We start from the raw sequence: 60,948 nt of genomic DNA, 5'->3' as shown, positions 1-60,948 counted from the left end.
CTCTTCCACTGTTGAAACAATTTATGAAATTATTTTTGTTACCTTCAAAATGTTCAGTGAATTTCCAATATCACAAATAAACCAATATCAATAAGTTATTACCGTAGGTCTAATAAGTGGGTTCCAATTTAGTGATTTGTTTTTATGTCCCCAGAGGCGGAAACACCATTCGTCCAATTCACATAATATAAATATATATTTATAATGTGTCCGTTAGCTCGATAAGTTGAGCAGATCCATCCTGATTTGATTAAATTTGGTACAAACGTGCAAACCTACGTTTATCCGAACAAGTTCACGAACCAGCATGATCGGTTTAAAGGGGGTTTATAGGGGTTTTATGGAGTAAACATTTGGTTTTCCCATTTTGACCCCCCCCCCTAACAAAAAGTTTTGATATTTCTTTGTAAACTATTTTGTGTAGCTTAAAACGAATAATTTAGTATATTGAATTGTTTCCGTACGCTTATTGGCTACAAAGAAAATATAAAGAAACTATAAGTTAAAAAAATTCTTATGGAGGAAAAACAACTGTTGTAATTCGCTTGTTTATAGTTCTATTTTGAAAAAAAAAACCGTGTAAGTTTAAAAAATGCATACTTAGCTTTGAATTTTTTTACAAAAGACCTTGGAATTTTGCTACAACCGGCTGGGCAGCTACGTGGTTATAGGGCTTGCCTAGCAATCAAAAGGTTGCCGCATCGATCTCGCTATGCTTTTTTATTACTTGAAACTCGACCCAGCTGTTCCTGATTATTGGGCTCAAATAAATGATCCTGGCTAATGAAACAGCTGATCTAGTCAGTAACAGATCATCTCACATTCTACACTCATCCTTCACTCATATTTATTTGGGTTTACAACGCACCTGGCGTCCCCATCTAAACTGATGATAATTCTATTTCGTTAAACATTTGAAGTTAATTGGTCCAGGAGCGTATGTCCGATTTGCGTGCGTGTGTGTGAGTAGGTGCGTGTTTGTGTGTGTGACGCCGGCGCCTGGAGTTTCACACGATCTCGACGCTCAGTTTCCTTCTGGTTTCCGTTTTGTAAGTTCGTTTCTACGCCGCTCGTAAGGTCTCGGCCAAATCGCAAATGTAAGTTAAAACAGGAATTAGCAATTAGGCAGTTGTCGAAAATTAAAAAGTCTTATCTTGGGTTCAAGAAAAAGATAAATATACCCGATAGCAAACAATTTGTAGCATTTTAAATTCACCCCGTATCTTCTTTAAGTAGGTGAATTCTTTTATCTATAAATTTATGGGTGTTTTGTGGTTAGACCCAGTGGATGATAAAAAATAGAATATGTATTGAATACAAAAGATTTCATGAAACTCATTGCTTTGTTATTGTTTTATCTGTGAATTTCAAAAGTAATATTTTCTGTGATAACATAAATTTTAAGTTCAAATAATAATCACAATATGACTACAAAACTTTGAATTTAATGTGTGAATAAGCTGTAATTCTCTAGACTTAAATAGAGTTTTTGTGGTATCATACAGTAAAATATATTTTAAAACTATTAATGTTAAGTAAGTGTATGCTTTGATAGTGTATAATAGTTACGATAGATTGTCACCACTATGGAAAATTAATCATCGAAAATACTTTTATTCATTAATCCAATGTGAACTGGAACACACACTTCGATTCGCTTCTTTTCTTTCTTAGAATAAATATTTAATCTATTCAATTGGGTTGAAATAGTTTGCATACATTACTTTACATATGATTAATTCTGTTAAGGGTCTAAAAACATTTATTTTGGGATGGAAATTAAGTAAATTTATGATTTGGTACCTGTATCAATAATTCGTTTTAGAATCAGTAAATTTGACGATAAAAATATCGACAACAGATTTTATGAACGTGGATATATTCCGATCGTAAATATTGCGCTATGTTGTTCATGTGTCATCATACCATAGAACAAATAACACCACCAATCATTATTTGTTTAATTAATTATTAAAGAAATCACTGAGTTTTTAATTTCAATACATTAACGTACTTTGCATTATCCCTCATCGCCCCTTTTAGGATTTCCAAGTGTGCCATTCGTAGTTTTTGAAACTATAATCATAAGTAGTATTGTTTTGCTACATAGGTCCATTGAATACCAAAGAGAATACAGTACTGTAAGCCGAAGTTGAACACGGTTGCAATTTATTTTTAAAATCAATGTTAAATGTTTGTTTCTTTAATCGATGGTAAGTGTGTAGTCGTCGTTTCTCTTAATCATGGTGGTCTTTCCACCATGTTTCTTAATGTTTATAATGACGTTTATTATTAGTTGTAATATAACACTATGAACCAGCTGATCGTATGTGTTGTTTGTTGATGTTTCATTTACTTTGATAACATTGGTGTCCCAAATAACAATAGTGAAATGTTTTATCAAAAAAAGGTTGTGGTTGTTCGAGATTTTGCTGAATATCCGTGTGTGAAAATGTTCAAAATCGTTCTATAATATTTCAGTTTTTTTTTTTTTAGATTTCAGCCATAGTAGGCTAACAACGCTTTATAAACGAATGGTAAGAGCTTCTATCGTTTCGTTATTATGTAAATAAAAATACTATGAACATCTAAGTATACAGAATGTAAATTTAAAAGGCATATAAATTTTGAAGATTAACATGCCAGTGGGTGTTGTATGAAAGGGGAAGTCAAATAAATTATGCTAATATGAACTGAGCTATAACAGACACTTAGATGCAATTGTTGATTTCATATGAGTTTTTATAGCCATTTTTGTGCATTGCATTTTGACCCAGGCAACGACGGGTTTCGTGCTAGTATACGGTTAAAGTTTAAAAATATTTATCGTAATTACATAGGCTATATGTATAGCCTGACATATGAAATCATTGTTCATAAGTTCCTAAGAAATCTAAAAATAGTAATAAACTAGGTTATCGTGTAACCAGGTGTGAGGTGAACATTATTTTCACCAAAATGTTCAAAGGGCCGTGTTTAGTTTGTAATCAGTCGATAATTTTAATTGGACCCTTTTACTTTTTTTTAAATCAACGACTGAGATTCAAACGCTTATTTTTAACTTGAAAATAAACACTTTGATTTATATCTGTGTTAATTACAATGAAATGTCAAGCAAATTTCAGGACAGCCCTGGCAAACAGTTGTGTTTGCTGTAGCAAGTAAACAAACAAGGCTATGAGCCGTGAACGTTTGTTGTTTGACTTGTCTGGCGGAAAAAACAAACCTTAGTCCAATAAGTTTAATGAGAGCAGCAAGTTTGTTTATAATTCGTTTATTACTATCTAAATAAGATAGTCAATGTTACAGTTAAGAAACTTACCAATTTAACACAAAACAGGTGTAATTCAGTACTTGTTTGATGTTCTAATTGTAAAATTCATTGTTGTAGCCCCGGAACTGTAATATATTTTCTAATTTTAGTTTTAACGACGAACTTCGTCGTCCAAAATAGTTTGAGCCACGAATATAAGAACAGAAATGGTAAGAATCGTAAACATAAACAAATAACGTACTGGCCCGAAACATTGTTGTTTAAATAGAGCTGTCATAAAACAACCAAACCAGCAGTTACGGCTAGTGTAGACATGCGGGTCAGTGACGTCATTTGTTTATGTTTATTATCCATACCGTTTCTTTTCTGCTATTCGTGGTTTGAGTGAAATAATGCGGAATTCGCGAGAATAAATTAATGGATCGTTTGGTGAATCGATAGCCGAACTCGCTCATCTTAGAAATGAATGAATACCTAAATACTTTAATACTTTATATGAATTATTTAAATTATTTTATTTAAATAAAATTGCCATTGCTTATTGGAACATAAATTTTATAGTACAAAGAATAATTAAATTTTACCAAAGTACAGCGTTGGTGAAATTTATCTATTAATTAGCTATTTATAGGTTAATGTTTCTTAAAAATAGTCTGTTTGGAATATATCTGCTATTACATAACAGCATTGACTATATCTACCTACAGGTATATAGGTATATATACCTGACTATAGGTATATATAGTCAATGATAACAGTTAATACTGATTTAAAATATAGTATTAAAGACCATAAAAGGTTAAAATATTTTTTACGCCACACTACATTATTTTGACGAACTTCTCACGCAAGGATTTAGTCCAGAATACAGCTGTTTGCCACCAGCTTATTCAAATGGGGTTTTTATGACTAGTGATTTTTAGTCCTTTAATTGGTGGAATATATAAGGATTTGTACAGATTTAGTAGTATGGCGTAAACTATCGTACGTAACTCGTCCAAAATGTGTGTACCGGACTCGTATGGTAATACCGTACCCGACTTCGTCTCGCACGGGAACAACCACACTCGTCCGGTAAAAACTTATTTTCAGGACTAGTAACGTAATATACTATTACGCCACACTACATTATTTTGACGAACTTCCCACGCAAGGATTTAGTCCAGAAAACAGCTGTTTGCCGCCAGCTTATTCAAATGGGGTGTCATTGCGTACTACTGTACTTTAATGAGTTTTACCGGATTATACTACATTTAGGTGGCAGTGGATTGTTATAAACAAAAACATAACCTCTCTTAGAGGTTATGACTAGTGATTTTTAGTCCTTTAGTTGGTGGAAATATATAAGGATATGTACAGATTTATTAGTATGGCGTCAACTATCGTACGTCACTCGTCCAAAATGTGTGTACCGGACTCGTATGGTAATCCCGTACTCGACTTCGTCTCGCACGGGAACGACCACACTCGGTACATTTATGGGTTACCTTAATTATTGTAGATTTATAAACCTTTAGTTAAAGATATTATAAATCTTAATCTATTCTTTAGAAGCAGTCTTAATGAATTGTTGAAAGTTTGTGTACACGGTTTCATTTAAAATTGAACTTAGTCAGTAGATTGCATTACCTTTATGTAAAACTAATTTAATTATAAATTAGTTTATAGGCTACACCAAAGAAATTTGTTTTTCATCCTAACTTTACTGTAAGTGGTCAAGTGGTGTGGAATGTATATAGAAAATGTTATCCATAATAAAGACGTAATTAATTAATTTATGATCACCACGGACAATGAATTAATAATACATCACTTACCTAAGGTTCGAAATCAAAATTTAAACCAAATAATTTTTACTAAACATTACTCTGCTATCGTGTAAACTATTGCAACTCTTTGGCAGGATATTACATTTTTCCTGCCACTCAAGAACTGTCTGAGCGTAAAGATCTTCAGGCTCAACTTATTGCGCAATGGAATCGATATACAATTAGCCCGCTCCAACTGACACAGCTAACACTTTTGATTGGGTGTCCGTAGAACAGAGAGGTTGTGTTATATTCTTCAGCGCGTCTATTTCAGTTCCAATTCAACTCATTTTTACAGACAGATTCTGTTTCCAGCTGGCAAATAATATGGACAATTTAGACAATACCTACTTCTCTGCAGATAGGTTTTAGAGATTGCGTTTAAATTTTAAAACCAGTCTTAAAATTGCACTCAAATGTCAACAGGGAATATGATCTAGTTTAACCAGTAAGAACACCCGCTTTTATAAAAATATATTTTGTTTTAACGGATTTACCTATAGGCAAGTAGCTCACTATTACGTTTGATCTAGTGGTAGGATCTAGACCAGGGACCAAATTACTTTTATATAGTGACGTCCGCAGAGTAAAAAAACAATATTAGTTAAAAAAATTAGGAAACACGATTACTCAAAGAAGTTTTGATATTTTAATACTTTTCAATGAAATGGACCATACAAATTAGGTATTTTGAGCCAAGTATGAATGGAGATGAGGGTAGGATGAGTGGCAGGATGTTGTAGTCTTGTTAGTGACTAAGGCCGACATATTCCTTAGACACAGCTGTTAATAGCCCATACAGCTAATGGCAACTTAAGGACCTACAGTTTATAGTTGAATCTGAACCACATTTTTTCCTTGGTATTAACGAATCGGTCTAACTATCAGGATAATACTGCCGACAGTCGTAGTACTCACTAGTGCGGACGTTAATCCACACCAGGGAGTATCGTATCCACAGTGCATGCCTGTAAATATCCACAATTCGTGACCTTCTAGTAGCTGGATTACAGGACGTCGCCACCGTCCCAGTCTATTTTATTTTTTTTTATACACTCGAATGAGTTTTCGAACCAGCAAAATCGATATGGCATCTATGAGCTGTTTGGATAGTTTTACGCCATCGTATGTTTACTACTTTATATACAAAATACATCCAAATTATTAAACGTGTAAGCACAAAACTGTGTCTAAAATTATTACACCTTCCAAGTTACATTTACCAAAGTCAAGCGAGAATTATTTGAAATGCGCAATAGTTTACAATTGGTCATTCTAGGCCACTTCTAAAAACAATTTGAACTATGGAAAATGTTGCACAGTAGTTGGTTCCAAAGCTAGAAATTAGACTTAAATATAAGTTACTATAAACCAACCAATGTTATTAATTCAGGAGAAAAAACATGTCGGAAATCAAGAAGTGACGTCAACCAAGATGAACTGCAGCGATCAAGAAGACATTTACCAGCTGGGTGACAATGAGACAACCAACCAGCTGATCGATCAGCTGATAAGGGAGTTCAGCAAATCTCAGCTGAGGTACACCGAACCTCGCCACATCGTGCTGATATCCTGCTATCTGCCGCTCTTCCTGATAGCTGCTGCTGCTAACTCTCTTATCATCATCGTCGTCTTCAAGTACCACTATATGCGCAGGTAGATGCCACTTTACTAAATGCATTGCTAACTGTAATCAAGTGCCGCTATGAACAGGTAATGCCATTTATTAGCTATCCATAATGATTCTGTTTACAATATTAATACATTTATTAGCTATCCATAATGATTCTATTTACAATATACATACATTTATTAGCTATCCATAATGATTCTGTTTACAATATTAATACATTTATTAGCTATCCATAATGATTCTGTTTACATTATACATACATTTATTAGCTATCCATAATGATTCTCATTACAACATGCATACATTTATTAGCTATCCATAATGATTCTCATTACAACATGCATACATTTATTAGCTATCCATAATGATTATGTTTACAATATGCATACATTTATTAGCTATCAATAATGATTCTCATTACAATATACATACATTTATTAGCTATCCATAATGATTCTGTTTACAATATACATACATTTATTAGCTATCCATAATGATTCTGATTACAATATACATACATTTATTAGCTATCCATAATGATTCTGTTTACAATATACATACATTTATTAGCTATCCATAATGATTCTGTTTACAATATACATACATTTATTAGCTATCCATAATGATTATGTTAACAATATGCATACATTTATTAGCTATCCATAATGATTCTGTTTACAATATACATACATTTATTAGCTATCCATAATGATTCTGTTTACAATATACATACATTTATTAGCTATCCATAATTATTATGTTAACAATATGCATACATTTATTAGCTATCCATAATGATTCTGTTTACAATATACATACATTTATTATCTATCCATAATGATTATGTTTACAATATACATACATGTTTGCATAATGATTCTGTACAATCAAGCATCATCAGACAAAATTCTAGAATAAACTAGGGAAGTTTACATGTTTGTGAAGAGATCCAATCCAATGCTTTGTTTGATCAATGCGAGATTAACTGGTAAAGTTTGATTGTGAATACAAAACTTGAACAAGAATCAATTATTATAACACTCCTAAAAAACCTTTTGGGCAACATAAAGCCAACCACGTTTTTGAAGGTAGTTACGCAATCTCATATTCATTATTACTGTATGCTAATCCTCCCTTAATTTAAATAAGATTTTCACTCTATCACCGCAGTTAGCTGAAGTAAGCTATAAACTCTCAATAGTAACCGTCGATTTCGACGGGTTTCCCCTAGTATTCATGAAAGCAAATGATACAACATAAAGGAACGGTACGAGTTGTTTTGATACTTAGATATCACGAAACTGGGCAAGGGAAATAAGACACCGTGTTTCTAATAGACGCTGGCTTTTTAATATCGTGTGAGCATTGGACGATTGCACAAAGGCTAACAAACTGTATAAGCAGATTATGTCGCAATATTCTGAATTACGTTGAGATTAGTTAGAATAGCGTATCTGAAGGTGAAGCTTGTTAAAAGCAAAACGATGATGCAATAATGTAATACTTACTTAATACTTTCAACTGAAATGACGATGAGTGGGACTACTTTTATTGTGTAACTATATTGTACGTAGCTTTATTACACAGCGATAACAGAGGCAATGCATTGAATCATCTGATAATATTTATTAGTAAACGTAGTGAGGGAGTGAGCTGGTCTATTGGCTTGAGTGCGGGACTTCGGTCTCTAAGGTCCTGCGTTCAAATCCCACCAAATCACCAATGTATTTTATCCACCCCTAGGTCTAGCCTGAAGTAATGTGAAAAACCCAGACTCGTGCCTAGCGTCTTAGGATAGAAAAAATTTTCAATGTAGTACTGATGTCTTGTAAACACACCTTATCTTCCTTGGAACAAACTTGAAATATCTTTGTTCTACTTACAGTGTGACCAACTACTTCTTGGTGAACCTGTCAGTAGCAGATCTTCTGGTGACGTTTATTTGTATGCCGATGGCTGTGGCTCAGTCCGTCACGGGACTTTGGCTCTATGGGGAGACTATGTGCAAGCTGACGTCATACTTACAAGGTGAATCGATTAATAATATTACTAAACGATTTTAGTGCATGACTAACTAAATGTAAAAGCTGCTGAAGATTAAATTATCACCCAAAAATAGTTTTTCAAACACCAAAGTGATTATAATTTAACTATCTAGGAGACTGTGAGGTCAGAAATTTTCTTTGTAGTTTTATGAGTTAAGAACGTCTAGGCTCCAAGGACTCTTAACGAGAACCACAGAGAAGTAAGGATCAGAGGATATACTCCTTTAAACTTAAGTGGTGTCTAGCACTAGCGCTGGTGTCTAGAGCAAAGTATCGAACCGCCCCCCTCACTCTCGTGCACTACAACGCACGATGGAGGAACACCCTGTGTACTGTGCTATAGGAATATCCTCACAGTGATCACCGGTCGGACTCGGCAGGCAAGCAGGCTTCTTCCTTGCTCGTCACAAGTATATTTCCGCTCCATACCAGAGCTGTAAGGGCACGGTTTCCCATAAGCATGTTTCCTCTGTACCTTACTTATCTGTGCAAGAACTAAGGTGTCTTTTCTTAGAAGAGGACCGCTAATCTTTCACAGTGCGCGGAGGTTAGGTTAGGTAGGTACAGCCTGAGTAGTTTTTAGTTCAGTTTAGTTTATGATAATGATAAGAAATGTAATATTTGCAAAAAAGTGGTCATGTTGTGTAAAGAGGCGACGGTACAAAAGCTTACATTTGTACGTGTCCTATTCGTGTGTTTAATAGATTGTGTCTTGTTTGTCATCGTAATAATGTAAACTAAACCAACCTAACCTAACCTAACCTAAAACAACCTAATCTAACCTATCCTAAAACAACCTAAACTAACCAAAACTCTGCAGTGCACTATCTGTGGCAGTCCTCTTCTTGAAAAGACCCAAACAATAGTTATTTGTGCAACTAGTGAGAAAAGTGAGCAATTGACTCACTCGAGAGAAATCCTTAATCACGAGCCGTAGGCGAGTGAGGAATGGTTTCTTGAGTAAGGCAATTGTACTTTGAACTCGAGTTGCACATTATACTTTTCCTACAGTTAGTACAGTTACCATAAAACAAATAAATTGGTGAAGAAACATAACCTATTTTTACACAGAAGTGAACTTTTAATATAACATTTAATGTGAAGTGACAAATACAACAGTACAACAGTTGACCAGCCGATTTACAGCCAGTGCTGCCAACGTATTTCGCGCGCATACGACGTTGCCTGCATGTTACGCGCCCACTATTTCGTGCCTTCACGTTGCAAATCTGGAGTGAGACAAAGTAATTAGAGTGAGACAATGTTAACATTGTCTCACTGATGAGCGAATTGGCCACTTTGCTTTCTCAAATCAGTGAGAGAACATGTACATTGTTAGGTAACTGTAGGAAATAGTTATTTGTGCAACTAGTGAGAAAAGTGAGCAATTGACTCACTCGAGAGAAATCCTTACTCACGAGCCGTAGGCGAGTGAGGAATGGTTTCTTGAGTGAGGCAATTGTACTTTGAACTCGAGTTGCACATTATACTTTTCCTACAGTGAGTACAGTTACCATAAAACAAATAAATTGGTGAAGAAACATAACCTATTTTTACACAGAAGTGAACTTTTAATATAACATTTAATGTGAAGTGACAAATACAACAGTACAACAGTTGACCAGCTGATTTACAGCCAGTGCTGCCAACGTATTTCGCGCGCATACGACGTTGCCTGCATGTTACGCGCCCACTATTTCGTGCCTTCACGTTGCAAATCTGGAGTGAGACAAAGTAATTAGAGTGAGACAATGTTAACATTGTCTCACTGATGAGCGAATTGGCCACTTTGCTTTCTCAAATCAGTGAGAGAACATGTACATTGTTAGGTAACTGTAGGAAAAGGATAGTCCTTGTCATAAGAAATTGAAGTAATTGTGTTTGAAGTGTAATTTTATATCAAAGTTTCATTCCCATGTAATGATCATATTATAAATAATTGATCTCCTTCAAGGGAATTGAGGCAAACAATCGTAGTGGATTTAAACGTAAATCGAATCAGATCTGAAGCAGTATGAACTTTCAACACTCATGTATTATTTTACATTATGTTGTTAAAATTTAAGGGTGTGTGTGTGTAAGAAGTCAAGAAAGTTTTATAATTGTATATAATAAGTTTTTATTTGTAGGCGTGAGTGTTGGTGCGAGTGTATTTACCATCACCGCTATGAGTATCGACAGATACCTTGCTATCCGACACTCCATGGCTTTCAGAAAGGTGTTCAACCGCAAATCCACCATATTTGTAAGTAACTCCCCCATCATGTGTTAGCACCTACTTACCTACAAATTAAGCTGATTGTACAACCTAATCTGATATTTTATGTGCAACGGTAAAAAGGTGTACTAATAGTCTATGTATGCAGTTAATTAGTCTAGCTGAGTGAAGTGAATGGTTAAAGAAGTAACCGATTGCGACTTTAGATTAAAGACGTAAACTGAGAGTGGCGTATGAGGATAAAGAGGAACAAACTGTTGTGACTGTCAAGATTAAAGAAGTAAACCTGTTGTGACTGTAAAAATTGAAGAGGTAAACTAAAAGTGATGTATAAGGATGAAGAGGTTAAACCTGTAATAATATTCAAAAAGTTAACTGGTAGTGATGAACGAGTTTAAAGACGTGAACCTGTTGTGACTTAAATTGGTTAAACTAATAGTGATGCACGGGTTTAAATTGGTAAACCGGTTGCGACTATCAAGATAAAGAGGCAGACTGATAGTGATATACGAGTTTAAAGAGGTAAACCGGTTGTGACTATCAAGATAAAGAGGTGTAGATTGATGGTGATATACGAGTTTAAAGAGGTAAACTGGTTGCGCCTATCAAGATGAAAGAGGTAGACTGATAGTGATGCACAAGTTTAAATTGGTAAACCGGTTGCGACTATCAAGATAAAGAAGTAAACTGATAGTGATACACGATTTTAAAGAGGTAAACCAGTTGCGACTATCAAGATAAAGAGGCAGACTGATAGTGATATACGAGTTTAAAGAGGTAAACCGGTTGCGACCATCAGGATAAAGAGGTAGACTGATGGTGATATACGAGTTTAAGTAGGTGAACCTGTTTCGACTATCAAGATAAAGAGGTAGACTGATGGTGATATACGAGTTTAAATAGGTGAACCGGTTGCGATTATCAAGATAAAGAGGTAGACTGATGGTGATATACGAGTTTAAAGAATGAATAAAGAATAATAATGTATTTTATTTCCTCAAAAACAAACAATCATCAAATCATAAAACAATTCGGAAATTAACTGGCCACTTTGTCCAGTAATTGTGGCCAGTGTACACAAAACTTATCTAATCTATACATGAAATGAAGAGTTCAGTCTTATCAATCCATTACTAAAATTATCACTCCTGCTGCTACCTGTAGCGTTACATATTGAAATAAGTCTACTTCTAAAAATTAAAATATACATATCTGACTGCCTGAAATGTAAATAATGAACACAAAATATATAAAAAACGTACTACAATTTAACGATGTGAAAAACATAGATTTTATTATAAAACATTACGAAGCAACGAAGTATCATTTATATTACATAACCATTCCTTCAACCTTTTACAAAAACTATTAACATTGTTACTTCTTTTTATATCAATTGGCAACATATTAAAAACAAAAGGCCCCAAAAATAAATACGAATGCTTGAACAGTTCTTTGTTGACTTTAGGGGTCCTGTAAAACAAATTATCTACACTTCTGGTATTGTAATATAGGTTATCAGTTCCATTATTCCCACTTTTAAGATAAAACAATTTTAATAAAGAGGTGAACCGGTTGCGATTATCAAGATAAAGAGGTAGTCTGATGGTGATATACGAGTTTAAAGAGATAAACCGGTTGCGATTATCAGGATAAAGAGGTAGTCTGATGGTGATATACGAGTTTAAAGAGATAAACCGGTTGCGATTATCAAGATAAAGAGGTAGTCTGATGGTGATATACGAGTTTAAAGAGATAAACCGGTTGCGATTATCAAGATAAAGAGGTAGTCTGATGGTGATATACGAGTTTAAAGAGATAAACCGGTTGCGATTATCAGGATAAAGATGTAGACTGATAGTGATGCACGAGTTTAAAGGGATAAACCGGTTGCGATTATCAGGATAAAGAGGTAGACTGATAGTGATACACGAGTTTAAATAGGTAAATTGGTTGCGACTATCAATATAAAGAGGTAGACTCATAGTAATGCACGAGTTTAAAGTGGTGAATTGGTTGCGACTATTAATACAAAGAGGTAGACTAATAGTAATGCAAGAGTTTAAAGAGGTAAATTGGTTGCGACTATCAATATAAAGAGGTAGACTGATAGTAATGCACGAGTTTAAAGAGGTAAACCACCAAGATCTAAGAGGTATACAAATAGATCTAATATATTAAAAAGTTTAGAGGGAACCAAAAATTAAAAAAAAACCTTGAGAATTTGTGTTTGTATTTTTCCTTTTAATTACTTTTTTATTTGATATTTGAGTTTTTTCAAATATAGTAATGTAGTGTATACAATAAAAGGTAGTCCCCCTTTTATTAATAATTAATCTAACTGCACATGGACTCTTTGTGTATAGAGATCCAAACGTCAATACCCAATTAAGAAATCCAATCCAAGTTTTGAACGTTTGTACCACAAATAATTTAGGATTTGCCTTCTTTAATATTGTAAGAAGTATTTTTAAAGATTATCTGTTATTACTTTAATTTATTTCTTTAAAATATTATTTAATATGTGGCCAAACTGTCAAGTAAAATGTTTTGTTGATAATTTTAATATCCTTAATAAAACTTTGTAAAACGGGTTTTAAAATATCTATTCGAAATCTACGTTGTCAATCCGATTTAAAAAATATATTAATATTAAAAAAAAAATTGGGTTGAATTGAATATGCCAACACCAAGCACCATAATAGATAAAACTAATAAGCCTTGAGTTTTACTTTTATTAGTTATATCAAGAAGACATAATCAATGCAGTTTGTCCTGTACCGTGAACCTGCTATGCTTGTTAAAAATATGTCGTTTGCAGCCCATACCACATTGCGTGGCCAACGGGCTTATTAAGTAACCGGATTGGTATCAGAAACGCATTCACCCTTATGAGTTTTGGTCGAACATCATTTGGGCAAAAAGTATTAAAATTTTTAAGTTTTTTCAAATATAGTAATGTAGTGTATACAATAAAAAGTAGTCCCCCTTTTATTAATAATTAATCTAACTGCACATGGACTCTTTGTGTATAGAGATCCAAACGTCAATACCCAATTAAGAAATCCAATCCAAGTTTTGAACGTTTGTACCACAAATAATTTAGGATCTTTGAGGACTATCGGATCAGCTGTTGTCATTCACATGGGAAATATCTGAGATGTGTCGTCTGCACTGCAGTAGGTCAGCCTTCACCGTTGTTTTTTTTTCGACAAAGAAACTTAGTAAAGGTAGAAATCAACTTGAACAATATTTGCCTTCTTTAATATTGTAAGAAGTATTTTTAAAGATTATCTGTTATTACTTTAATTTATTTCTTTAAAATATTATTTAATATGTGGCCAAACTGTCAAGTAAAATGTTTTGTTGATAATTTTAATATCCTTAATAAAACTTTGTAAAACGGGTTTTAAAATATCTATTCGAAATCTACGTTGTCAATCCGATTTAAAAAATATATTAATATTAAAAAAAAAATTGGGTTGAATTGAATATGCCAACACCAAGCACCATAATAGATAAAACTAATAAGCCTTGAGTTTTACTTTTATTAGTTATATCAAGAAGACATAATCAATGCAGTTTGTCCTGTACCGTGAACCTGCTATGCTTGTTAAAAATATGTCCTTCGCAGCTCATACCACATTGCGTGGCCAACGGGCTTATTAAGTAACCGGATTGGTATCAGAAACGCATTCACCCTTATGAGTTTTGGTCGAACATCTTTTGGGCAAAAAGTATTAAAATATCATTGCCAAAACTTAAAACATGTTACTATTTTCGACAACATGCATTTTGATAGAGGACTTAAAAAGAGCATTACAGTAATAAACAATGTACATAAAATAAATGAATACTGTACTACAACTGCGCTAAATTACGTTTTGCCACAATCATGTTCTGCAGAATATTCATATCTACGTTCAGTTTTAATTTCCTGCACAGATGTTAACTAAAGCGAGTTAAAGCAGGGAATGTTAACTGGACTTAATTAACAGTAATTTATCATCCAACCGGTGGTGCATAGTAGTCGTTGGGATCTCCTGATTTAATTAAACTGTCATTGTTCTTCAAACACAGCTAATTATATTATGTTATTATTTTGTGGGAGAAAAAAGATATGAAACAAATTAAGCATAGCCTCTCTGAGTCCATTTTCATTTCGCTGCAGCCCACAGCCTGGGTGGGAAAGTTTATAAATTATTATCTTAGACGGTGCTATAGTACATAGTGTGGAGGACAGTTTGGACTGATCAGAGGCCGAGCGGTCTAAGGTTGTGTCTCCATGACTAGGAGACGACATTGCACTATCAAATATTGATGGTTCAAATTTCTTCTACCTGTGGACCTCACGTTGTTCAAGTGTCTGTTGAATTTGTCATGGATTACAGAATAAATTCATAATGTTGAACAGAATTAAGTGTGCGAGTACCACAATAGATACAATTTTTTTACTCCCTGAGCTTAACTAACAAGTGGCAAAACAATTGCCTTGATTTTTAAAAACTAACAGTAACGTTTCCCAGATGATACTGTTCCTGTGGGTGGTGTCTCTGACTATATTCCTGCCTGTGCTGTGGGTCCGAGAGACAGAGTTGGTAGACCTGGGGGACGATCCTCTCCTGTCAGCTGCTGTCAAGAAATACAGCCTCACCTGGTGTATAGAGGACTGGTCTCACCGCTCCAGGCGGGCCTATGGTAACTATGATCAAAGAGTTCTCCATTACAGCTAAAGTATTCTCAAATTAAAGAGCTACTCTTGCTGAGGCTAGGTTGACTGTCTTCACCTTGAAGTTTTATTTCCTAACACGAAATTATTTCCTCTAATATATCAGGCCCAGATTCGGTTACATGTTGGTATAATCTGGACCTGATAGCCTGATAAAAATTACAGAAGGTTTCAACAATTACATTATTTTTCAAACTATGAAATAAAAACTGAGTCCAGATGATCTGGCAACACTGTAAAACTGGCAACATCACAGGTACAACAATTGGGGAAACCCACGCCCCAGACCGTTCACACCCCTGACACTGTCAGTGAGATGTAAATCTCCCGTACCGCGCTTATAACAGTAGTTATGTTAGCTAAAGTGGCTCACAAACTTTTGTAAATATTAGAAAGTAAGTTTTATATTAGTGTAACTGTGAAAATGCCTCACCCTGGCGAAATGTGCATCCGTGAACTTATTAAAACACAAGGCATCCATAAAAATACCAGGTAACCTAAATAGAAAGTTCTTGAAACTGGGTAACATTAACTTTAGAGAGCCTGTTGGACATGTGACAAGGTTAGCAATTGATTTCGAATAATATATTATTAGGTACTTTGGTTACTGTCTATAACGAAATCGATTTCAAAATCAGATTTTGATTAGTTTAAATAACAAAATCTTACTACATTTTCTCCTAAGTTTACCTAACCTAAAACAGAGTCTATCCTTAGGTTAGGTTATAATTATTAGGCGTGGTCGTTATATTAACAAAAGTACCTACTATTTGTGTACCTTCGAAACATCACAGTCAATACTTTGTTTTCTAGGAGTGTTGTGCTTCGTGCTGGTCTACCTGACGCCAGGGTGTGTGGTGATCTTGGCCTACACACTGATGGGTCGCAAACTCTGGGTGGTGCGACCACCGTTTGATAAGGACGATGGCAGCGCTAGCAATCAGCAGGTAACCATCTCCAATACTTTGAAGATGGATGAGGGTGTTTAACACAGGAATACGACATTCTTTTGATGTTCTCAAAACAAAACTGTATGGTGTATTGGTTGTTGAAATTCTGACTGTTCTCCAGGTTCGCCTCGTACGAGAAAGGAGAAGGGTGGCGCGTATTCTGCTGCTACTCGCGATTCTGTTCGCTCTCTGCTGGCTGCCCTACAACCTCCTGTCACTTCTCCTGGACCTTGATCTGACGTTGCCGACCGTCGGCTTGCCTCAGGTCACTATTGCATTCATAATCTGCTTGAAATACGCAACTGATTGATAAGGCTAAGTTAGAATTGAATTAGGCAACACACCAAAAATTGAGATGGGTATGTCACATTGATGTCATATGTGGTATATTAACCCAAATATGAGTGAAGGATGAGTGTAGAATGGAGTGAGATGATCTGTGTAGCATTGTTACTGACTAAGATCAGCTGTTTCATTACTCAGGATAATTTATTTAAACAAAATGATCAGGAACAGTCTCTTTTTACGTCATTTTTAACTCACCTGTTTCACTATTTTGCATTTATTTTCTTTGACAGGAGACGCTTATGAAGTTGTTCCCCTTCACACTGCTGCTGGGACACGCTAACTCTGCCATCAACCCTCTCCTGTATTGCTTCATGACTCGCAACTTCCGCCGCACAGTCCGGAGTCTCTTCTGCCAGACAGGCATCTCTAGACCTCGCCCACGACAGAGGATAAAAGTAAGATGCATTTCCAACATGGTATAGCTAAACAACCACTTTCCTATTTATCAGTACTACGAATATAAGAATAAATTGTTTTACGACTCTTTACACCCAGTATAGAAATCTTAATTCTGTCCCATTTTTTCAACATAATTTTATATTTGAAGGGTGAAATAAGCTCGCATATAATAGGAAAATTATAAACTACCTTTGGTTGAAGTTATGGGAGAAGTCTCTGTATTCCTTAGCCGCACATAGCATTGTGAAAATGCAAGTAGGATGATTAAAGCATGGTTTTTCTTGCTTACATCTTTGAAATTGCCCATGGTTAATGTAGTGGTATGACTACTGTAACACCGAGAACCCCATTTTACAGCAGCGGGTCACTAAGTTATAACATAAATCATTAATTGGTGGAACACTTTTTTAACCAATAGGGAATATGGTTAAGAAAATGAAGGGCTGCTAATTTAGATGGTGGTATGTCGAATTTAAATTAGGTATGGCAATTAAATCATATATATTACTAACCATTCTAAACATACAACAAATTAAAAATCACTAATTATTAAAAATAGATTTAATAGTATTCAAGAATTGATTCTTTGTAGTAGATTTTTTTGTTACCTTTGGGAAGTTCTCAGAAACGTTTGTAATCAAGTAAAATGATTTTCAAACGAATTAAAACACGAAAACATTATCTTCCCAGAAAAAACTTACTTAACTAACAAACAAAAATTTTCTCTTGCATCTGGTATTTTTGTGAACGTCCTGTACGGTTTAGTTTCTTTTGGTTTGCTTTTTTCGGTTTCAGAATCGCAGCGCCACGTCGTCGAGTGGATACGCTTCCTACCACAGCCCTCATCGGCGCTGCTACGTGCTCAGCCAGCCTCAGCGAACAACAGGCACCCAGCTACGAACCCTACACCCGCTGTGACAGGGCCTGCCACCGTCTGAGACTTACCTGTGAGCGGGAGGCTCACATACTACCACATGAGTAAATCATGTGACCAAGGACTCAGAAGGAACCCTGTGATAGAACCAACCACCGTCTGAGGCTTACCTGTGAGTGTGAGGCTCACGTACTACCACATGAGTAAATCATGTGATCAAGGACTCAGAAGGAACCCTGTGATAGAACCAACCACCGTCTGAGGCTTACCTGTGAGTGTGAGGCTCACGTACTACCACATGAGTAAATCATGTGACCAAGGACTCATAAGGAACCCTGTGATAGAACCAACCACCGTCTGAGACTTACCTGTGAGTGGGAGGCTCACGTACTACCACATGAGTAAACCATGTGACCAAGGACACAGAAGGAACCCTTTTACAGATCCAACCACCATCTGAGACTTACCTGTGAGCGGGAGGCTCACGTACTACCACATGAGTAAATCATGTGACCAAGGACACAGAAGGAACCCTGTGACAGATCCAAATACCGTCTGAGACTTACCTGTAAGCGGGAGGCTCACGTACTACCACATGAGCAAATCATGTGACCAAGGATACAGAAGGAACCCTGTGATAGAACCAACCACCGTCTGAGACTTACCTGTGAGCGGGAGGATCACGTACTACCACATGAGTAAATCATGTGACCAAGGACACAGAAGGAACCCTGTTACAGATCCAACCACCATCTGAGACTTACCTGTGAGCGGGAGGCTCACGTACTACCACATGAGTAAATCATGTGACCAAGGACACAGAAGGAACCCTGTGACAGATCCAACCACCGTCTGAGACTAAACTGTGAGCGGGAGGCTCACGTACTACCACATGAGCAAATCATGTGACCAAGGACACAGAAGGAACCCTGTGATAGAACCAACCACCGTCTGAGACTTACCTGTGAGCGGGAGGATCACGTACTACCACATGAGTAAATCATGTGACCAAGGACACAGAAGGAAGCCTGTGATAGAACCAACCACCGTCTGAGACTTGGCTGTGAGCGAGAGGATCACGTACTACCACATGAGTAAATCATGTGACCAAGGACACAGAAGGTGTTGTGATATAACCAACCACCGTCTGAGACTATCCTGTGAGTGTAAAACTCTGATACTACCATCAGACTCTTTCAAGGTTACAAGAACAAAAGGAGAACTTTGTGCAGGATACATTTAGTTTACACAAAAGAAGAAGATATCATTAAATTTTACAAGTTGAAACATTTTCAATTTTTATGACTTTTATCATGTTTTTTTTTGCTGTCTTTTTTCAGTGTTTTAACTGTTTATTCTTGTACATAAACATCTACCTACCAGGACTTGGTGCATTATGACAACAATAAATGCTGAATCAGCTGATGTTCAACCAATAAGATAATTGATATTACTGCAGAGATAAATAAGAATTTACAAGTTATTCCATTTTCTGAAATTTTCAACTATTTATGTACGCAGAATTGACCTTTTGTAAGAAAATGCTTATGTATGGAATATACTTTATTTTCTAATAATATGTTTCTTTATTTCATGAACGTTTATCCCTTTAGCACAAATCTTACTAATATTATAAATCTGAAAGTTTGTGAGTTTGTGTGTGTGTTGCTCAATCACGCATAAACTACTGGACGGATTGGGCTGAAATTTGGCATGATGATACATTCCCGATTAACATTAAAGCATATTCTTATCTCAAAACCCTTTCGGGCTCCGCCCCAGTAGCTCTGTAGTTCCCCTTGTTAATCTTAGGATTTTTCATATTTAAAAGGAATTAATGAATCTTAACAGCTGTTTCAATTAAACAAGTTGGTTCTGTTCTATGATGTTCAATAGCATAAAAGTTACAAGGATTACCAACAGGGTGCAGCACTATTATTTTTTTTTATTTATGACAACAGCTAATTTCCAACCAAAAGGTGAGTGAGCGTAGCAAACGAACTTCAACCTGGAGGCGAGTTAGCGTAGCGAACGAGCTAACGTGAAGGCAAGTGAGCGCAGCGAACGAGCTCCAACCTAAAGGTGAGTGAGCGTAGCGAACAAACTTCAACCAGGACGTGAATTAGCCATGCGAATACTTATGAAGTTAAACGGGACAAAGCCCGCGGGTACAGCTAGTAATTTATAATAAGGAAAATATATTTACAACGATTGACCACGATTTGTACACTGAACAGGGACGGCTAGAGGATGGGACAGGAGGGGGGCCAGAGCCCCGGAGCCCGGGCTCTGAAAAGTGCCCGGCCATGTTAAATGTAAAATCTTTTCTGTACATGTAATCTGCTTGAGTGAAAAGTTTTAGCATGGTTTTCTAATTCACTAAGTAAATTGGAACTGTAAATGGGTTTCATCAGATAAAAAAAGTTTCGAAATATCAAATGTGGGAACATCAAAATTAATTACGATTGAAATAGAATCTGGACAAGAATCTACTCCAGCAGGCCTTGTCAAATTCAATCCATCAAACACAACTTCTTGGTGGAATGGTTCTCGAAATGAGTTTTATTCTGCCCCTTAGCAACCTTTTTACAATCGCACTAGAGCTTAAATTGCAAACTACGTGCAATATATTCGAACTAGCTGTAGTCGGAGTTTATAGAGGTGGTGAATGAGCATCTATGAAAGTATTCGTTCATCAAGATTTTATATTATCTCTTATTGGATTTTGGTATGCCATTCAAAATTAAAAATTGTACAAAAGTTTTCAACAGTTATTTTGGATTACACGTCTGATTATAATTCGGAAAATAGTAGTTTACGCGACGATTGCGTAAAGACAGTGTCAACGAATGGATAACTAAGTTTACCATAAAATTATTAATACCATTAAATCTCATGGATAATAATCATGAAGACACTTAGTTTCTACTATATAAATGTACCTACTATCATAGATAAAAGGAGTCTACTATGAAAAGTATACCGTAAAAATTTAGCGAAACTAGCATTATTAATTGGTGTACAACTAGAGAAACATCACAAAGCAAATAGAAGTTGAAGTACACGTTTTCCAATTACCATTGAAGGGTTTATTGTTACAAGAAGCAGTACTTGGAACTCTTTATCCTATAAACACTAGATGCGTCTTCTGTTGATTATTAGACGAAATTTACTGACGATTTCTTTGTTTATCTCTTTTCAAATACTTTAATTGCATAACGTTTATTAACGTCACATCAATTCATTGGTTTTTGTTAGCATGTTTTGCTCTGACTACAAAACAGTCTTATTTTTTACTTTTGTAGCCTACTTTTGGTTTCCTATATTGTACAGTATCAGACATATACACGCTTTCTATCTCATCATGTCTGGACCCAAAGAAGCAGAATTAGACATTTGGGTGGTAATTATTTGACATAATACAATAATAGGGGCAAGACAATGATTTAAATAAAAATATATGGTTCTTCCTTTAGCTGTGCAAGTGGAAAAAGTGACAGCTCGTATTGAGTTGTAACTAAAAAGTACGTCTGTGCTTTACGCAAAACTCAATGAATTGGTTTACGCCACACTACACTATTTTGACGAACTTCCCATACAATGATTTAGCCCAGAAAACAGCTGTTTGCCGCCAACTTAATCAAATAGGGTTTCATTACGTACTGTAATAAGTTTTTACCAGACACTAACCAGCTGATTATACTGTATTTGACAATGAGGGGTTGTAAACAAAACCATAACCTCTCTTAGAGGTTATGACTAGTGGTTGTTAGTCCTTTAGTCGTTGGTAATATATAAGGATTTGTACAGATTTATTAGTATGGCGCAAAATATCGTACATCACTCGTCCAAAATATGTTTACCGGACTCGTATGGAACACCTATTTTCAGGACTAGTAACGTAATATAATATTACCTTATGGTTGCCAGGTTCTTGAAAATTGACTTCTTGCTCAAAGTTTTCTTGCTCGATGCACAATTCGCCAAAAGTGCACTCAACGTCAGGAGCAAAGTTTATCACATTACTTAGCACAAACACTATTTTACTATTTACAATTATTTACATTCTTGGTCGGACTGTAAATCGGAAAAATGTAAATAACTGTAAATAGTAAGATAGTGTTTGTGTTTAGTAATGTGATACACTTTGCTCCTGAAGATGCTACACTTGTGGCTAGTAGATATAATAGGACAATATGACCCCACTTTCGGCGTTTTAGAGGCACTTTTAGGGCACTTTTTATAGGGGAAAAATGAGAAAAAAATGGAAGAGCTTTTTTTGGCCACTTTTTTTAAAGACCCAGCTCTTGACCTATATACCCCTATATAAATTTTCTACTTTTGTTAATACTAAAAATCACGTCTGGAATATGGCTCATTTTTTGGCCACTTTTTTAAAAGACCTGGATCTCGTCCAATACAAGCCTATATAAATGTTCAAACTCTATTAAAATTTCAAATCCACATCCATTCCCATGTATATTTTCAAAATCATGTGAGGTTTGTGCGTGAACTCGGGCATGCTTATGGCTATGTGTAAACTATGCCTGACTCAAATGAATGACTGTGAGTGTAACCTAATGACCCCAATCAAAACCAATTGTCAACATTCTCTGCCTGTCTGGCACCAGTCTGTCTGGGGCAGGTTTAGACAATTGCCAAATATGTTTGATTGATTGACCTCAATTATTCAATTGTTCAATTTCAGTTTGTTCAATTTCCATTGTTAAGTTCTAAATTAATTTAGACAATTTTGTGGTATATAAGGGGGGCATTCTACGGAATCATCACTAACTCTTCCACCTGGATCTTCTTGTTATGGTAAGTCTTTGACATCTAAGCTAGACTAATGTAATATGTTGTCGTGTGTCGGGTCATGGGATCAATTGGTGATGTAATTGATGCTTGTAGGCTACTCATACTCTGTATTTCTTTTAACTTAGGAGTGTAGCTAATTTCCCGAGTCCATTTTTAAAAACTTAGCCGAATTGAGTCACTAAGGAACTTATAAAAATGTATATAAATCTATTTTTAAACACTTAGAGTATTTTGAACAGTCACTAAGGAACTTAAAATGTATATAAGTCTATTTTAAAAAACTTAGCCAAATTCACTCATGAGGGGGACTTTGAGTCAAAAGTTTGCACAAGTTATTATTTAAAAACTTAGCCAAACTTCATGCACTGGGGAACTTTGAGTCAAAATGTGTACAAGTTATTATTAAAAAACTTAGCCGAATTATACTCACTATATAATTTTGTCAAGTCCCTTTTAACATAGGTAACATAGTCTTCTCTATAACTAACACTCACTCTGTATATATGTAGACTCAGTATTCTGAATTGCTAAAAAGTATTTTTATTTAAGATTTTGGATTTAGTTTTGATTTAGAAAATTACAATTGCCAAATCTTATTGTATTAAATTGTTTTGAATATTAAAATTTAAAATTTTGATTTAAATTATTATTTCCCATTAATTGAAATTGTCTAAAATGTAATTTCCACCATATAGAACATGCTAACTTAGTTTTTTTAGTTACATGTCAACTGTGTGCTGCTTCTCTATCCAAAAAAGTAACTTATTTTGTTATTACTATTTTTAAGTGAGTCAAAAATATATACAAGTTATTTTTTAAAACTTAGCCAAATTCACTCACGGGGGAACTTTGAGTCAAAAGTTTGTACATGTTATTTTTTTAAAACTTAGCCAAATTTACTCACGGGGGGAACTTTGAGTCAAAAGTGTGCACAAGTTATTATTTAAAAACTTAGCCAAACTCACTCACGGGGGGACTTTGAGTCAAAAGTGTGCACAAGTTATTATTTAAAAACTTAGCCAAATTCACTCACGGGGGAACTTTGAGTCAAAAGTTTGTACACGTTATTTTTTTAAAACTTAGCCAAATTATACTATATAATTTTGTCAAGTCCCCTTTAAAATAGGTAACACTCACTCTGTATATATGTAGACTCAGCAATCTGAATTGCTAAAAAGTATTTTTTATTTAAGATTTTGGATTTAGTTTTGATTTAGAAAATTACAATTGCCAAATCTTATTGTATGAAATTGTTTTGAATATTAAAATATAAAATTCTAATTCAAATTATTATTTCTCATTAATTGAAATTGTCAAAATGTAATTTCTACTATATAGAAGATGCCAACCTATTTTTTAATTACATATATAAAAATGAAGACTACATGTCAACATTGTTTTGCATCGCTCTCCAAAAAAAGCAACCTGATTCGCCACTACAAGGTAATACATAAAATGAAGGTGAAACTGTGCAAAGTTTGTGATATAATCTGTGATAATAACATGGCTCTAAAATCTCATATATTACAAACTCATAAGACTTGTAATTTCTGTAAAAGAAATGTTGTTGGTCATTTTAAAAGACACATCAATTCTTGTAACAAATGTCCATATACAATGATTAAATTTGTTGGTGAATCAATTAAAACTGAACTTAAAAGTACTCTTCAGTCTTGTCCTCTACCGATAAAATGGACTTTAGTAAGGAGAATCAAATTTATAAAATATACAATAGATCAAAATGGAAAATTAGTTAATGAGAAAGAATGTATTGCAGATTTTAGAAGCCTTACTACCTTAACCATTGAGAAGAGAGATTTAAAGCCTCAAATTGAAAATGCTCTTTTAAAGATTGATGCTTCCATACACAAATATCAAGCCGAAGGCAGTGGATGGATTTATGACCATACTAAATATTGGCAGTTGCACGTTTACAAGTATAAGCCCCTAACTCCAAAGTCATATATCCCCACACCAAAAAGTATTAAATTGACAAAAGCAGTTTTAAATATAAAGAATGCTGATAATAAATGCTTCCTTTGGTCAATTTTAGCAGCTTTACATCCAAGGAATGCTAAACATGCTGAAAGGGTATCGAAATATGCACCCTATGAAAATCAGTTAAATATGACAAACATAAAGTATCCTGTTAAAATATCTGATATAGATAAATTTGAAAGACAAAATAATATAAGTGTTAATGTATTTGGAGTTGAAGACCAAAAATTTATATATCCATTAAGAAGAACCAAACTGAATAGTAATGCTCACATAGATCTATTATTATTACTACAAGGTCGTAAATCACATTACTGTTTAATTCGTGATTTTGATAGGTTAATGCTACGGTCTACGAAACAAGACCACAAGAAGTATTTTTGCAAGTTTTGTTTACAACATTTTTACACCAAAGATAAATTAGAATGTCATATAACATATTGTAAGAACTTTGATGCACAAAGAGTGGAAATGTCTAAACAAGATACATTACAATTTAAAAATTATAAATATCAACTTAAAGCCCCATTTGTGATTTATGCTGATTTTGAGTGCTTTATAAACTCCAATATACATATTCCATCGGGATTTGCATTTGTCGTAGTAAAAGATTCTAAGATTATTTCTGAAGAGTTATATAGTGGTGCAAATGTTATGGATGTGTTTTTTGAAAGATTATTTGAGACTTATGATTTTATTAAAAGTCAAATGGCGATATATATTCCCCTTGTAATGACTCCTGAGCAAGAGGCATCTTTCCAAAACTCAACACATTGTCATATTTGTGAAAAGCCTCTATATTTTGATAGGGTACGAGAACATTGTCATTCAAATGGCCAATACCGTGGAGCTGCCCACAATGATTGTAATTTAAACTATAAAGTAACAAAGAAAATACCAGTATTCTTCCATAACTTGAAAAATTACGATGGACATTTAATAATGCAACACTTGGGAAAATATAATCGTAAATTAAATTGCATAGCCAAAGATATGGAAAAGTACATTTCATTCTCTGTTGATGATTTAGTATTTTTAGATTCCTATAACTTTCTGTCCCTTCCATTATACAAATTAGCTTCCAATTTAAATACATTTAGATTTATAGACAATCCACTACTACAACGCAAAGGCGTATTTCCCTATGAATATATGACAGGACCAGATAAGTTTGCAGAGTCTCTACCTCCAATTGAAAAATTTTACAGTACTTTAACTAAAGAACATATCTCTCCCATCGAATATGAACATGCAAAACATATCTGGACCCATTTTAATATACATAATTTACAAGAATATCATGATTTATATCTTAAAACAGATGTATTGCTACTGGCTGATGTGTTTGAGACATTTAGAGACCTGTGTTTAAAGGATTACAAACTTGACCCCGTACACATGTATTCACTTCCAGGACTAACATGGGAAGCCTGTCTTAGAATGACTGGCATAAAATTACAATTATTTCAAGATATTGACATGCATTTGTTCATAGAAAGTGCAATCAGAGGAGGAGTCAGTATGATTTCCACACGTTACGCTAAAGCCAATAATAGATATATGGGTGAACATTATGACCCCAAACAAGAGAGTGTGTATTTAGTATATTTAGATTGTAACTCGCTATACTCCACAGCTATGTGTGAGACACTACCCGTGGATGGATTTCGTTGGACGAATGAGATAGACTACAAAATATACAAAAACAATCAAAATGATGAGTTTGGATACATTTTAGAAGTTGATTTAAAATATGATAAAAGCTTACATGATTTACATAATGACTATCCATTAGCACCTGAGAAAATGAATGGCAAATTAATACCTAATTTAAATGACAAAACTAAATATATTTTACATTATAAAGCATTACAAAAATATTAAGAATTGGGTTTGATTGTTACAAAATACCATAGAATTTTAAAATTTAGACAGTCTAAATGGCTTGCGCCCTATATTAATTTTAATATTGAAAAACGCAAATGTGCTAAAAATGATTTTGAAAAAGACTTTTACAAATTGTTAAATAATAGTCTCTTTGGTCGAACAATTATGAACCAACGCAAGTTTCGTGATATATATCTCAAGGATGAGTCACTATTAACTAAATATGTCACTAATCCAAGGTTCGACTGTAGCAAAAAGTTCGATAACAATTTACATGCTATACATTTAAATAAATTAGTTGTAAAGTTTAATAAGCCGATATATTTAGGAATGACCATTTTAGATATCAGTAAAGTAATAATGTATGATTTCCACTATAATTATATGTCAAAATTTAAGAACAAAAGATTTCTTATGACAGATACAGATTCTTTAATGTATTCTATAGTTACAGAGGACTTTTACAAGGAAATAGAATGTGACTTGCACTTTTTTGATACCTCTGGATATAGTAAAGACCATTTCTTATACTCTGATAAAAATAAAAAAGTCACTGGCAAGTTTAAAGACGAATTAGATGGTCATATTATGTATGAATATTGTGGTTTAAGACCAAAGTTATATTCTTATATTCCTCTAAAATGGTTATATGAAGAAGACAAGCAAGCTTTAGAGGTCAAAAAAGCTAAAGGAGCTGATGGTGCTACAGTTACACATCTCCTCAGACATCAACATTATTTAAACTGTCTTGCAACTGGGCAAGATTATTATGAGAATGTGACAAGAATTAAATCTACAAATCATCATCTTCAAACCTTAACTATGAATAAGAAAGTACTATCGTTTGACGATGACAAGAGGTTTATTCTGGAAGATGGCATCAATACTCTTGCGCTTGGTCATTATAAAATTGATCAAACATAAATCTATATTTGCCATTATTCTTTGACCTTTCTTTGTCTATTACAAAAAAGCCATATTTAGTTTTATCCCAACATTGATGACAGAGATTTCTAAATTGGTTAAATGAAAAGTCATTACCAACATGATTGTTATATACATGTTTTAAATTTAAATCATCTTGTTTAAATAATATTAGGAAATTTACATTATCACGTAAATGTTTATGTACTTTGCTGTAAGATTGACACAAGTAAAAACAGTTAATATTTTTATGTCGACCCATTGAAAAAAACTGTGTAATATTTTGACTATTTATGTCATCAAATACAACAACTGACTGTGATTTTACATCATTTGGTGTGATTTCACAGTCAGTAAACGTGTGTAATTTCACTTCATCACACAAACTAAATATTTCAATTATTTTTTTATATTTTTCTTGTTCTAAAGATTTAGATATTAAATATAAGTTTGTAAATTTTAATCCTTCCTTTTTCACAATTAAATTGTAAATTACAACCGTCTTCCCACTTCCACTTGGACCACAAATAACACATCGAATATTGGTAGGAAATAGACCCAACTTCTTTGGTATATTTTCCTTAGTATGTACTATTTTAAATTTATGTTTTTGTTGAATAAAAGACATTTTTTATATAATAAAAATGGTGAAAAATAATAAGAAAACATGTAAAAAGGGCAAAGGTTTATTCTTAAAGCCTTACAGGGGTCGAGGGTTATTGAATACTCTTATAAATAATCTTCCATTTCCACTTCACATACCATCATATCGGTACTGTGGACCTGGAACGAATATACGTCAAAATTTAGCCAAAAATGTACCTCCAAAAAATAAGCTAGACTCTTATTGTAAAGAGCATGACATATTCTACATGAATAATCCCGATACCGCTGCTCGGAACAAAGCAGACATGAGATTAGCAGACTTAGCTTGGACTAGAGTAACGGCAAATGATGCAAATCTTGCTGAAAGAGCTGCAGCTTATGCGGTGACAAATTTGATGAAGGCAAAAGCAAAAATGGGAATGGGATTAAAATTTAATAAAAAAGATGGACAACTACCAGCTGTTAGAGGCCGCAAAAGACGTGCCTCACTTCCGGGGGGTGTACCTAAAAAACGAGCTAAAAAATCTAACACCAAAAGTAAAAGAGTGCGGAATAGTTAATTTAGACAGTTCATCTGGCACACATTGGACAGCATATCGTAAAAATAAAGATATTGTAATTTATTTTGACCCATTTGGAATCCAACCTCCAAAAGAAGTAATTAAATATTTTGAGGGACATAAAATATTCTATACAACCGATCAAATACAAGATTTAAATAGTTCTATTTGTGGAATTTTATGTTTATCATTCATAAAAAATTTTTGTTTATAAAAATGGATTCATTTACTATAACATTTTCGGGTACAGAGCCAGAGCTAAAGTCAGTGTTCTTTCCTCCCATAGAATTAAATGATGATTATGTAATTGGATTAGTAGATTTTCAAAGTTATAATTCTATATTTAATGTAAAAAAACCACTTAATACTTTAACATATTACAAAGTAGAGAAAAAAACATTACCAAAGGGAGAGATCTTAGTTGATGATTTAAACCAGTTATTAGATGGTAAACTTAAAGTTATAATACATAAGAATGGAGAAGCATTAATTAATACTAAAGTCAAACTTTTATTCAAAGGGCTTATTCCAAAATTAAATCAACTTAAAGGCAACAAATTAACCATTGAAGAAGGTGATGATGTTTTCTATTATGACCACAAAGCTCCAGTTACAATAGAAATTTCTGAAGGAACATATGAGGTGGTTGAGCTTGCAAAGGAAATTCAAAAGCAAATCCCAGACTTTTTCCTTACAGCTAATAATAAAACTATGAAAGCGACATTACTTTCTAGCCACGTGTTTGATTTTACAAAACCATGTTTAGGGTCTGTTTTATTGGGATTTAAAGGTGTTTCTACTCCTGGTGTTCAGTTTGAATCTACAAATAAAATAAACATTAATAATGTAAATGTGATTAGAGTAAAATGTAATATTGCAAACGGGTCCTATTTAAACGGAAACAAATCACACACCATACATAGCTTTTATCCAGAAGCTCCTCCTGGCTACAAAATTATTGAAGTTCCAAGAAATATTATATATTTTCCTGTAAATAAGAGAAGTTTAGATGTTGTCAGTATTACATTTGCCGATCAGCATGACAAGGCAATTGACTTTAATGGAGAAGAAACTACAATTACTTGTCATATAAAAAAGATATGAGAATTTATAAGAATTTATCTATAAGTGTACAAAATGCTAGGTTCCTACGATCAATAGGACTAAAGTTAAAATTTTCTATTAATAAAAATGGAAGATTTTCTAGACGTTACAGGGAAATCCCAATTCGACGATAGTGTGGTTAAAATTACAAATCACTCCTATGTTCCCCACAACACTTTGGCAATAAATAATTCCGATGAAATTCGAATATGTATTAATAATCAAGATTTGCTAACTCTCCCGTGTAGGAGTTATCTGTATATTAAGGGAGAAATTGAAAATCATGATAAAGGTCATTTTATAAATAATGCATTTGCATTCTTATTTGATGAAATTAGATACGAAGTCGCAGGTAAAGAAATAGACATTGTAAGAAACCCAGGAATTTCTAGTCTTATGAAAATATTGAGCTCTTACAATAAAACTACTAAATTGTCAAATGTGGCATTTGATTCTGACACTAATTTAAAAGAGTTCCATAAAAGTGGCAAGTTTAGTACTTGTTTGCCATTAGAACTGTTAATGGGTGTATTTGAGGATTTTAATAAGGTATTAGTAAATGTCAAACAAGAATTGGTGTTGAAAAGATCCAAAAATGATTTGAATTGTATATTAACAACCACTAGTGCTCCTGCCAGTGGCACTGCTGATACGATTCCCAAAATTACACTTAACTCAATTCAATGGGTGATGCCACATGTAATACCATCAGATGGGGAGAAGTTACAATTACAAAAGATGTTACTGCAAAAAAAAAATTTGCAAATTGCATTTAGAAGCTTAGAGTTGCATGAACTTCCATCATATCCCAATACTACAAGACATACATGGTCAGTAAAGACATCTTCAAGTTTGGAGAAGCCTAGGTATATTATATTTGGTTTCCAAACAGCTAGGGATAATAGTGCACGAAAAAGAACTGATGAATTTGATCACTGTAAGTTAAAAAATCTCAAAGTATTTCTAAACTCTGAATATTATCCTTATAGTGATTTAAATCTCGACTTTGAAAATGGAGATGTCTCTAAAGCTTATGAGATGTTTATGAGGTTTAGAGAGACTTACTATAATACTATCCCAGATCCTATGATTAGTAGGGCTGAGTTTATGAAGAAATATCCACTAATTGTAATAGACTGTTCTAGACAGAACGAAACAGTGAAGGAAGGAATTGTTGATATTAAATTAGAGATTGAAACTGCAGAAAATGTGCCAGCAAATACATCTGCATATTGTTTGATAATACATGATAAAGTGTTTGAGTACAATCCTTTGTCAAATGAGATAAATAAAATGTAAATAAAAGATGAAAAACATTCAACAAGAATTGGTTGACTCTGCAAATCAAATACGAGAGAAATATAGAGCTTTAAAACGTGGCAAGTTTCTAGAGGCTGAAGAGAGGTTCCAAACATTCCAACCTTTAATAGAGCCATTACAAGAATTAAAGAAAATCACATCTATTGGCAAAACAGAGAGTCCTCGAATGGAGATACTCCCAATGACTCCATCTAGAATATCAATGATACCAAGATTACAACCATTACAACCATTACAGCAATCCACTCCACAGAAATTAGATTTTGGTCTTTTAGCATCAGACTATTTAGGAAATTACCTCAGTAAAAGTAGTATGACAGACACTACATATGGTATTAGACGAGAAGCAAATAAATTTTTTATTGGAAATAAGGAAGTTGATATTGCCAATGATGATGTTACAGTTGCAAATAAAACCTACAAGGGGACAAAAGGTTTGTGGCAATTGTTAACTTTAAAAGAACCTGAGGATTATACTCCGGCTGATTTGCAAAATTATAAAGACATTTTGGAAGCTACAAATGGACATTTAAAGAGTTACAAAGATGGTGCACCAATTTCAAGTAATAGACATACTAAATATCTTAATATAATTAAACCTCTTTTTAAATCTGTTGGTGAAGGTTTGAGACAAGTGACTGGTAAGAAAATAGACTATATTTATTGGGATGATCCTAATGAGCTTGTAAATAGGTTAAGACTTCTTTGGCTAAGTCGCCAAGCCGGTAACTCAGGAGTGGATAATGAAATAGATTCCATTATTGAGGAATTGAGAGAAAGTGGAATTATTTATTAAATAAAAATATGTTTATAGATAAATTTTATCGTTTATATAATCCATATAATAAGCCTGCAGAACCCAGGGCTAGTAGTGAACCTACTTTAAATTTACAAGACGATAGTTGGAATGGTTTAAACCGTAAACTTGGTAATGTTAAAGATGGGGAGTTTGTAGATGATGTATCAACTTTGGGACAGACATTAACTAGAAAAGGTGATGTCTTCTTACAAGGTAAAACTAAATATGAGTTTTTAGAATCCAAGAATAAACATTGGAATGCTAAAAAACGGAAAATTACTAATGTGGAAAAGGGTGAAAGTTTAGATGATGTGCCCACTTTACAACAGACTTTAATACGAACAGCTGGTGGTACATTTGTACAAGACAATAATAATTATGAATTTTTAGAATCAGAGAATGGTATTTGGAATGCTAAGAAACGGAAAATTACTAATGTGGAAAAGGGTAAAAGTTTAGATGATGTGCCCACTTTACAACAGACTTTAATACGAAAAGAAGATGGTAAATTTGTACAAGACAATAATAATTATGAATTTTTAGAATCAGAGAATGGTGTTTGGAATGCGAAGAAACAGAAAATTAGTAATTTGATGGAAGGTACAGATAGTAAAGATGCTGTGAATGTTTCACAAGTTCCAAAAATGGAAGCAGGCTATTGGAGTTTTAATAGTAAAAGGTTAGTACGTGTTAAACCTGCCATTGATGACACTGACTGTGTTATAAAAGAACAGACTATAACTTTTGATAAAAAAGAAAAATGTTGGGATGCCAAAAAACAATTCATAAGAAATCTACCAGAGGGGGAACATTTGGATGATATTTGTCTAATGTCACAATCTATGCATTATGATGGATCAAAATTTGTATATGGAGAAAAAAAATTTAATTTGATGGAATATAATCCTGATTTATTAGTTGCTGACCCCACATCTTTGAGTGGATTTAAGTATATAGATAATAGACCATATATACCAGAAAACTATATATTTAAAAGAATGGAAGATAATCTATTGATTGGGGCTAATGGTGATGTATTTAGAGTTACAGGAAAGGATGATGTTATAAAAAATGAATGAAATTGCATACGAACTTCATAAACCTGCAAGAAAGAATTTCATTAGAAGGTCTTTCAAAGTATTAGGTATAAATGAAACCATACAAATAGATTTAATTGATATGCAAAACTATGCTAGAGAAAATTCTGGCAATAAATATATTTTAACTTTAATAGATACATTTTCTAAAAAAGCTTATGCTGCTCCACTAAAGAATAAGACAGGGTTAGTGGTTACAGAAGCCATTAAAACCATTCTACCAAAGGGGGTTAAAAACATTCAATCTGACAATGGAAAAGAATTTTTTAATCAATATTTTAGCAAACTAATGAAAAAATTAAATATTAATCACTATCACACATTTTCTACAACTAAGGCTGCAATTGTGGAGAGGTTTCAGAGAACTTTAAAGAATTGGTTATATAGGGAATTTAGTGCTCAGGGGAGTTATAAATGGTTGGATTTACTTCCAAAGTTAATTCGAAAATATAATAATAAAGTGCATAGATCTATAGGAATGAAGCCTAACCAAGTAAATGTTAAGAATAGTAAATATGTACATGAGAGGTTGACTTCTAAAGTAGAGCAAGTTAAAAAGCCAAGATATAAGGTAGGTGATAGCGTAAGGATTTCCAAGTATAAACATGTTTTTAGTAAAGGTTATACTCCAAATTGGACAGGGGAACTATTTACAATAGCAGAAGTTAAGAATACAAAGCCTGTGACTTATATCTTGAAAGATGAAAATGGCAATATAATCAGGGGAGGCTTCTATACAGAGGAGTTGTTAAAGACCAAGTATAAGGACATGTATTTGGTAGAGAAGATAATTAGGAAAAAAGGTGATTCGTTGTATGTCAAATGGCTTGGGTTCCCAAGTAGCCAGAACTCATGGATTTCCACTAAGGATGTCCAAGGGAGCACGTCATAAGCCGGGAGCATGCCCGAGTTCACGCACAAACCTCACATGATTTTGAAAATATACATGGGAATGGATGTGGATTTGAAATTTTAATAGAGTTTGAACATTTATATAGGCTTGTATTGGACGAGATCCAGGTCTTTTAAAAAAGTGGCCAAAAAATGAGCCATATTCCAGACGTGATTTTTAGTATTAACAAAAGTAGAAAATTTATATAGGGGTATATAGGTCAAGAGCTGGGTCTTTAAAAAAAGTGGCCAAAAAAAGCTCTTCCATTTTTTTCTCATTTTTCCCCTATAAAAAGTGCCCTAAAAGTGCCTCTAAAACGCCGAAAGTGGGGTCATATTGTCCTATTATATCTACTGTGGCTAATTGTTGCATCGTCAAGAAGTTAACAATTTTCAAGAACCTGGCCACCATAAGATAAACCAATTATCATTCGTTCTTGAAACTGGGATTAATTTACAAATTAAAAAAAAACTCAATATTTTTGAAAACTCTAAATTAAAAAATCTATCCCTAGGCCTTGTGGATCTGGAGATATACTTGTTTAAGGATACGGTGTGTATAGTATGTAGCATCGGCTAGAATATTATTTTTATGATCACGATCCTTAATTGTTGTTGGTGTTATTAGTGTGCAAAAATGGTGCATTCGATAGAAACGTCTGAGCATAAGTCAAAGACGAGAATGGAAAAGTGGAAGAATGAATCATCTATTTTTCGTATTGTTACAAGTCAGGAGCCCCGCGCAACAATAGCCAGGCGCCGTCTCTAAAGGGTTGTTTGTTTACACGGTTCTCCGAACGCGCCAGTGATAGACAATAGACCCATGTCAACGGACTACGTCAATAGGGGGTTTGACATCTCCAGAAGCTTCCACGGCGATCTGTAAACACCTTTGTCTAGCCTACGAGTAGTCTCTAGAATGTTCTACGGAAAGCTTATATAAGGGACCGTCTTCCGGCACACGGCAGTTGAGTTGAGTAGAGCCTTCCGAGAATCGTCGCAGCAAGCGCCCGTCGGTGTTAGTGACCAGTGCTAGTGCTAGTGGCAGTGACAGTGTAGTGACGGTGTAGAGACAGTGTAGTGACACTAGTGACAGTGTAGTGACAGTGTTGTAACAGAAGTGATAAATCCTGTAGAGGCTAGCTGTAAGTAGAAACATTGTAAATTAGAATAGGCTTTAGCTAGGTTTAGATAGGGTTAGTTAGGTGTTAGGTAATTGTAAATATTTGTTAATATAGAATAATTAGTGTAAATAAATAGTTATTATAAAATCGCCAAGTTTTATTTGTAAAGAACCTGCTAAGCCCGCAACAATTGGTGTCAGAAAGCGGCATTATTTTGGCGATTTTAATTGTAAAATATTGAGTTTAATTTTAGTTGTATTAGATAATAATATTAAGATTCAGAGTCTTTGTTACATATTAGTAATTTGTGTCGTAAATTTGTTTACAAAGGATAAAATCATTTATTGTAATTGTTTTGCATAAAAATGGCTTTCAAAGGTGTGAAACTTGATGAATTAAAAGTAGCTGATCTTAGGAGAGAATTAGAAGAACGAGATCTAGATACTAGTGGAACTAAATCAGCCCTTCAGGCACGCCTTAAACAAGCTTTAATTGATGCAGGTGAAGACCTAGATAACGTTTTATTTGAAACATCTGATTTCAATAAAATGCTTAAAAACTTAGAGTCAAAAATGTCTGAAAATACTAAAACACTAGAATCAAAAATGTCAGAAAATAGCAAAACATTAGAATCAAAAATGTCAGAAAATAACAAAAACTTAGAAGCTAGCATTGAGTCAAAGATGTCAGAAAATAACAAAAATTTAGAAACTAGCATTGAGACAAAAATGTCAAATGTAGAATCAAAAATGCTGAACAAATTAGGTGAATATTCTAGCAAAGTTGATAGTTTAGAAAGTAGGATAAATGAAATCGATGAGAAAGTTAACTGTATAGAAAAGAGTCTAGAAGATAGGTTAGTTGATAAGCTTAGGCAGGAGATGGCTGCATCGGGGAGCTTCACACCTTCGTCATTGTCTAGCACTGACGAACTTCGGCAGGACAACACCCCAGAAACGATCTCCAAGCCAGCGTCCACCATTGCTGCCGCTGTCCCTCAGAACATCGTTCCTCATTTCGATGGTAAAACTCCCTGGGAGGACTACATGCTTCTCTTCGAGACAGCGGCTATGGTCCATGGGTGGACCGAGGAAACAAAGGCTTCGACGCTGTGTCTTGCACTACGGGGCGATGCATTAGCTGTTCTGCATGCTATGCCAATGGCGGAGCGGAAGAATTTCGCTGAACTAGTAAGAAGATTGGACATGCGCTTCGGGCATCGACACATGGACCAGCTTTACCGATCTCAACTGCGGAACCGGATCCAGAAACCCAGCGAGTCACTTCAGGAGTTTGAAGCCGACATTGCTCGCCTGGTGAGAAACGCCTATCCATCGGTCACGGATGATGTCTACGAGAGTTTGGCGGTGGATAAATTCCTAGACGGTCTACGTGAACCTGAGACTCAACAGGCAGTGAAGCTCGCCAGACCTAAGACCCTGAGTGACGCACTGACACAGGCACTGGAGTTCGAGGCTGTACGGCAGTCGGTGAGAGGTCAGGCCCGAGTCCGTGTGGCAGACGCAGAACCTACATCTCCACTCGACATCGAGGAGCTGGTGAAACGAGTTCTGGAGGCGCTTAAAACACGTCGCCGGCAGATACGCTGTTGGAGCTGTGGACAGATGGGACATCCCCGGAGTAAATGTTCTTCGACCACATCAGAACCGAAGCAGGAAAACTAAGGAGGGTTGATGGAAAGGGGCAACCGTCAGCCCGCAATTTGACAGCCCCGAGGAATAGTGTAAAAGTTGCTTCACTGGGAAGTCAGTCAAGCAGTTTCTACATCGACGGAAAGGTGAACGGTCGTCTCCAAAGCTGTCTTCTGGATACCGGGGCGACTATGACAATTCTGAATCCGAACACTGTGTCAACTGAAGATATTTCACCAACATCATGGTCTTTGCGTACAGCTACAGGTCAGCTGGCTCAGGTCTACGGGCAGACGGTTGCTACCTTCCACATCGGCGGCTGCGTATTTAAACATTGCGCACTAGTTACCGACATAGACGAGGACGTGATTTTGGGAACTGATATAATGGTGAAGTACGGACTGAAGTTGGACATGTCAAGAGGACTAGTGACTCTCGGAGACGAAGATGTCATACTTCGGCGTGGGAAGGATATCGCTGCACGCGTACTTCTACTGGAAGACACAACGCTACCAGCACGCAGCCAAGTCATCGTCCGAACTACTGTCGAAGGAGATTGGACTAGTGGGCAAAGTGTTCTTCTGGAGCCAGGAAATGACAGTGAATCCCAGCTTGGACGTGGTGTCTTTGTCGCAAGATCCTTATTTAACTTAGGACACGAAAATCCGGTGCTACTGATGAACTTGAATGGTTTCCCTGTGGCGATAAAAAGAGGAGTGAAGATCGGAACGTGCGTGGCTGTTAACTCAGTGGTACGTCAACTAAAATCATGTCCACCATCCCCAAATGGATTGCCGAAGGAGCTGGAAAATTTCGTGGAGAGCACCTGTCAGGATCTGACGCGTCAACAAAGTGCGAAAATAAGGGACTTCATTACCAGATGGCAAGATGTCTTCGAATACGGAAGCGGACCTAGAGGAAGAACAAACATAGTACAGCACAAGATAGACACCGGAGATGCAAAACCCATACGTCAGGCTCCTAGACGACTCCCGCTAGCAAAACGTGACGAAGCTGAGAAAATCATAAAAGAGATGGAAGCGGATGGTGTCATCGAACCTTCTAGCAGCCCTTGGGTGTCACCTGTGGTACTGGTGAAGAAGAAGGACGGCTCAACAAGATTTTGCGTAGACTATCGCCTTCTCAACAATGTCACCAAGAAAGACAGTTACCCTCTCCCCAGGATTGATGACACACTCGACACTCTGGGAGGATGTCAAATATTCTCTACTTTAGATCTCAGAAGTGGCTACTGGCAGGTCGGGCTCGCTCCTGAGGACAAGGAGAAGACAGCGTTCTCTATTGGGACAGGACTTTGGCAATTCACTGTGCTGCCTTTTGGACTTTGTAACGCCCCTGCTACTTTTGAAAGGCTTATGGAGAACGTCCTCAGGGGATTGTCATGGGAGACATGCTTGGTTTACTTGGATGATATTATCGTCCTAGGCAAATCCTTCGAAGACCACCTGAAGAACCTGGAGAATGTCTTCATGCGACTGCGGATGGCTAATCTGAAGTTGAACCCAAAGAAGTGCAACTTATTCCGCAAACAGGTCAATTACCTCGGCCATGTCGTATCAGACAAGGGAGTGTCTGTGGATCCGGAGAAGATCAGAGCTATCACCGATTGGCCAATACCACAGGATAAACACCAAGTTAGAAGCTTCCTTGGGCTGTGCGCTTACTACAGGAAATTTGTTAAGGGATTCGCTAATATTGCCAAACCGCTAACCAAGTTGACCGAAGACAAGAGGACCTTTGTTTGGGATAACGACTGCGAGAAAGCTTTCGAAGAGCTGAAGACTAAATTATGCAGCGCACCCATATTGAGCTACCCACAATCAGACGGAAAGTTCATACTAGACACGGACGCCAGCAATACAGCCATTGGAGGAGTCCTTTCCCAGCTTCAAGATGGAGAAGAACATGTGATCGGATACTTCAGTAAGGTCCTGTCAGCGCCTGAGCGTAATTACTGTGTCACCAGGAGGGAGCTTCTCGCAGTGGTTAAGTCTATAGAACACTTTCATAAGTACCTGTATGGAAGAAGGTTTCTCCTGAGAACCGACCATGCCGCACTGATGTGGTTGCTAAGATTCAAGTCTCCTGAAGGACAGGTTGCGAGATGGTTAGAAAGATTACAGGAGTACGACTTTGAATCAATCCATCGTGCAGGGCCAAGCCACAGGAATGCAGATGCACTATCTAGAAGACCATGCGGGGACAGCTGCGCGCACTGCACACGCAAGGAAGACAAAAGTGCATCAGTTCATCGCGTGACCGCCGTTGACGAGGAATGGGACAGTAAGAAACTGTCAGAGGACCAGAAGGAAGACCCAGACCTAAGACACGTCATGCAGTGGAAGATGGACAATAAAGGAAGACCGTCGTGGCAGGATATTGCTCCATTGTCTAAGAACGTCAAGACCTACTGGGCGCAGTGGAACTCGATTTTAATGGAAGAAGGAGTTTTGAAGCGAGTCGTCGAATCGGAGGAAGGGGAGCACCGAAAACTCCAACTAATAATTCCAAGGAAGAGGGTTCCTGAAGTGCTAAGGGAAGTGCACGATGGAATTTCTGGAGGCCATCTAGGGGTACATCGTACACTGATGAAAGTAAGGGAGCGCTTCTACTGGGCTAATCAGAAAAACGACGTCATAGACTGGTGCAGAAGGTGTGCGACATGCGCAGCATCAAATGGCCCTGTCAACAAACGAAAAGCCCCAATGAGGAAATACAACGTGGGTGCCCCGTTTGAGCGCATCGCCATTGACGTAGCAGGGCCGTTCCCCATGTCTGATTCTGGAAATAGATTCATTTTGGTTGCAATGGATTACTTCAGCAAATGGGTAGAGGCCTATGCATTGCCTAACCAGGAAGCGGTAACAGTTGCAGATATATTAATCAAGGAAATGGTGAGCAGATTTGGCGTCCCGCTCGAACTTCATTCTGACCAAGGTAGAAATTTTGAGTCAGCAGTATTCTCCAGAATGTGTGAAGTTCTTGGTATCCGGAAGACTCGAACAACACCTCTGCACCCACAGTCAGATGGCATGGTAGAACGCATGAACAGGACGATGGGAAGATATCTGTCAAAAGTTGTCTCCGAACATCAGCGGGACTGGGACCAATACCTGCACCTGTTTCTACTTGCGTATAGGAGTTCTGTCAACGAAACCACCGGCCAGACTCCAGCCAACGTAGTTTTTGGCCGGGAGCTCCGTCTTCCATGCGACCTGCAGTATGGCTTGAAGCCAGACGAATGTGTGGTTGGCGAGGACTACGTATCTGATATACGGAAGAGGATGGACGAGATACATGAGAAAGTCCGTCGCAACATATCTGGAGCAAGCGACAGGATGAAGGAGAGGTACGACGTGAAGGCCGAGAAAGGAGGGTTCACACCTGGAGACCTCGTTTGGCTACACAATCCTCGAAGGCGTCGTGGATATTCACCAAAACTCCAGAACTCGTGGGAAGGACCTTATGAAGTTATTTCCCGTCTAAATGACGTCATCTACCGGATTAAGAAGCAACCAAATGGCAAACCCAAAATAGTCCATTTCAACAGGCTTGCACCCTACAAAGGAGATCACGGCCAACAAGATGAACAACAAGTTCGCAACATCTCAACCGAACCAAGAGACGTCGTGCCCGAAGAACGTGGAAAGGCGGAATTGAAACTGTTATATAAGGACCTCTTCACCTTGCCAGTGGATTATGCCTTGGCCCACTGCGTAGCAGAAGACCTGAGAGCGTCGCGAGGTTTAGCCACAGTCTTCAGGAAAAAGTTTGGAGGGACTGAAGATCTTGAGCGTCAGAGACCCGCCATTGGCACCACCCTTCACCTGAAGCGCAATGGACAGAATTTGTTCTACCTCGTTACGAAGGAAGCGTCAAGCCAGAAGCCCTCCTACGAATCGTTGAAGAAAAGCCTGAAAGACCTGCGAGACAAACTTCTTCGGATTGGAATCAAAAAGCTTGCTATTCCAAGGCTGGGATGTGGTTATGACGGTCTGGAATGGAGCATTGTGAGAAAAATGGTACAGGAACTTTTTAAGGACACTGGCATCGAAATTGTGGTCTGCGTATACAACCCATGGGGAGCCTCCGTTGGACCAGAAGATCGCAAGCTTCATGGGAAATCTGTTCTGGGACAGAACAGTCTTAAGGAGGGGGTAGTGTTACAAGTCAGGAGCCCCGCGCAACAATAGCCAGGCGCCGTCTCTAAAGGGTTGTTTGTTTACACGGTTCTCCGAACGCGCCAGTGATAGACAATAGACCCATGTCAACGGACTACGTCAATAGGGGGTTTGACATCTCCAGAAGCTTCCACGGCGATCTGTAAACACCTTTGTCTAGCCTACGAGTAGTCTCTAGAATGTTCTACGGAAAGCTTATATAAGGGACCGTCTTCCGGCACACGGCAGTTGAGTTGAGTAGAGCCTTCCGAGAATCGTCGCAGCAAGCGCCCGTCGGTGTTAGTGACCAGTGCTAGTGCTAGTGGCAGTGACAGTGTAGTGACGGTGTAGAGACAGTGTAGTGACACTAGTGACAGTGTAGTGACAGTGTTGTAACAGAAGTGATAAATCCTGTAGAGGCTAGCTGTAAGTAGAAACATTGTAAATTAGAATAGGCTTTAGCTAGGTTTAGATAGGGTTAGTTAGGTGTTAGGTAATTGTAAATATTTGTTAATATAGAATAATTAGTGTAAATAAATAGTTATTATAAAATCGCCAAGTTTTATTTGTAAAGAACCTGCTAAGCCCGCAACAGTATTGTAATCAGTGCAAAGATGTCCACATTTTAAAAATAAAGTAGGAAAATATTGTTAACCGCGCAATTGTAAACTATAAGATCTTCAGAACGACACAAAATAATAATTGTTAGAAAAGGCACTTAGTTGAATCATTGACTTTATATCTACACATTATCTACACATTTATCTACACCTTTATATCTACATCTTTACATCTGTGTAGATATAAAGTCAATTGTTGAATGTTTTCTCAGGACACAGATTTACAACAACTAGTTATACAAACACAAGTTGCTACTTTTGCTGAGCTACAACAGTAATGTTAGTAAAGTGTTTCCTAAATAACAGTTTTCCGTTGTCAAATCCACTCGCCCTCTAGCGCCAACACAAACAAAGACCGAATATCTTCTGAGAAACGACGCCGCTTTAAACGTTATCAGAGTTGTTCAAATGGTTAGCAAATATTGTCACTTTGTCGTAAAGATTCAAACAATGTTTTTACCAACTTTTTACGTTAACTGTTATTTTTATCTCGTAATTTCATAGATAAAATAAGACAATGTGTATTTAAACTTGTCTGTGCAACAATTACTTCGTACTATACAATATTTTAAATGTGCATTTTGATACAATTATAATATCACTAGCAGAGTACCCGTCCTTCGTACGGGGTTGGCATATAAGATATAAGTATAAAATGCTTATTGCAGTTATATTCAAACTTTGCGTTTGCAATGGGGGAGGCTGAAACAGTTTGGTAAAAATGGGTTCTTTAAATTTACGGTGTGCTATAGTATAACACATATACCATAGCCATAATGTTTCACCACTGCACCTAAACCATAGAAAAAATAAACTATCAAACATTTGCACAGTATCACAAATTTGCTACTCCCTGTTGGTAAACCTTATAGCTTTTTAATGCTATTGCATATCATAGAACCAACTTAAATAGTTGAAACAGCTGTTTTTTCCTTTTAAATATGAATATTCATAAGGTTAACATGGGGAACAAAAGAGCCCCTGTGGCGGAGCCCGAAAGAATTTTTGAGATAAGAATCGGCCTATATGTTAATCGGGAATGTGAGTTATCATCATGCCAAATTTCAGCCCTACCCGTCCAGTAGTTAAAGCATGATTGAACTTCAAACAAACAAACAAACATACAAACAAACAAAAAACACACAAACTTTCACATTTATAATATTAGTATGATGTCATGTTGGTGAATCCACTACTTTGATAACAAAAGTAACTAGAGTAGTTTTTTATATACAGAGTGGCGCAGATGGATCGGGTGGTTTTAAAATACTTGTCAAACTGTCAATTTTAAAGGTATTGGATTGAAATAAAGTGCAAAATGTGTACTTAGAATGGAAGTTTATTGAAAAAAAATTTGTCAAGTTAGTTTTTAAAAATTACATCCATCAAATGCCTTCCTTCTCGAGCGACGCATTCTTGGAGTCGGTCCTTGAGGTTCCGCATTGCTCGCTCAAGCACATCACTAGGAATTGATGTGATTTCGTTGTGAATTGCAGCCAGGGGCGGACTGGGTACTCTATTAGGGCGTAAACCTTGACCAGCCCGAAGGCGCCAACCGGGGGGTCTGGGGGGTATGGAATACCCCCCTGTACAGAGGGGGGTCCGGGGGTCCTCCCCCGGGCCATTTTTTTAAAATTATACCTGTAAACTCGCATTTTTAGGCAATCTAGAGGCATTAACAGTGGAAAATCAGAAATCTGATAACTGACACTATTGGTTAATGTTTGGTTTACAAAATTTAGACTATTTACCCACACGACTTGGTGCTATTCTGACAGTAAATATCCTAACAAAAATAAAAATACAAATGATTTTCTTAGGTTCTTTCGTATTATATTTGTGTATTTTCTTTGTTTTCCCTTGCATGGCTTGGCTGCATGCATACAATATAAATCATTTGCTTCCTGTTTACAGCATGAACTTGCAACTGTTGTATTTTTTGGCACTGTAAATAACAGAAGTTATATATTTTAGATTTCTATGAAATTATTTTAACACAAACGATATGCTTTCACTGTGAACAAAACCAATTTATTGACTTAAACTTTTTAGCATTACATTAAGTCAAAACTGTAACCCTAAAGTAGGCCTACCTAACCTATTTCTACAAACGAAATAGCCTAGAGAGAACTAAGAAGGTATTTTAGGCTGGCTATCTGTAAGTAAAATAGGAAAGTTGACAAAATTAGTGTCATAGTGCATATTGAAATAGTTAATTAATAGGCTGTAGCCACATATTAAAATACTGTTGTAACAGTAGCATGTACTATGTATCCCATGTACTCGGTGGATGAATACTTTGAGCGAGAAATTGTGATAGTTTAGGCTTGTTTTGTTATTTTGTTCTGAAATGTTTATAATTGTTTTGTCTTTAAATTATTTATGATTCATGTTTGTTTAATAGTCCTTAAGCCAATACCACACAGTACCTGACTCGCCATAATTTCTTATTTTATGTAGCTAACTTATTAGGCCTATTTTTAAAATTGACAAGACCTATTGTATTTTGTATTTACTTAACGGTCAATAAAATGTCTTATTGTCTTACTGTTTACTGTTTAACCTTTACTGTGTAATGGTTAAGTTAACAAATAAATACACTGTCACTAAATATATTTAAATTTTGTAAAAGTAGTGATTCAACAATACTGCTTTCGTTCATGTTTCCTGTGTAGGTAAAGAATATAAAAATAAATTGAAGCTTTCGACACAGAGACACAAATCAGACACCCACTAAAGAGAGACACATTTTAATTGGCACTGGCAGCTCACACTCTTTATTTATTTATTACATGCACGGAAACGCCATTTTACAAGAGAGTTGAGTTGATATTGATAAAATTAAATGTGACTTAAAGTGAAATAGTTATAGTGTGAGCAATAATTAAATATTATAACAAATATGAATAATATTAAATTATCTTCACTAGTTGTTTACCATAGACGACATCGTGACACCGACCGATGTCGGATGTAGTCGCAGTCACGAATACTAGAAAAATACCGGTATGGATCACACACATAAACAAATGACGTTGTTGGCCCGAATCCTATACTGAGCATTGAACATATGATTTGGCAGTTCCATTTAAGCAATGTTAAATAATGTTTATTTTCGGGCCAAAAACGTAATTTGTTTATGTTTATGATCCATACCGGCATTTTTCTAGTACTCGTGGTCGCAGTGCAGTTTTTTTCGGGATCGGCGTAAAATGACGCGGGAAGAGGACAGCTGTTTGCTCAGACCACAGAGTAAAGTAAGTGCCTTCCACTCGGAGTAGGCCTACACGTACGAGAGAGAAGAGCTGCTTTGCTCTCGCTTGTCGACAGTGTCTATTCAGGTCTCACACCCGACTTTATGTTTTGCTATTCACTGCTGAAACTTTAACTCTAAGTTTTTCCTCTTGCTTTCAAAAAAATACATCTCGTCTCATTTTTAAAATTTTTTTATGAATTTTTCTTTTAACGAGGGCGCAAATATTGGAATGTTGAGAAGGCGCATCGGCCCTCCGGCCGGTGGGCCGGCGGGCCAGTCCGCCCCTGATTGCAGCCTTCAACTCCTGAATGGTCCGGGGTTTGTTCATGTAGACCCTTGCTTCAGGAGTTGAAGGCTGCAATTCACAGCGAAATCACATCAATTCCTGGTGATGTGCTTGAGCGAGCAATGAGGAACCTCAAGGACCAAATCCAAGAATGCGTCGCTCGAGAAGGAAGGCATTTGATGGATGTAATTTTTTAAAACTATCTTAACTAATTTTTTGTCAATAAACTTACATTGCAACTACACGTTTTGCACTTTATTTCAATCCAATACCTTTAAAATTGACAGTTTGGCAAGTATTTTAAAACCACCCGATCCATCTGCGCCACCCTGTATAATTTTAAATAAATATATTTTTAATACGTTTAAAACTACACCAAGCACAGTGACTCAGATATTGTGTCTCTGGTTTGAAGTCTTTAATCCCTTTAAATTTATAATATTACAGGTTATCATCTGAGATAGGGCATGTGGGTATTTTAACCCAAATATGAGTATAGAATGGTGTGAGATGATCTGTGTAGCTTTGTTGTTGACTAAGATCAGCTGTTTTATCAGTCAAGATCATTAATTATTTAAAACCAATGATCAGCAACTTCTGGGTCCAGTTTCAAACCTTCAAAACGCTATTTAAAATTTATCAGGATCGAACTGGCGACTTTTTCATTGCCAGGCGAACACTTAAAACATTGTTAATGGCGTTCCGAAAACGTACGTTGCAACTTTTAGATCGTTCTTAAAAAGTTATAATTTGACTAAGTTTATTTTCACAATATATTTCCACAATAATGTTTGAAATATTAAATCGCTGTTAGCGTGATTCCAAAACATCCAATCAAAACTACAGCCTAGCTGTGGGTTACAATGTGTTGTCTTGAAGAAAAATATTTCGTATGACGAAAATTGGGCTTTTAATTTTACTGGTTAAAGAACAACGTAGATTATACGAGAGGAATTATTAATACATTTCTTAATGAAGACTAAGATATTACGAAATATATTTTTATTCGTTATTCTTAATTGAACCTTTGAATGTAGTAAAACAACAGTTGAAACCATTCAAATCATGAGCTATATAGCAGTTTGTCAAGAAACTAATTATGATTGCAATAAATAAAAACTAAAAAGTTTGGAAAGACCACCAAGATGGATGTATAATTATGTGCAAAGAATTTCCAAACTACTTTATTGAAGTCTATTCAGTCTCCAAGTACAGCTGACATCTTGAACAACTTTGGACAGCATCCTTTTCACCTCAAACCCACTTGTTTGGGTTTAATTATAACACAATAATTTTCATTCTTTTTGCATTGTGTAAGAGTCCTGAATTATTAAGAATAAAAATTTCTATTACAACATTATTAAAACAACAAACTATTCTTTGTATAATATCACTGAGGGTTGAACACTTTAAACACAGTTGTCTAGTCAATTTGCATGTAAACCTTTGTATCTATAGAATTCTTTAACAATTACTATATTTATAGTGTATAATTAAAAATAGTTTATTCGACGGTGATGTGATATCAAAAACAAACAAAAGGTTTCAGCAAATTGACACTTACTTTCTCCAATTTGCATGTCAAAACCCCTTATGATGGATGAGTAAGCGATGATGGTAACTATGAATAGGGGATGATTTAAGAATTATAAAAATAACATTTTGAAAATTGTAAAATATTCAATCTGTCAATATTTAGATTGTTCTAGAGGTCGCCCAGTGTTCAAAAACTCAACCAAAATATGTAATGTAGAGGCGTTTCTATTCCCCTGTAAATAAAACATGTGATTGGAGTTTCCTTCAATTGTTTAGGTTTTTTGTTTATATTTATCTGTTATTTCGTCATCAGCAAAACCCATAAGGTCCATGTAATTTTTTAAAATTTTAAATTCATTTTCTCTGCTTCTTTTTTAGCCTATTTTAATTTATCAAGAAGTTCTGCACATCTACATTAAAATATCTTTTTAACAGTATGCATAGATTTCTCTTGCGATGCACACGAGCTGAGAAAAAAAAGTTTCAATAAACATGCAAGGCTATTAAGTTAGGATGATTTCAACATTAGGGAAAAAATCTGAAAGGGTTTGGGAAAGATGTAAAATTTAAGGCTTCGTTTATTATATAAATTTATTATATTTATTATATAAATGATTATTAGCCTATATCAAGTCTAAATATGACTATATACTTTTTTGATTATTTATTTCTAAACTATTAGTATTTTCTATTTATTTATTGAAGAAAATGGTCGCATATGCTATTTAAAATTTTATTTTTTAAACTGTACAAAAAATACCTGGTAGTAAAAAAACATTTTGCACTTATAAATCCAGCATTAAATTCTTCACTCAATGGAGTGAAAAAAATTAAATCGGCGTTAACAAAAGAAGTTCTACCACTATTTTAATTTTTGTTCCAAAATTTGAGATTAACGTAATAAGGTTTGATAGGTTTTATTTTTCGTCGTTGTTTGGTTTGCCAAATTGGTAAATCAAAAGTGAATGAATTAATTAATGAATGCAGTAGTTAATTAAATGTTTGAGATTTAATATATTAGGTATAATTCAAGTTACAATACAAGATACTGCTGACCTATGTAAGGTGCAATTGCTTAGAAATGCATTGATTGTTCTACATTAACCACAGTCCATTACCTTAATTTGAAACCTAACTGTATCGATAGAATAGATTAATAATCATGGTGGCCTTCCTCAAAGCATTTTGCATAAAAGTTTTAGTTATTTTTGTATTGTAAAGGATTAAAACTTACAATTTAATTCGAATAACACATTACAATGAATATAAATATTTAACTTATGAGCAAAAATAATAAATTATACATTAGAAACAAAAAAACTTCTTAAAATCAAACATACAGTATATGACCAACATAAAGATCACAACGTAATTTTTATCTATGATAAATAGTACATATCTGATTTCAAACAATTTTAATTACAAACGTCCATATAAAGGGTGGGTTTAGAATCTATTAAATTACTATTCTGATTCAGAAAATGTAGCCTATTTAACTACACACCATTATACAATGAACACCCCAAACAAACTAAAGAATTATTTTCAAAACTGAGGTTTAACATTTCTAAAAGAAATAGTAAATAGTCTATGGAACACTATTCATGTCAGTGGAAAAGATATGTATAAGAAAATTTAATTAACAACATCAAAATGACTATAACCTCAAAGTTGTGTTTATTGAATCATTTATATAAGAAAATAAACTCATATAACTAATATAGTTTCTTTCTATTTAAGTACTATACCAACTATAGAAAACAAGGTTGAATAAACCAAATTAAATATGTTTTGCTCTTTTTATAACAACTATAAAATGGAACAACTGACTTGGCCATTTGTAAAATATAACCACTTACAGGCTTTACAGGTCTCCTATCTAATTTGGACTACTACTAATTCTATATACTTCAGTTTGCCAGGTCATCAACCCCTACATAAGTCCGCCAATCAGAAGCTATTGACATGGATCGCTGAATCTCATTTAATTGTCTGTCCCCCGTTTGCACATGTGTCAAAGACTTCTTACCTACCGGAGGCGGTAGACGGTTAAAAAAATGTAAATTACTTTATTCTTGTTAATACATGTGAAAGAGTATTCTAAAATTTATATTAGATGTTGAATACTATAAAATAAGACACAATTATAGTCCTGATACATTTAATCAAGGAATTAATATTTCGATTACACCATGTGAGTGGATATATCCGTTTTGGGCCCCCCTGAACCCAAAAAAGTGGTTTTCTAAATGATGTCTGTTCGTGTGTCTGTCTGTCTGTATGTGTGGATGTGTACAGAGCTACAGACCACACTGGTGTCCGATTTACATTATATTTTGTATGTAGGAACTAATCCATGGTATTTCCAGGAATTTTTTATATTGATATTATATTGTTATTTTCTCATAAAATCCATAAAATAACGGAAAAATCATTTTTTTAAATGGCCCAAACGATTTTGATAAGGTATTCATTATGTTATAGTCCTTTAAATTCTGAACAAAATGGTACAAATCCCATTTCCGTAAAAAAAATATGTTTTAAAAGGTATAACTTATGTTATTTTCCATTTATAAACCATAAAATAACAAAAAATCGGATTTTGGATAAAAACCTATTTTGATTTAAATTATTGTGTTATGGTCCCATAATTCTAAACAAAATAATGCAATCCCCATTGCTGAAAAAATTAGGGTTCAAAATGTATCGCAATTTTGTAATTTTCCCTATAAAATATGATAGTTACTCCTACCACTTACCCATGATAAAGGTTGTTTTCAAGCTAGTGGTAGAAAGTATGTGTCAGATTGCTGATACTGTTTATTTATATTTTCCAATGTTTACAAAATGTCCCAATGAACAGATTGACGTACTGTTTGACAATGTTCGTTGGAACACCCTTAAATATAATACACAAATAGAACACCCCTAGATAATAAGGTCGAGAAGAAATATTTTGATCAATTTTTCACCGAGTTAGTGTTTACATAATGTATAAAAATGTTCTGATTTTAACCTAGAAAAAATCCAACCCAAATTGATATTTAACAACAATAAGGTAATAAGGTAACAACAATTGATAATTATACCAATCAGGTATTGGTAATAGTATTGCGCGTCTAAGGTAATATCTATTTTGGTATTTTCTAAGACAGTTTATTATTCTTTTACTCTATTGTCTGCAATTTTCTTAAGCAACCCTAACTAGCATTTGCACCCTTTAGTAATTGTAGTTTTTTAACATCCTAGAAAAAAAATAAGAATGGTTGCTCATTCGCTCTGTTGTTGGTTCGAAGTTGCGGTTGTCAAAACCTGGTACATATCGTAACTAATAAAAAAATACCCCCTCTTGTAAATATAACTACGGCTTCAATCAACCAGGTGAGTTAGTTGGTAATTACATCCTGTGGAAGCAAATAATTGATAAACTTGTATCTCTAGTCCAATCATCATTAACAACTAAACCACTTTCAACTTAAAGGGGGCCTACAAACAGTGAGGGTTAGGAGGGGCGAACTCAGAGTTCTAACAAACCTATTTAAAACAATTAGGATAAAATATGTTATCCAAACACTTAAACCAAGTTTATACATAGACAAAACTCATTATTTCCAATGAACCTCACATATTTATGGAGTTTCATTATCACTATCAATTAGGTGGGGACGCCACCTATGTGCGTATTTTAACCCAAATATTAGTGAAGGATGAGTGTAGAATAGAGTGAGATGATCTGTGTAGCTTTGTGACTGACTAAGACCAGCTGTTTCATTAGCCAGAATCATATTAAAAGCCAAATTATCAAGGACAGTTCGGTCCAGTTTCGAACCATCAAAAAAATATTAAACACACTTTTCTCAGGATCTTTGCTGAAATGTGGTTGAAACAACATATATTTTGATTGAGACTATGGCATATTTCCATATCAAAACAATATTTAACTGGCAAAATAAAAATGTATAAGTAGTTGAATTTCAGGTTAATATTTAAGCTAAAAGAGTAAGGGAGGTCGTCCCGCCTACCTATTCGATGTTAATTTTTTCAACTTAAGGTACATTTTTCTAAAAAAAGTATTAGAGTTAGGGGTCTAACTTAGATCTTACTGAAAAGAGTGTATGGTAATGAGTAATTACAGCTGGTAACTTTTTTAAATATTAATCGGATGATTTTTTAATTTTTTTGAAAAACAGATGTTTTATTAATTTTGGTAATAATTAATTTACGAAGTTTAAATATTTTTTAAGCTGTAGACCATATATATCAGAATATTATTAATGGAAAAAGTGCAGAAAGACCTGAATTTAAAAAAAATAAAAGCAATATCTTTTATAGTTTGGGATATAATTTTTTTTTTAATAAATAAATATACAAATAAAATTTTAAAAACAGCTGATAAAACAATAAAAATTACCCGATTGGTATTTTAAATAGTTACCAATTGTAATTACTCATTAACATACACTCTTTTCAATAACGTCAAAGATAGATCCCTAACTCTAATACTTTTTTTAGGAAAAAGTACCTTAAGTTGAAGAAATTAATATGAGATAGATAGGCTGGACGATCCCCTGGGGTAATATTTAAGGGTAGTTCATTATGTTAATTTCGTATTACTGTAATGCCATTGGTTGTGTCTGAAAAAAGCTATTGATAAAACACCTACAAAACGTACGTATAAAAGGCTGAAGTCTGGCGAAGATCAAAGTTAAACAAAGGTTAGAGGTTCTATGTACGTTTAATATGACTCGATTTTCACTTAGCACCAAAGCTACTACTACCACACTCATGTATGGTATTTTGGTGGCCTTTGACATTTGGTTGGGGTTATTATGCAGTCCATCAAGACCGGCTCCGCATTCTAACCACCTTCACTTCCACCTGTGGTTAAGTGATAAGATTTCGATCTTAAATCTCCTTACCTTATCTTAGGATTAACATTAAAAAACTAGAACAATTTCTATTAAAGACTAGCAATGATTTTTTTACAGTTAGCACTACTCTATCCTGTTTGCATTAAAATCATAACTTTACTGACACATAAGTATTTCTCCTTAGCTTATACTATCATTATCTATTTATTTTTCCTACGCTAAAACAACCAATACATAATCTTGACATCAGTTAAGAAAAAGAACAGTTTAAGAATGCATTAAGCAGCCAACTTGCAAGCAAATTTACAAAAATAGAAAAATAAATACCTCACAACTATATAAAAATATAACAATATAAAACTTGGGCGATAGCACTTTAAATAAAAGCTTGATCGCTTTGGTAGGTGCTTGTTTTTAGGAATCAAGTTGTAATGTATAACAATTATTTACAAATACTAAGAGCAACTTACCAGACATAATTACGTAGATTATAAACATGTGATGGTATAATTTACCACACAGTATACAGGTTTCTAGATTGTTGTACCTTAAATAATATTAACTTTATTAAATGTTTATTTTTAATGCAATCAACAAAATATTCACTACCACAGATATTTGCCATTTAAACGTCAAATCTTCAAACGCACATAAGTTTAATCCCTAGTTTATAACAGTTAATTACCGACGGGAACGAATTTTAACCCACACCAAGTTGATCAGTGAAAGACAGGGTACTGGAGTTTACCTATAGAAAGATTTTAAACTCGAGTGGGTTAAAGTTTGATGAAAACTAATTAGTATGTTACTAAAGAGTAAATTAGATAAACCGTTTTAGCAAACGCCCTATAATCTGTCATGGATTTAATGTCACATTAGTTTTTATGAGGAAAATAATTAACTTTAGTAAGAGTGAAGTTATGGACATGAAGTAGTGGTAAAAAGCTAAGTTAACTTATTTAAGAGTGCTTTCACAGCTGGTTTTTTACATCAAGACTAACTTAATCTAATTATTTTTGTAACACTCACATTAATTCCAATTCTCTGTTTGAATTAGAATTATTCTTTAATAATTTTAGCCCGAAGAAAATGTTAACCTACTTGCGTTCAAATTTTGAAATAAAACGGGGAAAATGTCACTGATACAACAGAATATACAAATACAATTTTACGAATAGGAAATAAAATAAAGAAACGGGCTCAAATAAATTGAGGACCCTTTAATGGCAACAATGAGACACATTCTGGTGGACTCTCGAATGTTTACATTTCATTTGAACTCTCCCGACAGACAACCAATACCAATTAATTGCACACAAAAAAGTCCCATTGTTGTCAATTGGATCAGCATGCCTATTTTTGGATGCTACTCACTTAACTACACACATAACTACTTAATTAGCTACGTAAAATTCCTTTTGGTCGACTTGTAACTCGATTGAACAACATTTGACGATATTTTAATGCTTAGTTACGAAGTTATGGGAGCACACGTAGCTGTGGGCACGAGGCTTGCTACATATGCATGACCCTCTCCACGTTGAATTGCTATGTTAATCTGTGATTTAACAAGGATTATAATGCGTTGTAACTAAATAAAATAAGAACACGGCCACACCAAAAAGTATTAAATATTTATTCGATATTAGTTTATTATTTGTGTATCAATAGGCAAACGTAAAAAAATATTTATTTAGTAGAGTGTTGTAGAGTGTGATTTAGTAGAGTAATGAAAGATTGTCATTGAATTGGTGGTAGGCCTTAAGGCTAGCCAATTAAAGGTTTGTAGAGAATATTGTAGCCTTAAATTGAAAATTTATAATAATTTTATAGTTTCCAAACTCATCTGGCAGTTCAGATTATTATAGTACTAGCTGTACCCGCGGGCTTTGCCCCGTTTTACTTCATAAGTGAGCTCGTTCACATGGCTCAATCACGTCCTGGTTGAAGTTCGTTCGCTACGCTCACTCACCTTTTGGTTGCAAATTAGCTGTTGTCATAAATAAAAAAAAATAATAGTGCTGCACCCTGTTGGTAATCCTTGTAAGTTTTTAATGCTTTTGCATATCATAGAACCAACTTTTTAGTTGAAACAGCTGACTAAATTATTTAATTCCCTTTTAATATGAATACTCATAAGGTTAACATGGGGAACTATAGAGCCACTGGGGCGGAGCCCGAAAGGATTTTTGAGATAAGAATATGCCTATATGTTAATCGGGAATGTGAGCTATCATCATGCCAAATTTCAGCAAAATCCGTCCAGTGGTTAATGCGTTTACTTGTCACAAACATACATCCATACATCCAAACTTTCACATTTATAATATTAGTAGGATATATACCCCTTTAATATAATGCATTAAAGGCGCTGTATATGTATTCAAAAAAACCTTTATTTTTTGTACAGTATTTTTAACGTGGCTTAGTAACAAACCAACCAACGGCCAGCTGTTCAACAATGTCAATAAGTTCTAGCTGCGATGCAATATTTTGTAAGCCTGGCTGTCTGTAAAAAAACAGCCTGTTAGCTTATAGTAGTTTATGAAACGATCGCGTAAAGATGGTCTTTAAGAAACGAGTAGAAAGTTTAAGGCCTTGACGAGTGCCTTTAAAACTACTTACGCGAGAAGCGTACACTACATTACCTATGACCGGTTTTTAAATCACTAACAATCACCACTTATAACATCCAAGAGAGGTTATGTTTTCGTGTATACACTCTCATTGCCTCTGTGGTGCAACGACTCCCAACCACTCATTCATTGTATAATCAAAATTGAACTGCCCTTGACAGTCTGATAAGTTGACGTTCAAGCTTTTAAGTTTTACTTCTTTTCTCTCAATCCTTGAACCTCATTGGACCAAACTTGTACTGTAAAGTAACAAAACACTGTAGTACCTAAAGTAAGTAAACCATACTGTAAAGTGAATCTGTTCAATTGGAAGAACTGAATTGAAATGACTAGTTAAAAAACGATATTGGTAAAACATTTTATATACCACCACTTTGATATACCACCACTTTGATATACCACCACTTTTTTTATTACAATGGTTCAACATGTATGAAGTATTATTTGGATTAGCCTATAGTGTTTGGGTTTAGACATGTGAACATTTAAGTTTATTTTTTATATACTTTTGTGAAACTTGTAATTCATATGCAAATTTAGAGGCACCAATGTTTTACATAATTATAGATACGACTTTTATAAATATACATATCCCTTAAGTAAATTACTGAGTTCACATTGTTTTGTTAAAGATTCAAAATGAACTGATATTCCCACGTAAGAACCGGGAAACTTCCCTAGTAATAAATAAAGAGCTGAATCCAGAAAATCCGGACGTAAATCGTACAAAAAAGTAGTTCCGACCGTAAACCCCAGCTGGGCTATATTGCTCAATTTATTACCTTACTTTGGGATAATGTATTTACCTCTGAAAATTATTATAAATAACTATTTCAACGAAATATTACTATCACCTGCAGTTTTATATTTTCCAATAGAAAGACGATTAAAAGTACAGACGGGAAATATACACTAGTATTAAGGACGGGTACTCTGCTAGTAAAGCTATTTTGAAATACTAAGTGTATACATTTTAAAAGAGTTCCATCCCAAAACTAAACTATCAATTTATTAAATGGTTGTAAAAATGTAATCTTTAAAATACTGTAATTTGTGTTCTATGGAAATTTATGGAGACAAATCAACTTATGAGTATTAAGCGTGGCTTGGGATGAAAATAGTAATGGAAAACCTAATGTAAAACCTATAGTAATGTAAAATGTAAAACTGTAACAATAAACCCTTCACTTTATGTTTATAGAAGTAGAGCGTACAGTAGTAGTAATTGACATGTAAATAGTTCATAGCTTGTGTTTACTCTATGTAGTTCTGTGTTGGACTTGAAATTTGTTCCAGTTGTTTGTTTACCTTCCTTTAGTTTGCTCGACCCAGATCAATCTTTGATTTTAAAGTCGAATATTTTATACATGAGTATATATTTTCTTATCACACATTTTATCTATTTACTTATACTTAATGCATTTAAATTTATATAAAATATTGTGGGAAAATCAATCTTTAACCATAGCGAACACAAATTTGTTTACGTATTTTTTTTTAATTTTTTATTTTAATTTTTTTTAGGTTGCCGGCCTCTTTTAACCTTGCACCTTTTAACCGTTTAATTGTATCGAAAATATTTTAAATTATATTATATTTTGTATTATGTTATAACTTAAACACAAATGTTATTATTATGAATAATTTATATAGTACGAATGTTAAATTTAACAAATCATTCATCGAGCAATCCACATTTGTTATCTGCTTACGTTTCGAAAACAATATAAATTTAATAGTAAAATACCATGATGTGAACAATTTATTTGAATTATTTTATTCTTTGGAAGGCCGACTTGGATATTATAGCATTAGTGTCAAAGTGTACAAATGCAGTATCGTATTTTACGGAGAGGCCAAGGCGGGCATAATCGCTTTGTTTGTTAAAAATGTGTCCATCGCAGCCCACGTTGCATGAAGCTTATCAAGTATTCGTGATTAGCCCCAGAAAATCGTTCACCCTTCTACAAGGGGGCAGTTTTGGTCGAACCTCTTTTGGGCAAAAAATTATGTACGAGATAAATTGTTTATTTGTGTATAAGAAATTATTACAATACTAAAAAGTACAAGTTTTGTTTGCAACATTTACATTACATTATTTGAAAAAATAAAATGGCCGCCATTTTGAAATTATACAAAGTAAAAACTTGATGCTTTGCAAATATAGTTCCTATCAGTCATCATACACGTACCAAGTTTGAAGCTGGCAGCTCCAGTGGTTCCAAAGTTATGGGAAGTTATGTAAATAGCTACTTCCCTATAGGGAAATTCGCTAAAAATACATACACACCGACAGACGAAAAACGAAGCGAGATAGGGCATGTGTTTAGCTGATTTTTTTTGTTTTGACCTATGAAACATGACCACGGAGTTTCAAAACACCCGTTATAATGTTATTAATTCACTTAATTGATTAGTCGTCCTACATTTGTTCCGTGCCTTTGTCGTTACTTAAATTAGCATCTAAAGTCAGCTAAAGACAATTTTATTATGGTAGGGGTTTTATAGAATGAACTAATTATATTCGGTTACTGTCATAATTCCCTACTTTTATCAACTCACACTTGACGAGGTGAAGAAGAAGAAGATATGTAATGGTCTAGAGGAGTGATTAAGGGTGGTGTTTTCCAACATTGATTCATGATTGGATTACGCTGTGTGATTAACATGTGAACGATGAAGTAGGGATTTTACCCGATTTCGTGATTATTGTTTGGAAGACCTTTTAGTACAACTGACTATTTATACAGTAGTTGTTATTATCATTTACAAATATTTTACATCAATATTTATTTTAAAATGTTTCACTACGAAACCCTAACATGTATAATAATATCTAGTGGACAATATTTAGAACTCGACTTGTAAACGGTGAATTACATCTTTACGGTTCTAAACACCATAATGATATACAGTTGGTTATTCAAACGTAATTTTCATTTATTACAAAACTTTATCTTGTATAAATTGAATCTAAATATTTTCAGTGATAAATATCTAAAGTTTCAAATAAATACGGTTTCTAAGTTAAATATTCGGAGTTTCTATCTTATATTACTCGTGTATCAAAATAAAGTGACAATAATATTTCACTACTGATCAATAGTTTTCAAATCTCTATTCAGTTGTAATGTATTATTATCCTCTAAGCTTTATACAATCTATCACACGTCAAAAAGGCAAACCTATTAGTCCTGCTGGATCAAAACCTTAATGAGGTTTTAGCTGAGGTATTTAAGTATCCAAAACTTTACTAAAAGTGGATTTCAATTTAATTTAATGAAATATCATCCCAGATTGGCTTACAACGATGTTGGACACGTTTTACATGGGATACATGTTACATCAGGTTCTACATATCCATCCACGTTCCACCTTTGGCTCTCTTTTGGTTTCAATATTTCAAATTCGCCAAACAATCAATCAAAAGCTTTATTTTATTTTGATTTAACTTTTTTACTACAGTTTTAAACCTTATTTGTAACCAACAATATTTCTTTATGAGTGGTAACGTACAGGTATTTGCAAAAAGATCAATTATTTGTAATTTACATTAATATTTGTAGCTATTCTTATAGTAATCATTTAATTAATGCTTAATAATGACTGTTTTATGACATCTCAAACAAAGCTACATTTTTAAGGTCTGGAGTGTTAAAGGGTGGCTACTGTACTTATTTATATTTCCTCGTAAATATTGGTAACTCATAATTCATAACTTATCTTAATAACCAATCAAGTTACAAGCTAAGATTGAAAAATCCTACTTATTGCCTCTGTTAAAAATTGCACCTCAGTAATTTCCGCTACGATACTTACATTTAAACCGATGTTTTACTTTAACGTACTATGATGACGGACCCAGAGCATAGAATTTGTCAAATATTAATATAGAAATACAATATTCAGATCATCCCAGTCCTCCTAGAGGTAAGGTGTCTCTTAACACATGAATATGAAACCGCATGTCAGGATGGCAAAACGTGCTTGAAATTGTAAAAGAGAGCATTTTCTCTCAAAGATGATAGGATGATGTGACTGGTTTATAACATGTTTGGTTTCTTTTCTTTGTGTACGTACTTTGAGTTGATTTTTTCATCGTTATTATTAACTTATCCAAACCGCACAATTTGTTTTTCAGGACTAATTTTGCCAACAGTGTCATTTAGAGGCTTCTGATTGACTATAACGAAGGTTTAGTAATTGAAAAATTATATTTGTTCATAGAATAAAATTAAAAATGCCTCAAATTCAATTTTATATTTTTTTATTATGAAATTAAACCGTCATAACCTAACCAAACCAACCAAACGTGCTGACAATGAAAAAATCTAATGAAGGTTTATTAATCGAACAAATAGTTCTGTTCATAAAATACAATTCCTCAAATCCTATTTTAAATTTTTTTATTATAAAATTGAACTATCATAACCTAACCAGACTAACCAGACTTGCTAATAATAGAAAATCAAATGAAGGTTTAACCGAAAAAAATATTTCTGTTCGTAAAAAAAACTATAAATGGGTCAAATTCAATTTCATAATGTTTTAATCATAAAATTAAACCGTCATAACCTAACCAAACCAACCAAACTTGTTGATAATGAAAAATAAATCAATACAGAACATATAGTACGGTGCAATTAGACCTAAACCGGGACATCCAAAAAAAAGTTTCAAACCAGTGCCAAATTGTTGAGTACACTTCCCTCAATATGTAAAAAAAAGTTACACTGATTTGAGTGTCGGGTTTGGGGGGGAGGGGGTGAAAATGGGGTGAAAATAGGACTTTTTTTACTTTTTCGCAAATACCTCAAAAACGGTGCGTTTTTCTTAGAATATAATGAATTACAAAAATAATCTACATTAAATTTCGAACAAAATGATACCATACAATACCTATCTACTATGAATGGTTCAGGTAATATTGAGGGGTAAATGTGATTTTTTTCTTAAAATTCTAAAAAAGTTGTTTTTTAAATGGAGGAAACCCATGGACACCCATAAAAAAAGTTTCTAATGAGTGCCAAATTGTTCAATAAACCTCCCTTAATATGTATAAAAAAGTTACACGGATTTGAGTGTCGGATTTGGGAAGGAGGGTTAAAAGAAAAGGGGGGGGGAATGGGACTTTTTTTTGCTATTTTCCAAATATCTCGAAAACGGTGCGTTTTTCTTGAAATATAATGAATTACAAAAATAATCTATATTAAATTTCAAACAAGATTATGCCATACAATACCTATATACCATGAACAGTTCAGGTAATATTGAGGGGTAAATGTGATTTTTTTCTTAAAATTCTAAAAAAAAGTTGTTTTTTATCTGGAGGAAACCCATGGACACCCATAAAAAAATACTTTAAAAATCCTTTTTTTCATAAGTAATTTTGTAAATTTTGTTAAGTAACACTTTTTATTTTCCATTTTATCACAAATATAACTACAATATAAATAAATATGACTTACCTACCTAAAAAAGGCAAACCTACCTAGATACGGGAACACGGTGAACTTTCTACCGTTTGAATTCTTAAGAAGATGGAATAAAAAATAACTGAAGTTACAACGATTTTTAGTTGTAAAATTATTGTGATTAAGGCTACGCTATTCAGGGTTGCCTCATTTTACAAATAAAAATCGTAATATTTATTTATTTTTTATTATTTTAAAAGCTAAATAAAAGTGTTACAGACATTTTTTCATAAAATTAGCCATTTCTAGCAATTTCAATTTAAAAAAATTAAATGGCCGCCATTTTAATTTTTATTGGATTAAGATATTTTTTTTTTCTAACGTGGGTCTATTTTACCTCAACATACATGCCAAGTTTGTTAATGATCGGTTAAAAAATTCAGAGATGAATAATAATGTTTTTGTGAAAAAAACAAAATGGCAAATATCTGGTTAACGATAAGAAAAACGCACCGTTTTCGAGATATTTGGAAAATAGCAAAAAAAGTCCCATTCCCCCCCCTTTTCTTTTAACCCTCCTTCCCAAATCTGACACTCAAATCCGTGTAACTTTTTTATACATATTAAGGGAGGTTGATTGAACAATTTGGCACTCATTAGAAACTTTTTTTATGGGTGTCCATGGGTTTCCTCCATTTAAAAAACAACTTTTTTAGAATTTTAAGAAAAAAATCACATTTACCCCTCAATATTACCTGAACCGTTCATAGTAGATAGGTATTGTATGGTATCATTTTGTTCGAAATTTAATGTAGATTATTTTTGTAATTCATTATATTCTAAGAAAAACGCACCGTTTTTGAGGTATTTGCGAAAAAGTAAAAAAAAGTCCCATCCACCCCCCCTTTTCTTTTAACCCTCCTTCCCAAATCCGACACTCAAATCCGTGTAACCTTTTTATACATATCAAGGGAGGTTTATTGAACAATTTGGCACTCATTAGAAACTTTTTATAGGTGTCCATGGGTTTCCTCCATTTAAAAAACAACTTTTTTAGAATTTTAAGAAAAAAATCACATTTACCTCTCAA

At 34.5% G+C, this 60,948-nt stretch overlaps 1 protein-coding gene across 1 annotated transcript; it reads left to right on the top strand.

The window, feature by feature from the left end:
• Positions 1 to 1,046: 1,046 nt before the first annotated feature.
• On the top strand, positions 1,047 to 19,827 carry LOC128994878 (orexin receptor type 2-like). Its single transcript, XM_054419703.1, has 9 exons — positions 1,047 to 1,097; positions 6,476 to 6,738; positions 8,601 to 8,743; positions 10,890 to 11,005; positions 15,505 to 15,676; positions 16,521 to 16,654; positions 16,779 to 16,922; positions 17,236 to 17,400; positions 18,200 to 19,827. Exons 2-9 carry the CDS (start codon positions 6,518 to 6,520, stop codon positions 18,320 to 18,322), a joined length of 1,218 nt encoding a protein of 405 aa, XP_054275678.1. The 5' UTR covers positions 1,047 to 1,097; positions 6,476 to 6,517; the 3' UTR covers positions 18,323 to 19,827.
• Positions 19,828 to 60,948: the final 41,121 nt, after the last annotated feature.

Source organism: Macrosteles quadrilineatus, unplaced genomic scaffold (genome assembly GCF_028750875.1).
Source record: "Macrosteles quadrilineatus isolate MER2022 unplaced genomic scaffold, UCM_ALF_1.0 Scaffold_5__1_contigs__length_97177068, whole genome shotgun sequence".
Lineage (NCBI taxonomy): Eukaryota > Metazoa > Arthropoda > Insecta > Hemiptera > Cicadellidae > Macrosteles > Macrosteles quadrilineatus.
This window is presented reverse-complemented; position numbering and strand designations above follow the sequence as displayed.

What these genes read in the sequence shown, in the direction of transcription:
- LOC128994878 (XM_054419703.1), top strand. Translation starts at nt 6,518, where the DNA reads ATGAACTGCAGCGATCAAGAAGACATTTACCAGCTGGGTGACAATGAG. An exon ending in GCTGACGTCATACTTACAAG is followed by an intron (nt 8,744 to 10,889) that starts GTGAATCGATTA and finishes TTTTATTTGTAG; the next exon opens with GCGTGAGTGTTGGTGCGAGT. An exon ending in GCCCACGACAGAGGATAAAA is followed by an intron (nt 17,401 to 18,199) that starts GTAAGATGCATT and finishes TTTCGGTTTCAG; the next exon opens with AATCGCAGCGCCACGTCGTC.